General features: G+C 45.3%; 1 protein-coding gene and 1 long non-coding RNA gene across 3 annotated transcripts; both read left to right on the top strand.

Moving 5' to 3' along the window:
- Nucleotides 1–22,051: 22,051 nt before the first annotated feature.
- Nucleotides 22,052–25,877, top strand: LOC135370681 (THAP domain-containing protein 6-like). Of its 2 annotated transcripts, XR_010415425.1 has the most exons (8): nt 22,052–22,197; nt 22,298–22,481; nt 22,733–22,780; nt 23,994–24,053; nt 24,154–24,207; nt 24,475–24,525; nt 25,713–25,754; nt 25,833–25,877. XR_010415425.1 is itself a non-coding variant. In XM_064604479.1 (6 exons), exons 1-6 carry the CDS (start codon nt 22,127–22,129, stop codon nt 24,493–24,495), a joined length of 438 nt encoding a protein of 145 aa, XP_064460549.1. In that variant the 5' UTR covers nt 22,052–22,126; the 3' UTR covers nt 24,496–24,626. The 2 variants fall into 2 exon arrangements, 1 of the variants encoding a protein (XP_064460549.1); XM_064604479.1 differs by lacking the exons at nt 25,713–25,754; nt 25,833–25,877 and having other exon boundaries at nt 24,475–24,626.
- A 19,806-nt stretch (nt 25,878–45,683) lies between these two features.
- LOC135370676 (uncharacterized) lies at nt 45,684–47,464 on the top strand. The gene is made up of 3 exons (XR_010415424.1): nt 45,684–45,768; nt 46,428–46,632; nt 47,363–47,464. It is a non-coding gene; the product is annotated as an uncharacterized LOC135370676 (long non-coding RNA).
- Nucleotides 47,465–72,089: the final 24,625 nt, after the last annotated feature.

Raw genomic sequence — 72,089 nt, 5'->3', positions numbered from 1 at the left:
ATTAGAATAGCGCGAACAGGCATGGCTCACATAGCAGACGACACCACTGTTGCTGTCGTCTGCTACAGAACGTCTTCTCACTGAGCTGCAGGATATTCCACGCGGTTAGAAGAGCACAAAATGCATGACTCACATTGCAGACGACACCATTGGTCCTGTTGTCTGCTATGGAATATCTTATGACTAAGATATTGTCACAAGATATTCCTTCGCAGATGACAGCAACACTGGTGTCGTCTGCTATGAGCATCATACCTTTTCGCGTTCTGCTAACCGCGCGGAATATCCAACGGTTCAGTCAGAAGATATTGTGTAGCAGACGACAGCACCAGTGGTGTCGTCTGCTATGAGTGTGGTGGCTTTCAGTGTTCTTCTAACCGCTTGGAACATCCCGCAGTTCAGTCACAAGATAACCTATAGCAGACGACAGCACCAGTTGTGTCGTCTGCTATGTGAGTCATGCCTTTTAGGGCTCTTCTAACTGCGCGGAATATCCAACAGTTCAATCAGAAGATATTGTGTAGCAGACGACAGCACCAGTGCCGTCGTTTGCTGTACTTCCGCTCCAACAGCCAATATCTCAGCCTCGTGCGAATGTTCCACATGACACGGCACCACTTCAGTTCCATCAGCTGTTTCTTTTTTACTCTTTCTTCCAATAAAATACTCTACAAAAATGTTACCCGAGTGAACACGGTTATAGTGCTTAAAAACACCATGGATTAATTCAGATGGCACCCGGATTAAATTAAATAGCATCTGGATTTTTTCAGACGACGCCCGGATTAAATTGAATGGCGATCAGATTATTTTAGATGGCACCTGGACTACTTGAGATGGCACTTGGACTAAAATGGACGGGAGAACCTGTAGTAGTAACCCGAGTCGGCTATTCTAAAAAAATGAAAAATAATGGAATAACCAGTTTCTGTAATAGTTGACACTGTCATTCTCGATTGGCGTTTTAGTTTATGCGGTTACATGTCAACCTGTTGTGAAAGGGACAGTCTTATAGTGCATGTCTATTAGATCTAGAAATAAAAATGCTAAGAACGAGCTGTTCGAAGCTGTGCGACCATCTATGGTCCAACTGCCTGCAGGTGACTTTACCGGACACCCTAATTCAGACGACAACTCCCTTGTAAATGTACTATTGACTCTCATAAGGGCCGATGAACTAAAGAAAATGCAGAAGTGCGCGCAGTACCCTCGTTTCAAGAATTTGCGGTAACGAAATAGGAGCTGGCTGTGTTTGTATGTAAAAATCTGCAGATGACCTACAGAGCGAGGGCTCTGTTCCGCAAACCTTTGAAGAATCCCTCCCACCATGAAAAAAGCTCATCGCACAACGAGGGGACGTGGTGACGTGGCAAAGACGATTTGCACCCGCTCACTGCAGGTCGACGGCCCTCGTCGTTATTTTGTATCAGTTCGTTTTATTTGCTGCAGTACATGCCGTAGACAAAGAAAAAAAGGGGGGTCAGCTCAGTTCTCCTTTAAGGAGGTCTTACCAAGTTCATTGCGCTAAGACCATTCCAAAGCGTCCCCTTTCATTCCGCAATAAGTGCGTCGGATACAGGACTACCTATGAAGCAACCCTGGCTTTGTGCGATCTGTGTGACACACCGGGTTAACGTGGGCGGATTCTGAATTTGAATGTCCTCGGTTTGAAAAAAAAAACTAACAAAAAACTATGAAGTATCATATTCGAAATTTTCTTCATGCTCGATTTGTAGTTCCGATTAAATGCCCGACGACTGGCATTCGCTTCGGTATCAGAAATATTCGAATTATGCCGAACCCTAGCATCAAGACCCACCAATGTCACAAGCTCGCAGCGTCCCAGCACAATGTACTGAAAGTCAAATGCAATAGGGGTAGGTGGGTAGGTGAAAGGTCTTGAACAGCCTCGTGAAACTGAAGCACATTGTCAACACCCATACCGTCCACCCCTATTGCACTCGACTGTTAGTACATTGTACGTGAAAGCACTGGTGTCTTTGCAAACACGAAGGCAGATAGAATATATCAGTCATTGTAGTGTGCTTCAGCTGCGATGATGCCCTTGACATCCATGGGAAAATGCACCTGCAGAGTAATCAAGCAAAAGCAAGGACACAAAAATGCTCGTATCAGCTATTAACGCGATATATTTATTTGAGAGCTGTCATTTCTGTGTGCCTACGAGCCATCCAGTGTGATTTAAGGGGACCCAATCTTAGCACTCAATTTTCCTTATTTCTCTGGGATTTGAGCGATCTACTTTCTGTGTTTGTGGCCACTCGAATCCAAGGCTTTGGGCTCCGATTGTCCTCAACATTTGACATCTGTTACCGCTCAAGTAATCGTCGCGCGTACTGCGAGTGATTATAAAATTTCCTACACTCACGCGAGTTTCATTATTGCATTATGTATTGCAGTTAGGCTCAAGCTGCTGAATTTTATTTGGCCTTTAAAATCATTTAGTTTAAAGATACATTCTTTCTTGTGCTGGTCAGTCTCATTACTTTCCTTCGTATTGTGAGAATTGCCTTAGACGGCTTTTCAATCTTCAAACACATTACTCTCTGGTAAATCTACATTCTACGATCAATCGATGACATCAGTTTACGGGTTTTGATCATTTTTAATACCATTTGTTGAAGAAAACATGTTGTCGTTGAATTCTTCTCTGTACTTACGGAGAAGAAAGAAACGACAACATGTTAATAAGTTAATGAATTTTAGATAACTGAATACCCTATTATGAATCCAACTTTGGTAATTGAAGTACCCAGTGTTTAAGTAAATTTTGTAGTTGCAAACGCTCTCCTACAGCATGTTCCCCTTGCCGTGTAAGCCACTTGCTAAAACGGCATATACTTTGCTCCGTTCTTTTTTTTATGAATTTTTAGCAGATACATCCAACACGTCACAGAATTTTCATTAAAAAAAAACGAGCAGAGCAAAATATATGCCGTTTATTTCAGCAGGTGGCTTACACGTTCAGGCGAACGTGCTGTAAGAGAAAGTTTGCAGCTACTCGACAAGTAGTGAAAAATTTACTTCAACACTGGGTACTTCAATTATCAAAATTGGGTATTCATAAATGGGTATTCAATTATCTAAAATTTATTAACTCTTTAATAAATGCTTCCTGAGAAATGCGAGATGACAAAAAGGGTAGCCTTCCATATGAATCGCGCTATCAACGCAAGGTAATGCTGCCTCTCCTTGCCAGTCTTAATGTTTGATCATTCAGCAGGTGCACGCGCGGGGGCAAGCTTTGGGATACAGTGCGGCAGCAGTACGATACGAATGAAGAGCTGCTATTCGTCAACATGTTCTCGAAGAGAAACGGTGCGCTCTACTTATGGCTCTTCTCGTCTCTCAGCGCGGCCCTTGCAGGTCATTACAATGTCTGCGACGTTGACCCCAGGACAGGTAATACGTCCTTCTCGGAAAGGAATAGCTTGAGCCGGAATTGGGGATTAGTGTTTTGTTGGAGAGTGAGATACATACAGATGTCATATTTGGGCATGGCATGTTGTAGATGCTATGTCAGATGCAGATGTCATATCCGAAATTTCGTCGAGAAGAATGTCGCGAAGAACTCTGAACTCTTGTAATGGCTTCTATTCAGTGATGGGAAGTATTTGGAGTACCCAGAGTTTAAGTAAATTTTTCACTCCTTGTACTTTACATAAGTACATTTGAATTTGTATAATTTGTAGAGTACTGTAAGTACTTTTCTTCGGCACCTTCCCTTCAAACCGTTAAGCACCCAAATGACAATACAAGCGCAAAGCTCGGTCGGAAAGTCCTTTCGTTCGCGTCATATTAATAGGTCAGCATTAAATTATCCATGTTCCCCAACTAGCTTCTGACAAAAATGCTTGCTAAAACGTTTCTAAAGATAACTTGCTGATCTCAAGCTGAAACAAACTTGCTATCATGCTAGGAGAAGTGCCACATGAGGATACCCAAGAGCCCGATGGCGAAGTTTTTGAGAAATGTTGGTTGAGTGTATGTGTCACTGTTTGCGCGGTACGCGCATGAAAATTACATGTTTACATCCATCTCTCTGAACCATTCCAGCAAAGATGAATCACTCTTTATTTACACTTCACCGATTACATTAGCAGTTGTGGCAAAGCGATCGACACGCGCACGTTACAATACTCTTCAGGCCGTCAGAACGTTCCTCATCAACGCGTCGTCCAGCGAAGATACGCGTGCGAAGTTAATTTGAAAATCTGTCTTCTCTCTATGCCTGTCCATGTAGTTCCCGGAGTAGACACGGTCTTTACTTACTTTCATGTTCATAGCGAAGACGGTCAGCAAAGCAGCGGGGGGTCGAAACACTCTCAAAACACAACTCTTACAAACGAAATCACTACTACAACAGTCATAGAAATCACTCACTCTCGCAGTGACTCCAAACTAACTTGGGTTTTGTACCTGAAGCCGGATACGGCTGCAGTGCGGGTGGCGACAATCTGGTTACTCTCCTCGCTGTTCATTAGCAGCGGTGGCGCCTCATGACACGGCAAAGTATTCGCAGACGGACACAGAAACCGTTGTCTGTGCTTCCATGGGAACTGAGGCAGAGCCGTTTATAGGGAGAGTCTGGCCATTAGGAGGAGCCTAACTTGAAGCGCGTCATGCGACGTCACGGCTAAGCCACCTCCCTCGCCGTGCTCCATTGTTGTCCCGTTGTCAGCCGGTCGCCGACGCCATATTGATGCTGATCGTTGTTTACGATGCAAGGAGGGAAGACACGTGCGTACATTGTCCTTCGAAAGCCCTTCGTCCTTGAACTCTTTCAATTTGGCAACGAAGCCCCCCTTATCACAGGCAGCTGTGGGTCATAAGCCGATTATTCCTGTAGATTGCATTCATTGCGACAACAAAGCTGACGGACAACACAATATGGTGCGCACCAGATGGCTGTTAAGCGGATTCTGCTTGGATTCAGGCTTTTTAGGCGTCGCAACGACGACTCTGACGTCAAAATAGGCTCCACCCACGAGGCGGCAAAAGATCAGAGAATGGCCAAACTCTCCCTAAAAATAGCTCTGGACTGAGGGACATGTCCTAGGGTACAACGGTCCGCTGTGTCACGAAACACGCGAATACCGACCAATGAACTTCTTCCAGCGCTTCCATTATCATTACACGCACCAGGGTCACACACTGAAACTTTTGCACGACCTAACTTTCATTGGCCAACGAAAAAACCTTTGATTTTCTGTGCACTCAAATATCATATGCGGAAGCATGCGCCTACGATGTCTGAAGAACTTTCTAGGTGGGGTTTCTAAGGTATGAGCGTTCAAAATCTTCATTTTTTCATATGTCACGCGTTGAGCCGCCTCCATGCCTGACAGCAACCTGGCCCAGACCCCTAGCTTTTGATATGGAATTATAGAGCTTTATTCTCTGCTTTACCATAATACCTTTCTCGTTTCACTGGTGTGTGCACAAGTGCCGTAATAGCCGCAAGAACATGAGGATTTTCGTCGTCGCCACCAAATTTGCAAAAATGCTGCAAAATAACAAAACCACCACCGGAATCCAAGCACGAGAAGCCATGCAAAAAAATGCAAAGCCGTGAACGCGTTCGTTCGAAAGATATTGAATGCCAAAATCGCTATGCCTGAAATCGCGTCGGTTCTGTCATTTTTTTTTTCTTCTCTGGAACTACGAAAACTAGCGAAAAAATGCTGATGTTCCCTTCTGAATCCGAGCCCCCCCAGGCTACAACATATATTTTTTAAACAAAAATTACTCATGGTGCCCGGACCACCTTGCCTGAGTTGAGGTGGGATCACCCGTTCATGAAAGAGGTGACGAGGAAAGGCGTAAAATCGTAATTGTTTGTTGTAAAACGAAAAGAAGGGAGAGAGAGTGTGGTACTCAGAACGTAGGTTGCGCGCATATCTACTCATTGAAAATCCAGCGATTGTCTAGAAATTGTAAAATGATTGCGAAAATATCCACTACAAAGTGTGGCGGAAAAGAGGAAAAAATAGCAGACGCGCCTCTTAGTTTTTCCACCTCGCTTTTGTTCCAGATACCTGAGCGGTATCTGAGCCATCCACAGCTTATAGCTTATTCACAGAAGTATGGAAAGAAACACCCATGGGTCGTATATTCTTTCCTCACGCACTTCTCGTATTGATTTGAAACAATGATGAGCTCGACCTAAAGCTTTAGCGCATTGAAACGAGAGTGTTCGCCATTTTGTGTGTGTGTGTGTTACCATTGTAGCACCCTGGATTGAACCTAAGTTGAACCGAATACGTAAATGTATTTGCAAATACAAAACGGCAGTATCTGTGCATCACTTCCGTACTTGTAAAGACATACTTGACGCGATGGCAAGAGGCGCTACGCTTGTTGTCATACCTTAGCGGCATAGCGGCAGACTCTGCAGTTAAAACATGTAACCGTCTTTGACTCTGTTACCTTTCGCACGTCTGCATGGCTGCCGTGTCAGCAGTCAAACCCACCATAATTGGCGAAATCATGAAAGTCTTAGTCGTGACAATGTCTATGACTGAATACACAGTTTATACGTGCTGCTTGACTTAAATTCGTAGCGCTTGCATTAAATTGGTTGCAATTTGGATTAATTTGGTTCACTGGTGGATTAAATTGTGTAGCACTTGAACTACATTGAGTGACCAATTGATTAAATGAGCGAGAAAACGTGTAGTGTGGTGGGTATCCTGTGGCCACACATCTGCTCACCGTCATCCTGAGCGCTGGAACAGGTGCGTGGAAGAAGAAGAAGAAATTGAACTCGCACAGCAACTGTTTATTACGAACCGAACGCTCACATCTATAAAAACATCCAAGTGGGGAAATGGGTACGAGCAAGGGTTTACTCACACAGTCACCCATTGCGGGTGCCTGTCAGGACTAACAACAACCGTTTCCATTTGTACATTTCTGTTGCTTTCGTCATCATCACGTCAGCCGGCCCGAATCGACGGCCACGTATGGTAAGGGTAACCTCAGAGGCACTTGAAGCTCCGGGCTTGCTCTAAGAGCCAAGAACACACGAAATCACAATAACATGTGGACACTGAAAACGACAGTTTAATATCACCCGAGGACACGAGGGGAATATTGCCGCTCTTACAGTCACTATATAAGCTTGCGCTTACAGTATCGACACGCTTTTCCCCTATTCAAGATTCCGCTCCGGGCGCCCATTCGCTCTGAGAGATCACGTGACCTGGTGCGTGCCGTGTGCATAGCCGTGGACGCTGCCTTTTTGTTGCTCGAAGCTGCTGCCGTGATTTTGCCATTTTGTATGCGTTTTTAAGGCTTAGTAGTCCGCGAAATGCCGTGTTGCGCGGCTCTTTACTGAAAAAACAGCACAGCGGAAGGCCATACCCTAGTAAAGTGAGATGGTCAACGTCTCGAGGCGTGGCTTCGAATCGTGAACAGGACATTCGAGGCTTTGCAGGTATGTGTATTTCATCTCATTAGCAGTATATTGTCACGAAGCGAAATGGGTCGGCGAGTCGTTGAATAAACAGCGAACGGTTTATTAGACTACTTGGTAGCAAAACACAAGAGTGATAGCTCTCTGAACACAACTGAGTCCAAAGAATGAATGCTCCAGCTTGGAGCGCACAAGCATTTAAGCGTCGCGCCGAAAAGTCTAGAAACAGCACGTGCGTTTGCCAGAGAGCAGGCGATGTGTCTGGAAGCTTCTTGCTTCTTCTTCAGCATGCGCCGGGATGAGATGTACCGTTTCGTGCCTGCCCTGGAAGATTCGCAATGATGATTCGTGGCATTGCCCCCTCCGTAGACGCGGGGCATCGTCTCGATGCCGTTTCTTCTCCTTCTTTTTTTTTTTTTCATGTTGTTTCCTTCCAGCCAGTCTTCAGCGCTACCTGCTGTCGTACGGCTTGAGTCGAACGACGTGAACTATTTCAGTCCTCGGGGGTCGTCGAGAGGGAACGCTCCCCTCAGGTACCACTTCGTAATCCAGGTCTCCAATGCGTCGAAGTACGTTGTAGGGACCGAAGTACCGCTTCAGTAGCTTCTCGCTCAGGCCTCGTCGTCGAATCGGCGTCCAAACCCATACCAAGTCGCCTGGACTGAAGCGTACGTCTCGTCGGCGCAAATTGTATCTTCTTTCATGGACGCGTTGTTGTTGACCAATCCGTAGTCTGACCAGCTGGCGGGATTCTTCTGCTAGCTGTGTGAAGTCCAGAGCGTCGTTTTCCACATCACTGGGTTCGTGGGGCAGCATCGCGTCCAGCATAGTCGATGCGTCATGGCCGTGTGCAAGGCGGAACGTGACGTGACGTGTGAATCCCGTTGTTTCCTGGACAGCCGTGTTATAGGCGAACGTGACGTAAGGTAGTATTTCGTCCCATGTGTTGTGCTCGACGTGGACGTACATCGAAATCATGTCGGCAAGGGTTTTGTTTAGACGTTCGGTGAGCCCGTTCGTCTGCGGATGGTACGCCGTTGTCCTCCGGTGAGCGGTGTGGCTGAGTCGAAGGATTTCTTGTGTTAGCCTGCTTGTAAATGCCGTTCCCCTATCGGTGATTAAGGCGGTCGGAGCTCCGTGCCGTAGTACGATGTTCTCGATGAAGAACTTCGCCACTTCTGTTGCTGTGCCCTGTGGAAGTGCCTTAGTCTCAGCATAGCGTGTCAGGTAGTCGGTGGCGACGATTATCCAACGATTTCCGGAAGACGAACGTGGGAAGGGCCCGAGTAGATCCATCCCAATCTGCTCGAATGGCGCCGACGGCGGTGCGATTGGCTGAAGGTACGTATTAAGAAGGTCGTACCGGCGGCGTTTTTCGCCGTTGGCATTCCCGGCACGTCCTTACGTAGTGGTGTATGGTTTTGGCCAGTTTTGGCCAGTAGTACTTTTCCCTTATACGGGCCAGTGTCCGGCTGTATCCCAAATGACCTGATGACGGTTCGTGGTGGCAGGATTCCAGAATCTCGGTGCGCATGTCCCCAGGCATAACGAGAAGCCACGTAGCGCCTTGTGGTGCGTGGTTTTCTTTGTAGAGAATTCCATTACGTAGGGAAAACTTGGGAGTGATCTTCTGAAGATGGGAGGAACATTGTCAGCGCGGCCCTGCAGATAGTCGACAAGTGTCTTCAATTCGGGGTCGTTATACTGCTTGGTAGACATGGTAGTCGCGCTCATTAGACCGAGGAAGGCGTCGTCGTCCTCGAGGCTGTTGTCCTGTCGCTGGAGTGGTGCTCGGGACAGGCAGTCGGCGTCGTTGTGTTTTCTTCCTGGCTTGTAAGTGCCGGTTACGTCATACTCCTGTAATCGGAGGCTCCATCTCGCTAGGCGTCCTGAGGGGTCCCTTAAACCAGCCAGCCAGCACAGAGAATGGTGGTCTGTTACCACCTTGAACGGCCGTGCAGAATTTGGTATACAAACATATATTTTTCTTGGGATGATCTGGTTTGGCATTCAGTTCTTCACAATCCACGCTAGCATGTCAAAACATGCTATACAAAGCTTTACTATACACCACGTTGTTTCCAGGGGCGATCGAGTGCACGCTCCTGCGACACCTGAGAAAATAATCAGAATTCTGACCTACGAGAACTCATGATCACAATTACCTGATAGGTCACGCCATCGAACTCACTATCACTAATACTACTGCTCACTTCCCACCCACCTCGCGCCAATGCCGATAATGCGCCTTGTATCTGGTATCGATATGCAAAATATTTCTCCAGCTTGAAATATCGAAAAGGGCACGACCGATAATCGGGGGTTATTCCGAGTCGCCTTGCCACAAGACAGACACCACAAGAATCGTCAATTAGTGCTACGGGCAATAGGTCTCTACCTGTTTGTAAACAAATGACGTCATAGTGTTTGACAGCGCCACGAATTTGGTAGAGTTGGACTACGTTCAAAGCTAGTGGCGAACAAGGTCGTGCCCGAAAGTCACGGTCTTGAGGGGGTCACGATGGTCTCTGAAAGGAACGCGACCTTCGGTCCTACCTTTCAATAGGAGGCAGCGAACATTCGTGGAACCCAGCTCTCCCCTTCTCATCTGTTTCGGTGTTGGTCTGTCTACCAACGTCACGATGACGTTTGTCGGGTAGAGGTTTATTAGTATTACGGGCGAATGCACTTTCACAACCGAGATATCGGGAGCAAATGCACACGTAATAGCAGTTAGGGTATATTAGTACACTCACATGATAACATCACACCAGCAACTGTACAACTTGAACAGGAAACAGTGACAAAGCACGTGTGAGAAAATCGGTGTACCTTCTTGAAAGCATCATTGCCCTGCTAGCTTAGGAGATTCGAATCCGCTGAATGTGAGCGGCCCTATTTTTCAGGCACTAAAGAAGCATTAATATAGTTAAATTTGTTTTTCTAGTTCTATGAAAAAATCTACTCTTTACATTTTCATTTTTTTAAATCTCATTATGACCCGTGAAACACTGCTGCAGGAATTTCAGTGGCATTTCGTTGCCACAGTAGGAATATGATGAGGATGCCATGGCCAAAATTTGAGAACAAATATTTACTTATTCATGAGTTATAGATTTTATCTGGTACAATAGGCGCATGTGGTATCCCTTCTTTGGATTTGCATCCTGAGATGTTTCGTCGGTTCGTTTCAATTTTTGTTTAACCATGTTTTGTTTAACCAACACACTTGTTTCTTTATTAGGTTGTTCATTGTTTACTTGTCTACTTACACTTTACTACTTACTACATACTTGTCTTCAAATTCAGTTCTATTAGGAAGCTTACCAGCTAAATCTATACGGAAATCGATTTATTTTGTCCTGCCTCTCCACAAGCCCTGGGATGTAGTTCATGACTATTGCCGCAAAATTGCTGTGTCGACACTTTTCAAGTGACTACTTTTACGCGACAGAATAAGGGACAAAGTATTCGTAGTCGTCCCCAATTATTTGCTTCAGCCATTGGAATGCCTCTGCGGCCCCATGGATTTGACGGTTTTCACGAGTTCTCCCAGCGACGAATTTAGATAGCGCAGCGATATAATTTGTCTCACCGGCAGAACAACGATTCGAATGGTCGTGATGCCGAACACGTGGTAGATCTTGCGTTGTAACTCCCGTTTATTCGCGACTCCAGCGAAGCCGTAGCCACCTTGCGGAGATTTCGAAAAGCTGCGAGTGCAGGTTCGAGATCGCGTTGGGGCAGGGAAGCAGTACAGTGCAACACGTTTCTCCTGCTTATGCGCAGAAAGCTGGCAACAAAGAATGTATCGAAATCGAAAACAGGAATGTTGCAGTACGAATTTCTTCTCAGCATGTTGGGAATACGCCACGCTTTCTTTTCATCATTTCCTAATCAAGAAGAACGGAACGGGATTCTCATATGTGTTGACCCATCGCAGGCTTTCGTGATCGCCTGTGTCGCTTCAGTTTCATCTTAATATTTATCTTCGGAATACAGAACAAGGAACCGGCATTTCTTTGTCTTGCTGACATGTATGCATTTTCAAACCTCATGCAAAGTAAACAATATCACCGTACTAATGCGGCGTTGACAAGCATCCACTATGTGTGTTCTCTGCGAGAGAAAGCTTCTGTCTGGTGTCGCACACGTATCAACGAATGACTCGCAAAGATAAAAGTATCAACCACGTTGTACGTGAATACCAAGAGCAGTACAGAAAAAGAATACTTCACTGTGCCAGAGCATGTTTGCAGCGCTCAGATTTTCCTCGCGCAACATATGGCATGTTAAATAATTGCACACGTATGGTGTTAAGTGAAGACAAAGTGTCAGATATACGCGTGTGTACCACGGGATTTCAAAATATATATCGTTCATGTATGCATTTGACATGCAGTCAGAGTTATGCAAACGCCACGTCATATGAGCACGTTTTGTCATCACCAAACCAAACAAATACGTGATCTCTTGAGTTCTTGCAAATGCCCATGTGTGCGTCAACTTGTTCATCACAATTTTTTTACGATTACTTGAGCATCAAAGTTCGGACAAAAACTATCTAATTCCTAGAGACACTACACTTCGAACGGAGCTGTTGTTCAATTGCAGCACTCACATACTACGGGACTATCGGAGGAGAAACTAAAAAATGGCATTACCTTGCAGACTACTAATCCACATTCCAAAACACATGCTAAGCCACGCTTCTTAAGAAACTAATCCCTGCTTTGCCTTCTTAGATTCTAAAATGCCTCATTCGTTCGTTCGACTCACGTTTGTCAACAAACTCCGACAACGGAAACTTTTTTGCCTACTTCTCTGAGTTGAACTGGCACAGTATGAGATAACCAGAAGACAAAATTAATTCCTTTGTCATGAAGCACGTCAATTTATGCATATGAAAAACTGAAACAGATTAACATACTTCGGTCGACACTGCAGTCCCTACGCTCGCTTTGCTCGGGAGACCTGCACTAGTCCGCCATCTTGGAATTTCGGGGCGCCACCTATAGTTCACTGGAGTCGCGAATAGTATGCGCTCTAGGCGGTGACGCGTTCTGATGCGGATCACCTTCGAGTCGTGGGTGCACACGAACCTGGCACAGAAGCTAGACGCGACGTGAGGCTTCATACCAGCACCACTGGGGGCGAGCACGCTCTCCGTGCCCAGCGCGAAGACATAGTTGTACTGCTGCATGCCCTGTATTTTTTTTTTTTTTTTACACTCTACACAAAATTTTTCCAGGTTCGCGAAATTTCAATAAGGTTTCGTTTAGGTACGTGCACTGGCGTCCATGTTTCGCCATGCTCTCTTCCTTCTCAAAGGAGCGCGTCCAACTATCCCATGCGAAATAGTTACTTCTTTTTGTCAACAAGCCCTCGAGGGACTTGATTCCAAAAAATGCTCATCTACCTCCTATAAGTGAATTTTCTTTTCGCATTCCAGTTTTGGGGGTCGCGATATGTGCACTCCCTGATCGACGTTCGTATACACGTACACGGATATCTTGTTTTGTCTTCGAGTTCGTCCAGGTGAGAGAATGAAATGGGGAAGCGGCGAGTCCACCAGTACTCCATTTCACAATTTTCATATTTTTTCCCCATATATTCCTTTTCTGCGGACGCAAGAGGGTGAGCGTATTGAGCACTCGCCTTGCTTACGTCCTGGTAGATGAATATTCGTTAGGACGTTCCTATGATGAGCCAAATTAGTGGAAACTACCCCATGGAATCCGAATTTTGTAGTTTTCACTGCGGAAAAGCACAATTGAAAGTTTTGGACGTCAGTGGACACGAACCCACTCCATTCCCTCGACGCGCCCCGTGGACCCTTCAATCACCTCCATCGAAGTACTTGCGACAGCTCCGCCATTGTGGACTTCGCGAGCAAACGACATAAAGTGCGCGATTATCTCCCCCGAATGTATTTAATAATTAAAACGTCAGAACAAATGCAAAACCTAAAGGGTATTCTCTGCGCTCTCAGAACGGAGACCACATTGTGGAAGGTTGCTTCGCGGCGCTAACACGCAATCAAAAAAAAAAAAAAACATTGTGGAAGTTATTCATTAAAGGGTCTCTGACCAGAAGCTGGAGAGCGTTTTCCACAGTGGCTACCGACAGAATACACAAAAGCGACTTCACATACGAAAATGCACGCCTCAACATCTCGTAGTTTTCGTAAACTCGAATTTTGAACATCGCGGTTCACGCCGACGCTGGCACACCTAGCGTCAAACCAAGAAAACGTACGCATATATAGAAAACTCATCTGGTTATCCCATTGGGATGACGTCAATCGCCTATGCAATCAGCGCGCCGAATGCCGTCACGTGATCAAGCACTACAACAACAACTTTCAGCAAGAACCAACATTTTTACGCCGATATACTGTTGTCACAATATCTGAAAATAAAAAGTAGGTATATACTTCGAATTCTACGACCTGTTTTATAACTGCGATAATCCAATTAGCGACTTCCGTGGAAAGGGGAGCTACGAGGCTACGAGCTACGACCTACGACGACTTTCGGGATCCAGAGCGCTGTTTCACAGCGTTAGTGTAGTGTGTGTATTTCCAAGTTTTCTTTATTTATATCTTTTGGAACCACGACCAATTTATCGAAGTACACAGACTTCATTTGACATGCCTCGGTTGTGTCGTCAAAGCGAGATTTCTCTGCGGGCATTCAGTTCCGTACGATACTGCGCGTTCAACCGCAGCGGCAGGTATGGTTGGCAGCGGATTTTGCCAATCGTATTTGAAGAATGCAGACTATGAGACGGACCCCTCAGTTTGAATACAAAGAACCTCCGCCTACAGCAGTCCGCAGTGCTTTCCCTGAATCTATTTTCCAAGACTGTTGCATCTGGACGAGACGAGGTTAGTGTCCTCTGTATAATTTATAAAGTGATTACTCTCCTTGTGAGAATTACGTCGTGGCATGTAGATGTCCATTTACAAAACAAAGAAAAATAAGGATTAAAGAAAATTGAAGTTTACGCACTAAATCAAAAGATTACTGTACAATTCCAAGTGTTGTTGAATGCAGCCATGCCAATGCAGTAAGCAACATCCACAGTACGTAAAATGAAGCTGTGGATTCCGCATCTAGGTGTAACATTAAATTGTCACAGCAGTGTGCACCAATGAAGTTCATGACTTCCTTGGACAAGATGTGGAACCAAATGTTGGAAATACAAGGCAGGGATCAGGTACAAGTTTTCTTCTATTTGTTTTCCTTATAATATGCAGCATACTGCACAAAGCGGGGCTCTGGATTCTAAACCAACGCAGTTGACATCCTTAGTTTACCCCAAGCTGTACTATTGTTGTCTAATCTGGGGAAACACCACAGCGGGCAACTACGATTAAATTGCAGTGCACGAAAAAAAAAAAGAAAGAAAGAAAGCCTGGTGTACGACAACCATGTCTACAGGTGCAATATGCTGGACCTTCGTTGCAAAGAGGCCCACCAGGGGTGCCACTACAATCCATCCATCCAGCCCCTCAGCTCCTTCAAGACATGCAAAATACAGTAGACAAAGTGTTCACTTGGAAATCAGGCATTTACACAAAATTGCCTTGCAAATTCAGTATCTTTTAGCGCCATCCCAAACATTTGCCATTACGGTATGAAATCCATCACTGTACCACCTTACAAGGTTCCACTGCTACGGACCAACTACAGAAATCAGCAGAAACCCTTCCTCTTCCGAACATTTTTCAGCTGATTGGAAATGGCCTTCCTGTGTCCAGTTAGAGACAGGCCACTCTGTTATGTATTTGTGTGTGTGTGTGTGCGTGAAAATGTGCACAGCTCGGTGCAATTGTGTATTTTATTTATGTGGTTGTGATTTGCTGTATGCTCGTAGTGGTAATATCTCAGTTATCGCACACTCTATTGGTGCTAGGCACCTCATCAGGCTGATGCCTGTTGTGCCTGGTAGCCTTATTTAATTTTCTATGAAATGAGATACTCATAAATTTATATGGCTTTTTTTTAACAGTGTTAGGGTGATGACTTCATGGAAGTGGAAGGAACAGGAGGGGAAGACATCTGGCAGTGGTCATGACAGTTGTCCGTCAGGTACGGGACCAATCTCTTTTATAAATGTGGTGCATAGCGTGAAGTTGTTACTAACAAAAACTTTTTGTTCCCTTTAAAGGAATCTACAGGTGGTGAGCACGCGTAAGGAATTTATATATCTCAATACAACATGGACCTGCTTGTTGCACATGAGATGTGTGACTCTATTTACACACACAAGCTTCTGCAGGTTCGATGCATGTATATTTTGAAACATGAAAGACAGAGTGCTAAAAATATATCTGATGTGAAAAATTGAGCAGTTCATTTCAGTACTTCTATCGATTAATTTTCAGCATTTTGGGAAAAATATAGTGATGGCAAGATTACCTGTGTTGTACTGCCAGACCATCTGCTATTGGAGTTCCATGTCCTAGTTATTATATATAATAGCTGTTTGAGGCTGTGACATATTTATTATGCAAGTTTTGTGCCTCTGAGTTCCTGCAAATGTGCTCTGCGGTGATCATACTGGACAGAGAGCTATACCTGTATAATAACAGTGACTAATGTTCTTCTGCCCATAAACCTATTCCTTGGGTACATCCGCACCCTTGGAAGTCGCTGGAGAGGTGTGTTAGCTTAGCTCAATTGGTAAGGGCCCTGGATCGGTAATACAGAAGATGTGGGTTGAAGTCCTACTACTGGCTAACCTTTCCAGTGACTGCCTTCTTTCATCATTCATTTCTTAGGCACTTGATGCTTTGTATGTATTTGTCTTTTCTATGTGTTCCAGTTTCAGAACATCAACTGCCATGTTCAAAAGAACTGGAATATGCCTCTGCAATCTGGAACCCATCCAAATATCTCTTAATGGATCAAGTAGAATTTGTACAGAACCGCACGGTTTGTTCTTCATGATTATCATCTTTTTTCCAGCGTCTCAGCCATTAAAGTCAATCTCTTTCTTACTCCTTTGATTACCAGATGAAAGGTATCAGGCCTGGCATTCTTTCATAAGTTATATTACGGTCACACTCCTCCCCACCCCACTTACTGTCAATCCCCTCACAAGTTACTTCCAAGACTTGATGACCCGCACAAAGTACTTGCTCCACCCACACAAACAAACAAAAATTCCTCTACTCTCTGCACCAGCTGATAGTGTCAAACTGGAATTACCTTCCTGCCCACATAGCATCAGAACAGAATGCATAGTCGCTTATTTCCAAGTGCTATGGTCGTTTTCAGGTCGGATGAGTTTCCTTGTGGTGGATGAAAGAATTTTCTGTACATCATTTTGTTATTTGTCTTTTTTTGATAAAAAAAACCTCCCCCCTTTATGTATATTCCTTCACAAGGGTCTTTGAAGTAAACAAATGAAATGAAGAGCTTCGTGATACTTTCATAGTTGGAGCATTTTTAACGGATATTTTAAAACAGTGGCTGCTAAAAATGTGCCAGACACCGTTACAAAGGATGCCGTCTGTATCAGATGAATCATGATTTTTCCCAGAAGCCCAATTTCCCTTCTCTTTTTTTTTACTTTGCATTAAACGTATCCCCCCCCCCCCCCCCGCACAAGACCAATAATGTATGACGCTGCATCACATATGCTATTTTGGAGCAATCTCTGCAGACATATTATGAAGATCTTATCTGAGTGCCACAATAAACTATATGAGCCACATTTCATGTTACATCACCTTTGACTACAACATGCCTATTTGAGTATTTGAGCAGCACAAGATACAAAGCTTGGTTCCTCAAGGTCTATGTCCTACTCGACCTGGGTGCGCACTTTGCACACAAAAGGAAGATTGAGAATGAAAAAATGGCTAGGAAGTAAGCAAACTGGGGTTTTATATCATGCATGGAAGATTGAGGTTTTCGATAGTCAACTTGTGTAGTGAGCACTTCTGGAGGACTGAGAGCAGGAACCGGAGGTCACACACAGAGCAGCCTGCATAACAGTCCGATTTACTTCCACATAACGATAATTAAAATACTTGAGGTGCTTAAACAATACTATTTGGGTGCTATCAGACAGCAAGAGTTCCAACAACGCTTACGACATATTGACTGAATGGGTGGACGAAAGGATGCGTCAGAACAGGATTGGATTTGTGTCTGTGGTGGAATTGAGAGCCCAATGTAATTCTTACCAGGCGGAGCAGGCTGATGAGATGGTGCTTTGTGTCAGGGATCAGCACAGTAGTTTATCCAGAATCCCAAGCATGGAGGAGTGTTGAAAAAAGTTCGAGGGGAGGGGGGTCATTATTATAGTTACATCATTACCGACATGTGTCTGCAGCTGAGATTGCACAGTGCGCACAGTGTAGGAGCATTGTCCCGGGAACCGTCTTCAGATAGCTCTTGATTCTTGATATCGCGAGGGTCAACAAGCAGAATCCATATCTAGGCACTGAAAAAAAGAACAAAGCGTAAAAACGCGCAACAAGGGGTCGGGGAGGATTTTACTTCTAAAGCGAGTTGTGGGTGCTCTCTCGAAGCGACGATGAAGACTGTTCCCCCCCTAAGTGCTCCAATCGCTTATAAATAGGTAATCCCACTGCATACTCCAACATGTCCAAGGGGAACCACCTGTTTTATATCAAAGGTCGCTTGTTTGTCAACTCTTTCTATAACCCTACTGCATGCAGAGCGCACATCCTATTTTATTTCACACTCTAAAATGTGCCGCTGTCCCCCTCCAGAGCTCCCCTTTATATGAAGGTTGCGATATATTGGGTGTTTATTTTTATTCGTTACAAAATTTTTATTAGAAAACTAGCAGAGCAAAGTGCTATTGCCAGGCTGGCATCCCCTTGAAGAAAGTATGCTACTACGAGATGAGTAATTACCTAAAATTCATTAATTAACTCTTTAATTAGGGGATTTCTTGCCAAACCGGGAGATCCGAATGAGAGACATCCTAGTTCAAAGCCATTCCACGTTTAAAAAATCTTGAACCGCGCACCTGTGTTATGATATCCAACCCCGAATTTTGATATGCAAACGAACCGAAACTGAAAATGCGCGCCTGAGAAGCGCATTACCTGCGCCGACGGATACTCGTCTGGACGGGAAAGCGGTTTACCTGTCCACAGGTCAGCACCTACTCCCATCATCTCTATCGCTCCAAATCACGTGGCCGTCTGACGTGAAATGAGGGCTGTACCCCCTGGTTCCAGATCGCCGCGGTTCCGGTTTCGGCTCATTTGCATATCGAAATTCGGGGGTGGATTTTTTCACTCACATGCCTGTTTCAGGATTTGTTAAACGTGGAATGGCTTACAGATTGGATGGTCTCTCATTCTGATCTTCTGATTTTGCCCGAAATTCCCTAATTAAGGAGTAAATTCATGAATTTTAGGTAATTAGTCGCCTTGTACTTGCGTATTTTCTTCGAGGGGATGTCAGCCTTGCCGTAGGACTTAACTGCATAAACGACATCTGTGTTGCTCCGCTAGTTTTTAAAATAAAAATTCTGTAACGAATAAAAATAAACACCCTGTACATGACTCATTTGAGATCAGCACACGCAAAAAAGGTATTTGTTCAAGATTGCTGAGCTGTGTCATATCCGAGTCGACTCCAGGTTGATTCTTCAGGCGAAGACTCACAGTGAGGAAGGTATGTCACTATTGTCTTCAAAATGAGGAAAGTCAGGTGATATGCTAAGAAACACCTCTCGTCACGGTGGTGCATTAATTCATCGGATTCGACTGTATGTGGTTTTTTTCAGCTCCGTGGCGTTACCGCATGAGACAAGTTGACTTTCCGAACTGCTGCCACTGCGGGGCTCTAGAAGACCTAGAACACATTCTTCTTCATTGCGCACACTGCAAACGTTCCCGAGCAGCACTCTCCGCATATCTTAATCGGCTGGACACTCGCCCTTCTCTCTCTCTCTCTCGAGATTGTTTGGTCCGTGGCCAAATCCAGCCCACCAACGCTCTGCACTCAAAGCTCCGCGACATTTTTTTACATTTTTTTTTATTTTGTAAAGCTTCCGGTCTTCCTTCTCTGGATCGAATGTCCCTGGACTGCGAAACCTTCGGACAGCATCATAAGGAACTGTGCCCGTAGTAGGCGCTGTATCGTCCCCTTGCATTTCCAGACAGCAAACCCGCTCGTCGCCAGTTGAGACAGCCGATATGCGTGAAATAACAACGGCTTAATAAGAGTAACTAGAGACAAGACAGTTCATGTTGGAAGCTGTGCTTCAAGACGAATCAGCCACAAGAATGTCACAGGCCGTGCTCTCGCGCATCGTCTTCGGTGTCCACAAACCAACCCACTAGCGCCACTACAGCTTTTATATCATGTAAAATTCTCTTTAATTCTATACCGGTCCTCTCAGCCGCCATTGCATGGCTTAAAGGGACAGTCTGAACCCCAGATGTGAAGTAAATAGGCATTATCAGATGATTCCTTATATCTTTCCGAGCCCCCATGCAAACTATTTCGTCTATATTCGGCTCCGACAATTTGAAATGTAATTTTAAAGTTGCACCTCTTGCCCCCGACTGAAAGCCGCACTTCGAACAGTCGTGGCTGCCGTCAGGAGCGTTCTCTTCCGGCCTTTGTGGCGTCTGCTCGGCTCCTCTCGGCGTGCTCTGCCTGTGTGTTGTGCTTTGTGCGTCGTCGTTCCTGGTTCCTGTACTTTCAATACGCATGGCATCCCTGCTTTTTATTAACAGCGACTGGTTATACTGCACACGTGACGGTGTTTTTCAGCAATGAAGAATAGGTGTTGTTTAGTGCATCGTGAGGACAAGAACGAAAACACAACGTGCGTGTCGTTTTTCGGATTTGCGGAGACTGAACCCTTAAAACAGTTGCGGATAGCCAATCTTCACCGTTCTGGATAAAAGCTCGGTGCCGTACCCATGCCTTTTGAAGCGACAAGTAAGTGTTATTAGGTGTCGACCTCGTTCTCGTGACAGATTTGGCCTACGCAGCATAAACATTTGTTAGGCGCCTTTCTCTGAGTTACAGCACCAACACCTGCATAATAAATGCCACGCACTACATAATTCTAGGTAACAGGTTATTAAACCAAATTGCAAATCCTAGCTGGGTCAAATCTCACCTGAAATTCTTACTTTGCGCCTCAACCAAGCGCTGCAAACAGTGACGTCACGGAGAAACAGAAACCAGATATCGATTAACCGTAGGATTTAATTGATTTTCTCTAAAACAGGGAAGCTTTCACCCTTTCCATTTTACGTGGATGATATACGTGCGGAGCACAATCGAGTGCAGTCCCAATCAGAATACCCTCCAGAGGTACGGACTGTCGCTTTAAACTCCCGGCTGACTGCGCCCAGGCTTTCGCACAGAGCAATGCCGAGTCAGATGTTTTGTTTCAGTGACACCATTATGCTTTTCTACTAGTTCTAGAAGTTCTAGTAGAACTAGAAGAACTAGTTCTAGTTCCTCTCCCGCTCCACTACACTGTATAGTGCACGGGGACCCACGAAAATGGCGGACCTCTTGACACAATGTTTGCAAACAAAATGCATGAATAACACGAACAGGCGCGACCTGAGTAGCAGACGACAGCCTTCGGAAGCGAAAACGAGGCGCCGTCCTGCGCATGCGCTTCTGCTTCATTCTACTAAGAATTTGGGCCGAATCCCCATCGAGTTTCAGGACGTGCATTCCTTGCACTGTTAAATTCGAAACACCCTTTAAGGTGTAATAAGGGAGTAATCAGGGTTATCTCTACGCTTACTTCCTTTTTACACCCTCACTGGAAGCACTGCTGTGTCTGGAGGATGTGAAATGGGTGTGATAGCTATGTGGAGACATTTTTGGTAGCAGGCTTGCACTCGTGGGTGTGAACAGGGTGTAAACAAGCAAAACACAGTCAGCCCTGCAAGCATTCCATACAGGATACCTCCTGTTCGAAGGACGTGCAGATACGGCACTAACCTTACGACCAGAACTTAAGCAACCAGTAGCTCACACTCACCATATGGTGACTAGTTAAATAGCAATTCTAAGTGACACAGCTAACATTGTCGTGAACATATAGGGAGAACGAGAATAAACGTGAACGAGGGAGAATGGCGCTTTAGCGAGCCCCCAAACGGTGTGGCTAAACCCCCTTCTTTTCCAGTGTACCCAGGTTACATTGCAGCTGTAACAATGACGCCGCCCCCGATTTCGCACCACCCCCGCCCTGTGTGCTTGCTAATCTGGATAAACCACTGGTTAGCGGGAAAGCCGCAGTCGTGACTTACATAATAATCGCTTATAATCGTATGATCGCTCGCGCAAATAATTTCCGCAACTATCGCAATGGACGAGCTGGCGGTGCTTCCGCCTGGGTTAGAAACTTTATGCTCTGATACATTCGTCAGACCGAGCGTCATCGGCATCAGAGATTGCTTTGAATCGTTCTAGCGCATGGAGGAAGGAAAATAAGGAAGGAGTGTGACGTCATTTTGCGCGATTCCGGAAGTTTGGGTGAGGAGAAGCAACTGGGACAAACAATCCTCCTCTCCCAGCTCTCCGCAGCTGTCAGAGGAGCTGTGAGTGCGAGTTTTGGTTTGCGATCGTGCGTTTCAAGGATCTTGAATTGCGTGTGTTTGCTGCAGTTGCACTTGAAACTTCATTTACATTCTTCAGCGTGTAGGAGATGCCGACCTGCAGCGTGCAACGCTGCAGATCGCGCTCTCTTCGCAAAGAGCCTGGAGTTTCATTCCATTCGTGAGTATATGATCAATTCATATGCAAGGAAACTGAAAGTTGTTAGTCAGAAATACTGGACTTTAAGTTACGGCTGATTATTGCTTTCGTCACTGTGTAGGTTTCCAAAAAACCCACAGCTAAGAGCAAAATGGATCGAGGCCTTGGGGAAAGACGTGAACTGGGTGCCGCCAGAGTGGAGCCGAGTTTGCTCGAAGCACTTTCACCCAGACGACTTCGTCCAAACGCAGTCTCTCGTCCGACTTCGTCCATGTGCAGTTCCCAGATTTTTCCCACAACATGAGGTAGGACGACATAAACGACGCAGAGCGCGCACGTGATACTTTTAATGCTTTCATCGTCAAATGGGTAGTCTAGCTTGACTGCTTGTTAGTTATCACGCTGGTTGCATGTCGCACGTGATATAAATATATCGTACTTTACGCTCAGTGGTACAGGAAGAAAGAAAATCATTTATCTCTATTTTCGCAAGGTACAGCGCTCTGGATACTTCAGGAAATATTTCAAACTAACAGATGTCCTCTATTTTCTTTAGCATGCTGGAACCACAAGTGGGGCTGAGGCTACAGTGGAAGGCACAATGGTGAGATAGTTATGCTTATCTTGTATTGTAGTGTACAGCAGCAAGAAGATACAGGATGTCCAGAAAACGTGTCATTGAATTTATAGAATCATGCGTCATAGAATCATGCGGCCAGCAGCATTTGTTCTTACTGGGTTCTTGCCACCTCCTGCTGTGCATATCATGTATCCTAAGCTTAACTATGTAAAGTTTTGGGATCTGAACTCTGAAACTTGCCAAGTAAAGATCACTTACCCCACCAATGTGAAGAGAGTGCTGAATTTACTCAAATTCATGAAAATTTACAGGAATATTAAGGAGCTATCGCATTGGAAGAAATAGCCAAAAATCATGCTCTACGGAGCTCGCACAGGATAGCGTGCGACGAAATTTTCACCAAAATCTTTGTCAGTCCGACAAAAGGAGGTTGGAAACCCAGCCCACGTCGGCATGGCAGAGAGAGATAACACAGACATAGCTTATCGTGTCTGGCTTCGGCTGGGGATCATGCATGCCTTCCCTCCTCCAATTTCAGGAGCTGTCACTTTTTCTACTATCACTCTGTGGGCTGGGTTTCCCACCTCCTTCCGTCGAACAGCGACTGCGCTGAAAAAGTCCTCGTGCGTTATGCTCAAGCACCCCGAGAAGAGTGATGTTCGGCTATTTTTTCCGATAGGATAGATCTTGAATATCACTTTCAATTATCATGAATTAGAGTAAATTCAGCACGCACTTCGGGGTAAAAAAGTGTCCTTTACTTGGCAAACTTCAGAGTTAACCTTCACAAAAATTTACACAATGCTTATATGCTTAACTGACATATATGCTTAACTGTAACATATACAAGCATATGATTACTGATCCTCTGTTACATGTAACTTGTATGGTTTGCGGACTGCATCACAGGCCTTGGCCTCGCAGTCCACAATGGTAGCAGATTCTTCAATGTAATTTGGGAACAATAAAGTCAAAGTCAAAGTCAAAGTCAAAGTAATAAAACTTATAGGATACATGACATGCACGTAAGGAGGTGACAAAAACCTAGTAAGAACGAATGCCGTTGACCTCATGATTCTAGGTGGCGTAGTTTTTTAATTAGAATACAATGACATAGTTCTGGGACACCCTGTATGCTTGTTTTTCACATAACAGCTTATAGCTAGAAACCGAGTGAGAAAGACCCATGTTTATCACATGATAACTGTTGGAATAACTGGTTCCATATGCTCCACAGGACATCCATACTGAAGACAGCACCCTGTCACACATTTCACAAGTGCCCCCTGTAGAAGAGGTATGAGGAGCTGTCACGTGCAACTGTGCCACCGTGGACTTATGCACATTGAAGCTGTAGGACCTGTAAGGCCTCATTCATGTGGGCTTTAATTTTTCAGGTTGCTTCTACATCATTCGCAACACCACTGCAAACACAGGGGCGAGCCATAGAGGTACAATAGCAGCAGCGGCATCACTATAGGCTGCATGTCACCCCCTCTCCCATAATGAATCTTTTTCCATATGTGATACACTGTACACAGTAGCATGGTCTGCAATACATAAAAATATATGTTACTGTACAGAAAGTGTAATACTGCTCCAGCACATCACCCCCTTCCGTCACATCACCCAGTGTGTACGGCAGGCCCCTAGTGATGCAATTGCATAGTAATCTGAATAGTGCATCTTGTGGTCTCATATGTGTTTTCAAATTCCAGACTAGCTTTGAGCTGCTGTAGGACCCTCTCACCACTATGGAAATGGAAGTGGTAATGCATCACTTTTTATAGTTTCTCCTAGACTTGTTTTGTAGTTCAAGTCATGCGTATTCATAGCTGGCTAACTCGCTATCCCCAAAATGAATACAGCGATGACAGTTGGGCACATGGCAAGGAACGCATAGAGCACTGAGTCAAGCGCTTACTTTTTTATGCAAGCTAACATAGTGCTTTTCACAGGATAGTTGCAGTCCTTCCACGGAACACCTCCCTCTTGAGCTGGTGTCCCAAATGAGCCAGGTGACACAATTGTAAATTAATATACCACATGTGGGGGTATATGAGTGTAAATACTAGGTACATAGGTATACACTTGGTTAAAGTGACAATCCAGTAACAAAAAAAAAGTTGTCTTCCTGATCTTCTGCCACAAGAATGTATATTTCATCTTCCTAACGGACCATAAAGGCACACTCACAATTGTCGTACAAAGTTCACCAAAATCTGCACATTGCGTCATTCCTGCTTACCATGCGATATTGCACTTGCATATGGTACGAAATATTCTCAACATGTGCAGAAAAGTTAACAAAGTTGTCGAACTCTATATTGAAAACTGGGGTGTAGAGTTGGGTCTTATTCCATTAACTGTAACACAGTGTAATCTCATGTGATATCAGGAAGAAAATGAAACAGAGGGAGCTTCTCAGGTATTTTATGAACACAAGACACACAACGGCCATGCTGAATGTACAGTGTTCTCCAGTGCCTGCAATTCAGGACTACCTTTGGTCTGTAACTATAGTGGTCATCGCCCTGAGTTTCAGAGTTTTAACGTAAGTGACAATGATGCAAAAGGGAGAAGGGGTAGAAAGGGGTTCCTCCAAACACAAGACACTAAGTACGTATAGTTAGTTCACAGCTATCGGTACGTGCAGGGCCAGCGTCTACTGAGGAGGGGGGGGGGGGGGGAGGGGGAGCGCAACTGTCCCCCTCCCCCTTCGAGTACGTGGAAAGGGCTGCCTAAAAGACAGAGTTTGGGCAACACGAATGCAGGGGGAATAAATATCCCACTGGTCCCCCTGGAAGTGAAAGGTAGATGCCGGCCCTGGGTACATGCTTCATATTATACATTAAGGTGCAAGCTCAGTGCACAAACACGTCCTGAATTTTTTTTAAATGTATTGAGTTACATGCTCTAATGAAATTTTAGCTGCTATGCTGAATTAATTTTGCAGGTAGTGGCTCCACCATCACTGATGAACCTCGTGACACAAAAGGTGAAATGAATACATACAGCAGCTTTTGGAGAGGAGTGAACTTATGTGCCTTATGCATCTGCATTCCTCACATTCTAGGGCACGTCACCAATTCCCTGTTACTCTCTGGTTGACATGCAGGCGGTAATATATTATCCAGCTTATGTGCTACTCAATAGGCTGTCAATTTAATTTTGTGTTCAGTTTACCAAGGTATTCTATTGCACTTGCTCAGCAGAAATGAAATATGTAAACCTTCATTTACATCCATTAGGCAATATGCAGGCTGACTTTCTTCTCCACACTTTACAGGAGAGTTCTAGTTCTCTCATGGGAGGTGCACCCTCTGTGGAGCAAGTTCAACAGGTAAAAGAAATTTGCCTTAAGTAATTGTTTCCGCAGCGTGTTAAATATTTCCACAGCTGCTAATGAGACCTGTTGCAGACCAGATGCAGTGACTTAAGCTAAGTCAGTGTAGAGACGCATTGCAGCTATTTATATGCACTGCGCACCCCACCAAGCAGGCCATAAAGCGCAGAATAAAATATTAGTGCCAAGGTTTTTGTGCTTCTCTGGGTTCTCCTTTGTTCACTGCCTCTGACATACAAGTTAACAGTTGTAGAGCTTGATGTTTTGCCTATATACTTAAAATAAATGAAGTAAATTCTACACTTGGGGTATCATCATCTCCCTATGCCATGATGACCTAGTTGTGCATATATGCTCTTTCATGTAATGTGACGTAAGTGCCCTTGGAAACCACAGAATATAGTAGCCCTTACGCTCCCACATTTGAAGTTTACTGTTGAGTGCTGTCGTAGTGGGGTCCCAAGTAGAGTTCTCTGAGTACATGTGGCTTTCTGAAAGGGCACCACATGCAAATTTCATGCAAATTTTACACATTACAATTTATTTGAGCAAATGGTAACTCTAGGGCACAAGTGGATCTGCACTCGAGGAAGACTCATCCCCTGGTTCTGGAAACCATGCAAGTCAGGTATGAATGGTGAATTCTATGTTCACAACCCCTAGCTGTCAGTTTTTTGCAATCATATTGGCATGACAGGGCTCCAAAAGGAAACAGCATTCCAATGCAAACACTTGTGACACAAAGAATGATATTCTAAATGTTTTTACCTATTTAGGTTGAAGAGGAAAGATTTACTTCCCTCCCTGGCCCTTCTACAAGTGCGCAAAAGTTATGGGTAAGCTCAGTCCCGTGTGTAGGTGCTGCAGACACACAGCTGCTAGCATTACGCAGTCATTCATCGTTCGGCAAAAGCCCCGGATCCTTCTGTCTTGCATGGTGTGTAATTTTAGGTTACAGAGCAGGTGCATATAGCCGCATCTGTATTTAAATCTATCCATACTGATTCTCTTCTCACATGGCAGAATGTGCATGCATTTTAACCTCACTGCTCGAAATAAAATGTATACTAAACACTTATGACTGATGATTCAATGATGATTTTACTAACATCTACTGACTCTGTCCTGCACAATGTACTCCTCTATGTGAATCAATAAACAAATGAATTTTTCTGAAATCAAGCATGTGTGACTATTTACCCTGAGATTATGCACCTTACAGAAGATGAACATGTTTTTAGCGAAATAGTTATATTTACATGTCCCTTCTGTTCATATGCAAATTAGCTATTGTTCTAAATAGGAATCATGACAGCAAAATAGTTATATTTACATGTCCCTTCTGTTCTTATGTAAATTAGCTATTGTTCTAAATAGGAATCATGACAGCAAATTACAACAGGGGGTAAGTTTGCAGTAGAATGGAAAGTTCTCTAGTATAATTGTTGTCTAAAATATTATAGACGGCGTAGTGCAGGCTAAATGTGAACCCCATTTTATTTATATATAACTATAAGCCTGTAACAGTTTTCTGAAGGCACATATCAGCTATACTATACCAGGATGACCAACCTCCTGAACCTGGAATTGTTGGGGAGAATGGTAGTAATATGTGCAGTAATTTTATCTGTGAGGTGTTTCTAATTATTGGGGAAAAAATATTACTCTGAAACGGTCAGGACTGCAAGAACAGTCTCCCTTCGTCAATATTTGTCATGACGTGCAAGAGGTCTGAACACTGAAAAGAAACGAAGTGCAAGGGTACAGGGGAGCTGGCACAATGTAAAACGACGATGAAACCTGAGACACTGAACAGAAAAAAGACGACACGACACGTTCTCAATGAATAAATGATGGGAAACGTCCCATTTATTCCTGTGACGACATCAGGTACAACAATGTGGTTTGCGCAAGCCCTGTAAACGGATTTGTGATTCATGTATCTGCAGTTCGTAAACTGGAGTACTGTGGGGACTAGAAAGCATTGTGAATATGTGATCTGGCTGAATTAAATTAAGACCAAAAAGCAGTACCAGAAGCAGGCATTTACAGACCACATACTGGTGTGTATACATATTCACGAGGCATGGCCCAACATCATTTCGAAGACAAGGATATAACATTTACGAGAAACTAAATTTCCTTCCCACTCGTGGTCGTTTCAAGTAGACCTGACAGTTCTATTAAAATGATAGAAAACAGTAAGGAGGGGTTTAGTAGACACCATGTATACATGCACCACATATATGCCGGTTTGAGTCAGTTTACGGGTCCTGTGCACAGATGACAAAGTGTGCTGTAGGATAAAACCTTCCCATCCTCACAAGATTCTAACAATGACATACCAAGTCAGAAAATGGAAAAATGTACATCACAAAAATTTATGTTGTATATGGATCTGTTTTAGGCAAAATCCACAGCTGATACTCCAGAGAAAGCCTTCTTAAGAGAACGGGTCAAGTGGTATACGTCCCTACATACCAAAAGCAGCAAACAGATAAAGAGACTTCAACAGGCAAATCGACGTTTAAAGAAAAGAAATGCGGGGCTGAAAGGTGTGATTAAGGATTTAACAAGACATGCTTGAGGATAATGTTGCAGTTTTGGAGAGCCTTGGTGCTACAAATCAAGAATTATTGAAAAGACAGGTTGCAAAACGCACAGGAAATCCCCTCCCCACACAGTACTCACCTCAGCTGCGAGCATTTGCATTGACTTTACATTTTTATTCACCTCGGGCCTATAACTATGTACGGAGTGTATCCGACACCTGCCTGCCTCATCCAAAAACACTGAGCAAATGGTACCAATCAGTTGATGGCAGGCCAGGGTTCTCAAAAGAAGCTCTGAATGCATTGAAAATGAAAGCAACAGAGAATAGCAAGTCAGGCTTTCCAACATTATGCAGTCTCATGGTGGATGAAATTTCAATCAGACAGCAGCTCCAATGGGACGGCAAACAATTCCAAGGCTATGTTGACATGGGCACTGGAACAGATGGCGATTGCTTGCCAATGGCTAAGGCAGCATTCGTGATAATGGCTGTGGCTATTAATGGAAGGTGGAAGGTCCCGTTGGGCTATTTTCTTGTTGATGGACTTGGCGGTGAACAAAGGGCTGACCTAGTACAACGCAGTCTTGTCCTTGCCCATGAAGTGGGAGCGACTGTTGTCTCCTTAACTTGTGATGGGGCACCGTCAAACTTCGCAATGTTTAGACAGCTTGGGTGCAACTTCAGTGACCCCAAACATTTGAAGACAAGTTTCCAGCACCCTGAAACAGGTGAAGTTGTTGTCGTTTTCATGGATCCTTGTCATATGCTGAAGCTCGTGAGAAATGCGCTGTGTGACAAGAAGATCATAATGAGTCCAGACGGGAATGCTATAAAGTGGAATTTCATCGAAAAGCTGCACAGTCTGCAACAGAAAGAGGGACTGCACCTTGCTAACCGTCTCCGCAGCTCACATATCGATTGGCGAAGACAACCAATGAAAGTCAGTTTGGCAGCTCAAGTTCTAAGTATGTCTGTTGCGGATGCCATTGCAGAATGTCGCACACAAGGGATGTATGGATTTGAAGAAAGTCAAGACACAGAACAATTTCTCCGAATCATTAATAATATTTTTGACGTCCTAAACTCAAGAAGTATGTATCAGAAGCACTGGAAAAAGCCACTGTGTTCAGCTAACATCTCTTCCGTTCAGTCCCTATTCAACATTGCAGACACTTACCTGTTCAGCCTGAGAGAACATCCAAATGGCATCCCACTACTGAAGACCAATCGGAAGACTGGATTCTTGGGCTTCAAAATTGCAATGAAAAGCCTACTTATTCTCTATGATCAACTGGTTGTGAAGAAAAAGGTCCTGATGTACATACCATCTCATAAGGTTAGCCAAGATCATCTCGAACTTTTCTTTGGTGCTATCAGATCCCATGGACGGTGCAACGACAATCCTAGTGCCCAACAGTTCGCCGCAGCATTCAAGCGACTGATTGTGCAAAACGAAGTCAGAGACATCACCACTGGCAACTGCTTGCCACAGGAGCACATTGCGATACTCCATGTGAGCAGTGCAAGAGCCGCACATTCTGAAGAGGTCTTGAACGGGACAAGCGATCGAAGGCAACTGCTGCCAAGCTGTGAAGAAAACTTGGGTTTTGATGACGACCACGATTACTGTCCTGATCCTGGGCACATTTCAGAATGCGGGGGAATGAGAGTTACATACATAGCAGGATTTGTTGTGCGCAAACTTCAGAAGTCCCTGCTGTGTGAAATGTGCATAAATGCACTAACTGCATCACCTTCTGAGGAGCCAACATATGCTCTTATATATCGAAAGAGCAGAGGAGGGCTGCTGTATCCATCTGAAAGTGTAATCAAAATTGCACAGAAATCAGAACAAGTTGTCCGGATTGTCAGTGCAGAAAATAGACTCACGGCCAAGAATATCCTTGCAACAATGACTTCCGAAGTGCTCCACAAATTCCTCGACTGGAGCCTTTTTCCCTTGCTCCGTGATCACATGTTCGATCAAAGTCCTTTAGACAATCATTATGTTTATCTCGTGAAGTGCGTAGCAGAGAAGTACATTGACATAAGGCTGCATCACATTAGCAAGGATACAACACAAAAACTTCACGTAAAAAGAGTGAGGCAGATGTTTACAAAGCTGACTCAGTTTAAAGGTCAGTAAATTAGGACTTTGCAGCTATTTCGAATAAGTGAACATGTTGCCACGTTGCATAGTTGTTGAGATTGTGGAGACAGCTGCCTTGTAACAGTGATCTTGCATGGCTTCGGCCCCAACCCCTTTTGTTTGTTTGTTTTTTGTTTTATCTGTGCTCTGAGACAAATGTATAGTGATTATGTATATAACTTATGTCATGCATCTGCACAAGCCATAGACATGTGATGAGGGAAACATCTCCTTGAGATTTAGAAATAAGCACAGGGACATGAGTTATCGGGAACACGGAAAAATACAAAGGAGCAGCCGAGGCAGATTACTTGCTGGTTTTGAGTCTGTCTCATCTGCTTCTTGGTATTTTTCCATGTTCCCCTTCATCCGTGTCCCTGTGCTTGCTTCTCAAACTCAAGATGTTTCCCTCATCGCATTCGCACCAGCTAACTTGCCTCCTATTTCTGTGCCTCATGAAACAAGAAAACGTTAAGTGTCCGATGTATGTACATGCGTATACTATTGTGATGAAGGAACGAATAACCGAGAGACACGGGACACGAAGACAAGCACAAGAGTTCTCAGTATACTATTGTATTGCACCCACATGTGCAATGCTTAGAAAACACTTGCAAAAGGAGCTGTCCTCCCCAGTAAATCATCCGGAGATGGGACACGACACATTGCATTTGAAAACTCATATGGATGGGGTGAGTATGTGGTACAGTGCATACAGGTGGCCAGTGGTGCTACCTTTTTTTCCATTCCGTATATATATATATATATATATATATAGATATATATTAATCACAGGAGACAAAGAAATGGTAGCAAGATAAGGAAGGTTATATTCATGGATAACACAAGTAGAAAAACTGATTTTTCTCAGCTACTTGCGTACAGCGCAGACATGCAGCATAACCACCCGTGCGTTCTGTACTTTCCCGGTTGCATCCAGCAGGTTACTCTCAGTACCGTGGTACAGACAATGAAACCATACTACGTTATGGAGCCAAATTAAACGGCACTGAATAGGTAACGCTAACAAGAACATCGTCGGATTTCATATCCGTTCCGCGCAGCTCGTGATTGCTTTCTCCAGTCAAATTTTCAGCACAATTGTTTCCCTGAAAGTTTTCAACGTGCGGCGACAATGCTACGAACTTTACCGTATCACTTGTGCGTCGGTTTAGTAATCTTAACTGCTAGTATCTCATATCTATCTCTTATTGCTAGCATCTCGCCGGGCGCCAGAAACCACCATTCACGCCGGCAGCTGCCCCAGTTAGTTTGTCCCAGTTGTGGCGAAGGCTCACCGCAGATTGGCTGCCTCCAGTCACCTGATCGATATGACGTCCTCATGACGCGTACTATATGTCGTCACTTCCACTACACATTTGTGATTCGGAAAGAAACGGTCGTGCTCCCTCCTTAGTTTTCCTTCCTCCAAGTTCTAGTGGCTGCGTCTCGAAGTTGCGGGCTCCTAAAAATAATCAGTTCCGCTCGCTTTTCAGTGCTCAAAACCATGCAAAAATGTAAGTTGCGTTGAATCGATGGCTTTGAAGCGCCACTTTATGAATAGTATATTCTCTTTTAACCTTTTCCACGAGCCGAAGTGTAAGAGACTAGAATGGATGCAGTTAGAAATCAGTGACAGGTAGTCATCGGTGTGGTAGCTGTTTTTAAGTCTTGTACCACGTTTTAGCGCTATAAAGTATGATCTCTATACACAATAGCAGGATGGAGAGAACGAAAGTACAAACAGTGAAGAAGGTGGAAGTAAATTTGGTTGCATTAAAATTGTTCTTTGAGACACCAACTTGTGACGAGGACGAAGGCTTGGTAGAAGTTCATTCCTGGTAAGCTGTCACTTGGTCTCAGTATGATTATAAAAGTGCTTTCCCAGAAACTGCTCATCATATCCAACCTCGCCATATGTATGGGACGTTCTATTTTATGGATTTTTTTCTTTCGGGGCAGTTTCTCTTTTCGGTCGAGAATAGATGTATGAATGAGTCTTGATATTTACTGTTTATGTTTATTTACTATTTATTTACTGTTTATGTTTACTTACTATTTATATTATTTACTGTTGATATTTACTGTTTATATTCACTGATAGTCTCCCTGTAGCTGCACTGCAGATTCTGAGTAGCTCCCTGCATGCGAAAGATGCTGGAGTTTTCCTGCACGAACAAGTGAGCTTTCCTTGTCACTGGAGTTTCCATGCAAATAATCATTTACTGCTTTATTATAGCACATGACATTGTGCATGCTATTAGTGAAACTCCGCTTAGTTAGCCAGAGGGTGCATGAAAAAATAAAAAAATAAATAAAAGTGAACACATTGTAGAATGCCTAAATCTACTCAGAGACAAAATAAGTAAATTAGTCGTGGGACTGCACACTACAGCATGTTAGACCTGATTCATGTTAAAACAAAGTGAAGAGAATTAAACAAGAAATATGCTGCTGGAGCGCTAAAAGGAAAAAGATACATTGTAATATAATTCCGACGGAGGATGTTAAATTGGCAAAATACTTTCTGGTGTGCAGGTTGACGAAATGCCCCTAACACCATGCATCTGATGCACAGGGGATTGACTTGAAGATGCCCAGCAGTTGCACATGTATGTTGGTAGGGTGGAGGCCGTCCGTGTTATTGATGCGGAAGAGGGAATTGCTGCAACGTTTACTGAGTAATGGTAAGTAACTGGTAGTAATGGGCTTTTCCTGGTTAAGTACTGGAAAAAAAAGTACTAACTACACTTTCTTAATAACTTTCATGGAGCTTCAGTGTGACACACGTCACAAATCTAATGAAGAAAACAGTGAGTGCCGCATAAGTTCATATTTAATGTTTTGTACTTTCTTTTATTACTTTGTAAAGACTGTTATAGAGCAGCTATGAGGCTTCTAGGTTTGGCATTCATATCTGTGTTTCACGGTCATGTGACAACCCGGTGGAGATGTCCTATGACTCCTAAAATGATCCATAAAAAAATACTGAATCAGCTATTTAATAGCGTTTTTTTTTGCAACGCTGAAATAAGAGAGCAGCATGATTGTGGGCTGTTCTCTACATCCATACGAAGTTTTATAGATACCAAATCTTGCATGTGGTCTTAATGATTTAACTCGCTAATTTCTCTGGAGTCCATTATGGGAGACTAGAAGAGTGCAAGAGGAGGACCCACCCTTTGCGTCCGCGCATCACGTTACTAATGAAGAGGCGTTATCTTAGAATATGAGTCGCAGGAAAACCTTTGTGGCCGAGGATGGTCACGTGACACTCGGACGCGAAGTGTGGGTCTGCCTCTTGTACTTTTCCACAGTGTCTTATCATGGTTTCGGTATGATTTTAAAGAAATGCAATAGACGAATAATTAAGAGCATGTGCAAGATTCGGCTTCTGTAATGCTTCGAATGAACGTAGAGAAGAGTCGCCTTTAATCATGTGACTCTGCTGTTTCAGCCTGGCAGCAAATATGTGGTTAAAGTGCAGATCCGGTTATTTTTGTTCATATTTTTTTAGAGGCCACAGGATATCTTACCGAGGCTCTCGCACGGACCGTGAAATAGAGGACTGGAAATGAAGCCGTCGTATACAGTTGCTTGCATAAGCTTGGAAAGCTCACACTTTGTACCAGCTCGTTCATGTGTGTGTGTTTGTTTTGGGACGGATCCAGAATTTTGCGAATCCGAATCCAATGAAAGTTCTGCGAATCCACGAATCTTTCGAACCCTTTCTTTAAATAAGAGTTTGAAAAGAATTTAAGTATCTAAGTACGGTACAGAATATGATATATTTGTTTAATGAAAAACAAGTTAAATAATTGTTCACTTTCACTAGAAAACATAACCAAATACTTCTTAAATCTAACTTCTTTTAACATGTTGTTCATCGACTAGAGGAAATGCATAAATTCTGGAGTCTGAATTGTTTTCATAAAACTAAGAAATAATCAAAAGCAAAACCATGCTACTTTTAAACCTGTAATGTGAGAGTGCCTGCTTGAATGTCAAGATACAGATGTTGTTGGTAGATTCGAATTCCTGAAGCTTAAAATCTTGCCTAGGATTCGAAGATTGGCGGACTCCGTTCTCACAACCGTAGTGGATATACCCAAAGTAGCTGAAGAGCACAGCGAAAAACATCGATATCTTTGTTTGTTAGCAATGTCGACATGCTAAAAAGCACAAGAGTGTTGTGCCAACTACCACCGAGAAAAACTTGGACGTGATGTGTCAAGAAACCTGACCGATCATTGATCTGTAATGTTTTGTGTATGATAAGTCACACGCGACATTTCTAGTCGGTGTATGTAATGATGTTCAGTTGAATGAAGCTGTGCTTTTTCCATTTTCATGTGCTTGCAGAGTGACACTCTACGGAAAATACACCTTTTAATTTTTGATGGTGTAATGTTTACTAGTGGTGTACATTTACACCTAAAAGGGTGTTAGTTATCGAACCCTCCAAAAGGGTGTAAGATACTGGATTGAAGACACCCTTTTTGAGGGGCGTATTTTTTTCTGTGTTTATTTACACTCTAAAGGGTGTTAGTTATGGTATCGCGCGATTACATCCCAAAAGGGTGTTTAGAATTTAACAGTGCAGCGGTATAGGGCGATGCAGCTGTGCTATACTGCAATGTCCCATGTGAAGTACACGGAGCGAAGTTCACCTTCTTAACGATTTTATTGCGCAGAGTTTCGTTACCACGATATTTTTCTCGATTTCCACCGCATAAATGCACCGTCCAGCGCCGCAGGAAGTTCGTACGGTATGCTGGAAACGAGCAATGTGCGACAATGTTTGGCTACTTTATCTGCACCCACCCTGTACAATAGAGTGTGATCAGTGCGTAACGAAAGACGTACTCGATCTTGTCCTTGCACGTGATCATCAGCGTTGTGTTGTTAATTGACTGATACATTAATTATTCGTGAAGCCCTCGCTGGAATGGCGAGAGCAATTCCTTTGGGACTACCACCTTCTCGGGAGCGAGGGGGAAGTACCGCGTTAGTAGCGTGGATATATTTTGGTACTCCAAGTCGGACACATATACGTACCCCACGTCCGAATCCGTGGGGTGATGCATAAAATCAACGGAGCTAAAGTCCTCTACCCACTCCAGATCGCCAACGCGGAGGTGCTTTATCATACTGAATCTGTAAAGATTATCCAGGTAAGATTGTCCGTAAAAATTGTCTAATCTATGTATGATATGTACACCTCCTCTTTATCGGGATCATAGCCACTACACAGAGGGTTGTTAGCAGCCCCTAGCACCCGATTCGATGGTTCTGTACATGTCCTCGTCGATGATTAACCCCAATTTTGCCTGCGTGTAATTTAGAGCGCATTGCCACGAATAGGACGCCAGAGAAACACAATGAAGCAATTCCAATCCGCGCGTCGTAGCACAGTGGTCGGAAGTGCTGCATTACGTCAGCATGAAATAGGGCATCCGCTTTTAGGTACAATGCATTATAATCCCTCAGATTCGAGCATCCAAAACGTTCAAATACTTGCAGCGCGTACTGGTAGCCTTCCTCGCATATATCCTTCCCCTTGATATCATTTTGGAAGGCAGATTTTGCCGGAAGAGCCAATTCGTTGTACACCGCGAAAGAATTAACGTTACGGGAATACACATTTACGAAGCAAAATTTCGTAGTTGTCTCCAAATACCTGCTTCAGGCACTGGAACGCTTCTGCGCCCCCCATGGATTTAACGGTTTCCACGAACTCTCCCAGCGACGAATTTAGGTACTGCATGGTGTGTCTGAATAGGAAGGAGCAAATTTCGAACGATCGAATATTTTCCATGGAACTGACCACGATGAAGGGAGCTCGCTTCCAACCGAGAAGGTGAAATTCCCGCAGCAGTCCGGACAAATCGTAGGCCAGATTGTGCCACCATGATCGGTAATTTTTCTCTCGTCGTGCATGCCACGTTACAGGAGTTGCACAGCGTCGCGATGTAATTTGTCTCCCCGGTAGTGCATCGCTTGGAACAGCAAACGCGTGGCCAGTGGCCAAGGCGTGTTGATGGGCGCGCATTGCTCTATTGGGTACTAAAGCAAGCAGTCAATGATGATGGAATGGCTATTTTATTTTACTTTATGTGAGTCGTTAGCGACTCACCTATTTAGTGAAAGGTTGTATGCTTATGAACATATGCAAACTGATTTCGTTTGAAAAGGATGAGAGGTACAGCGTGTAGCCAATGACGTTCTCATTTACCCGTTCCACTCAATAGTATTCTTGCAAAATATACATTCTTCTAATAATATATTCTTGCAAATAAAAGTAAAAAGAAGTGAATCCCATTCGGTATTATAATTGCTGCACAAAAGCACTGCCCCATTTTTTTTATGTATAGTCAACATGCGTTCCAGAACATGAAGGAACTGATGTTCTGAGGCTGGCTAACCTTTTCAGTGACTTTCATCTTTCATGCATTCCAGAGTTGCTGCCTTTCTTTTTTGGTTCGCGACGGTCGACTGGCGATATGTATTATATCCGCAGCGAATGCTTATTGTTTCGCGTTCCCATATATGTGTGTACCACCTTTTGACGATGGTAAGATAATTATTGACCTCAGGAAAAATACGGATTTATGTGGTTGTTAATAGACTTTCTGTTTGCGCGTTGTGACTACAAAAAAAAAAAAAGTAACAGTGTTCGTGGGGTTTTGTGGAGCTGGGACCGCACTTGGCAAACAAGTTCTTTGTGGTTGCCTTTTTGTGTGACAAGGGTCATAAATTCATGTGCTATTGCATGGAAAAAGTGTTGTCGCGTTTGGATTACAATCTATACCTACAATTACAAAACATGCATTACAATACCAAGAAGCGCGTTTCTTGCTGTGTTCTATCATGTTCGGGACAGCAGTACACAGGCCTTGTCCTCGCTGTCCCACACCTATCATGTATCTAGAGCTCCAAATAAAAATATTTTGATTTGATTTGATTTGTAGGATTGGACAAGCGTTTTTAATGGAATTGCCTCGCGAACCTGGTGAAGTCCTTGTTTTGGGCAGGCTATTTATGAGCCCTGTACGCGGATCCTGTTGCGCTGCATTTGATATACCTTCCTGAAGCGGTGTGTTTTGTTCTTATCGTGTGGTTCACGCCCTTAGCTCCAATTCTATCAGCAGAACTGAATAGGAGTGTTTGTTTGTTTGTTGTTCGTTAGTATGTGTCTGTCACGCTCGTAGCGACGTTCAAGCTTGGTTTTCTTGGTAAAAATTCAGACTTTATCGTATTATGCTGTCCGACCAGAAGTGACTTTCCCTGCTCGCTTAAGGGATGTTTTGTACCCTTGTTCTGTGCTTTATTTACGCAGGGACAACGCGACTGTGTATTTGGCATTATGCTAGAATTATCTGATGGCAGAAATGAGTGCCTCCTTCTCAGTTTATCAGCGTTTGATCCGGTTTTTTTCACAGTTATAGCTATTCGAGCAAAAGTGTGTGTAATGTTTCACTACTCTTTTCTTTTTTCGCTGCGTTTACACAGAAGAAAGCTGCTTGGTAAAGCTGAATAGTGTTCTATCAGGGAAAGTGGGTTTGTTTGTTAGATTTTGTTGGGTACTCGATATGTTGATGAAGCAGTGCTTAATCTTGCAGTTATGGGTATTTGAGCAGAAATGCTAGTATCTGAGCATTACATAGAGCCAAGGGCAAGCTGCGACCTTGAACATGCAGAGCAAGTTATTTTTAGGCTATCACGACTCCCCATACCTGCGCATGTTGGGGCATGCAGCGAGATCGCCGCTATATAAGCACAGGAGGGCCACTACGAGAGATTCGCGGCCGCGCCAAGTGTGTCGCCACGGTAGTATCGATTGGGGCGCCATCACTTCCCAAGTCTTCTTCATTACGAAAACAAAACCCGACTTAATAGGTGTACTTCTTCTACAACAACTGAACAAAGTGCGAGCCTACGTTTCTTTGAGTAAACTCGTTCTCTTCGATTTAGAATGTGTGTGTCACGTGGTCACATTCCTTCAACCGCCAGCAAGCAATCCGAAACTTTGGCCGCGAGCTTTCAACCGTTGACCGTTGGAGTGGCAGCAGTGGAGGGTGGAAGCTGGTGCGTTAGTGTGCGCTTTGTACCAACCTGTATTTTTCAAAGTAAGCAACCGTAGAAATATTATGAGTTATGATGAATGTGTGGGTGGGTGAACTGTTATGCGATTTTGTATTGCGCAGATATGATAGACTCCAGTTCCGGATACACGGACATACGCCAAGTAGAAGCGCACTGGTAACAATACTAATATCTCTGCAAAGGTCGTTAGAGCGTGCAGAAACAGGAATTGCATGATTCACATTGGATCGATTATTTTCAGCTCCTTCGAGGTGCAGAGCACCGAAACTGCTTTCCCGGAAGCGTTGTGTACGTACACAAATCAACATTGGACATGCCAAAAAAACTTGCAAATATATAAAGACCGCCTGAAAGCCAAGCTTCATGATACTGGAAAACAAGTCACAAAGCATGCCTGCTCCAGAAGAGACTTGTTGCGAAGAAACCCTGTGATGTGTTTGTCAACTATGTAATTACACTTTTTTGCAACGTCTGTGCAGCGATTTCGAGAAAAGTAGTGACATAGTTGCATATCTATGAATAAGCTTGATGAATAGAGTGCTTCCATTCCAATATGTGTGTTTGTCACTTTCTGACGTCTGCCTTGTAAACCAGTAGAATAATAAATGAAATGCACAGAACCGCAGCTCCGGAGAGGCCGCAGAGTGCTCCGCCATGTTGGATAAGCATGAAAAACAGCTTCCTCGGACGAATGCGGTACCCGCCGCCTTATCCAAAATCATAGCGAATGCGCATGCGCAGAATTGTTCTTGCAACCACTGGAGTCGCATTTGGCGCTACTGCTGCCCGAAAAACGTCCCCATTGCGATCAATGGGAGTGTCCCATCCCTGATATCAGTGTGGAGGATGTGTAAAGAGGCAGCAGTAAAGTAAAGTCTTCGCGTCGCTCGCTTCGAAAGTAAGTATTTTTCATCCACGCTCCATGGCGCACGTTTTCTTAGTGTTTCTTCCTTTTTCAATGCCGAGATACGTGTTCTGCTTTTTTGATCCTCATGATATCGTGGATGATGAGTCTTTGGAAGAGAATTCACCGTCTTCTCGAGATATTGCACCTGGGCGATTCCACGCGAAATGATCCAACGGACCTGCTCGGCCCTCACAAAACTATCGCAAATTTTTACGACAATTTTTTTTAGCAGTCCGTAATAGTGCAAAACGACACACCACGAAACATTTCTTCCCAAATCTCAATGTGGCGGGTGCTAGACACGAGCAAAGTTCGCAGCGCTGGCGCAAACCGTGCCTGGCGTGAACAGCAGGTACGGCTCATGGAAAGCACCTAGAAATGTGCGGTTTTCTTTTGCGTATAGAGGAAGGCATCCTCTATACAGCGTTCAAATCCCGGTTGTCGTACTGTAATCGGTGCTGGTATACAAAGGCCGGAAGTTTCGCAATTTTGCTCCTACTTCGCGATTTTTTGGTGGAAAATTAAACCATTAAATTTTAAGGAATATTTTTCCCTGACAAGGCCTCGTGGAATACTTCAGTAGGAAAAGTCGCAAGACACGTAACTCTTGTAGTCATTGCAGGAAAAAAAGAGGAAGTATGCGATTTTTCCAAAATTCGCTACAATCGAGCGTAAAACACGCAATGAAGAGGTCGGAAGAGACGCCTGAAACCAAAGCAGTTATATAGAACGAGCCTTCCTCTACAACATATTAAAAAATCTCGAGGGTGTTTTTTCGTATACAGGAGAATTTTTTTTTTTTTTGTAGTAGAGGGTATTACGGCCACACTGACCCAGGTTGCATGTATGCGTTGGGGTGCTATATTTGTTTCTTGGGCTCCCGTTTTAAGTCTTCGTATTTGCGGTTTTTTTTCTGGTTGGTTTTCAATATGACAACCACCCGGACCAAAGGAACATGGCTCCAGTTGAGCGCGGTGGAGTTCCAATTCACCAGTATGAATATTATAGGCGCGTAGATGCATGTTCACTTGATTAAAGTTCCCTTTAACTGTCACATTTGAATGCTGAACAATTCAGCAAAAATATTAACCACGAAAAGTCTAACAAATTATAACGCTAGAGGAAAAGACGAACGTGCAAAAAAGTCATTTACAATGCAGTACTGAAAACGACGGAATCTCGTGGTGGTGGTTCATCGTCCATGCAGTCCTAGGTTCCAGTGAGGCTCACAGCTATATAAAGCCTTGCACCATTCGCATGTGGAAGCGTATACCCGCAGATATCCGCAAGAAACTTCTGGGTTCGGATGAAATATGGAAACTTGTTGTGATCTGCGGATCGAACGCGGATGGCGCCGGCTCAGGAGCGGGTCAGACTCGGATAAACCGCGAGATTGCGCCATCAGTTTGCTTCACGCTCGCGCATCTGAGAGAGATCTCTGGCGTCTCGAGTCGAGGTGCGCGTTCGGCGCCGATCTTGCGTTTCAGTTGCAATAAACTCTACTTATCCCGTTTGGTGCAAAATGTGTTGCTGTGCTTGGTGCCGTATAATCTTCCGTGGAAGCTAATTCTGTACTTGCTGTCGTGTATTCTTTGGTAGCATCATGGACGCTCAGGACCTGTCCTCGCTACAAAAGCTATGCCGCTCCAGGTTTTTCACTCTCAGAAGGAAAGAGAGGAAGTCGTCCGCGTGGATGAAGTTTGGTGACAGCTTTTTTTGTTGGCCTTTCTTTTTCTGTTTTGTTTGAGTTTGAGTTTGATTATAGAAAAAAAAAACGGAAGATAATTGCTGTTTTGTGCTGACGGGAAATAACGTGTATTTCCTGGAAAATTGGCCTGATATATCGAGCATAGAAACTGAACTATTGCTGAGTGCCGAGGGAGACTTGGATTTTTCGGATAGGATGCGGATGTCGAAAAGCTCATCCGTGCAGGGCTTTAGCTCACACGACAAAAGTATTACTTAGACCTGCCCATCACCGCTAGTCCCCACTGGATTCATGCAACGTGGGTCACTGTGGTCGTAATACCCTGTACTACAAAAAAAAAATATTTTCTCCTGTACACGAAAAAAACACCCTCGAGATTTTTTAATATGTTGTAGAGGAAGGCTCGTTCTATAAACCTGCGTTGGTTTCAGGCGTCTCGTCCGACCTCTTCATTGCGTGTTTTACGCTCGATTGTCGCGGATTTTGGAAAAATCGCACACTTCCTCTTTTTTTCCTGCAATGGCTATGAAAGTTACGTGTCTGGTGATTTTTCCTGTTGAAGTATTCTTTGAGGCCTTGGCAGGAAAAAATAGTCATTAAAATTTAATGGTTTTATTTTCCCCCAAAAAATGGCGAAGTAGGAGGAAACTTGCGGCCTTTGTATACCTGCACCGATTACAGCACGACAACCGGGATTGAGACGCTGTGTAGAGCATAGCTTCCTCTATACGCAGAAGAAAACCGCACAGTTCTAAGTGCTTTCTATGAGTCGCACCTGCCGTTCACGTCAGGCACGGTTTTCGGCAGCGCTGCGAACTTTGCTCGTGTCTAGCACCCGCCACATTGAGATTTGGGAAGAAATGTTTCGCGGTGTGTCGTTTTGCACTATTAGAGACTGCTAAAAAAATTTTCGTAAAAATTCGGGATCGTTTTGTGGGGGCCGAGCAGGTCCGCTGGATCATTTCCCGTGGAATCGCCCACCTGGTACATTGTATGCTCACGTGGAGCGGTCACATCCCTACGTGGACATTTCCTTCGTGCCATTCTTTCAATCTGATAGCGCATTTCGAGGTACCGTCAAAGCGTTCGTGCGTTATATATTCGTTAAATGTTGTTATTATACGACTACGAAATTCTGCTTCGTAAAAGTGTATTCCCGCACGGCCTCGTTAATTCTTTCGCGGCGTAGGACGAACTGGATCTGCCCGCAAAATCTGCCTTGCGAAATGATGGGGAGGATATAAGCGAGGAAGACTACCTGTACGTGCTGCAAGTATTTGAACGTTCTGGATGCTCAAATCTGAGGGATTATAATGCATTGTACCTGAAAACGGATGCCCTATTACACGCTGACGTAATGCAGCACTTCCGAAGACCGTGCTACGATGCACGCGGATTGGAATTGCTTCATTGCGTTTCTCTGGCGTCCTATTCGTGGCAATGCGCTCTAAATTACACGCAGGCAAGATTGGAGTTAATCATCGACGAGGACATGTACAGAACCATCGAATCGGGTGTTAGTGGCGGGCTCTGTCAGGCGAGCAGGCGTTATTTGCGGGCTAACAACCCTCTGTGTAGTGGCTATGATCCCGATACAGAGGATGTGTACCCCCCCCCCCCATATCATACATAGATTGCAACGATCTTTACGGATTCAATGTGATAAAGCATCTCCCCGTCGATGATTTCGAGTGGGTCGGGATGTTAGCTCCGTGGATTTTATGCGTCACCCCACGAATTCGGAGGTGGGTTACGTGTATGTGTGCGACTTGGAGTATCCAAAATCTATCCACGCTCTAACGCAGTACTTCCCCCTGGCTCCCGAGAAGGCGGTAGTCCCGGAGGAATGTCTCTCGCCATTCTAGCGATGGCTTCTCGAAGAATTAATGTTTCAGCCAGCTAACAGCAAAAAGCTGTTCCTCACGCGCAAGGACAAGGTCGAGTATGTCGTTCATTACGCACTGCTCGCACTCTATTGTAGATTAGGCATGAGGATGACAGAAATTCACTGAATTCTAAAATTTCGTCAGGTACCATTCCTGCGTCTCTACATGTAGGACAATGTTGCCAGACGCGTTGCCTCGGGCACGACGTTAAAAAAATCTATAAAATCTCAAATAATGCTCAAAATTTCACACGAGCGATATTTGAGTAGCCTTCGATGAGGAGACGGCAAGTCGCCACGGGAGATGGGCAGAATGTGTGAAAATTTAAATTTTGTCCCCCGACTGCGTCATGTACGGAATGCACAAAAGAAAAGTGCGATACGATTTCCCCCAGCAGATTGGCTTTACGATTTTACAACTGAGTAAATTACCCATGTACTCGTTCTACTAAAAAACCCTGCTGAGCAAGCTCACTTGCCAGGTGACTACTTGCTACTTTGCCATGGATTCTCTGATCCTTGGCCTATTCTGCCAGGACTACGAAGATCAGTTTCGTACGATTGCCGATGACCATTTAGACTTGTCTTCCTCCAATCAGGATCATCCACTGTACAGTGAGAGGAATCGTGGTAGGCTCGGTGCGTTCAAAAGTGAAACCGGTAGCATACCCATAAGAAGAACATTGTGCGCAAAGACCTCCTCCATGATACGTACCACGATACCCTATTCAAGCACACAAACGTATTGCACGAACAGGTGTCAATAGTGCGAAAGAAACAGTGCCTGTACACCACCAGAAATGTGAAAAGGAGTCTGATGGCGTACGATGACAAACGATACCTCTACAATGACGTTGACTCCTACCCGTACGGAAGCTGCGAATATGGTAAGCTTGAGTGAATGACAGAGATAGCGGAATTTAACCGGGCATTCTTTCTCCCCTCAGATAATGCAGAGGATCAGAAGGAGTAGCGTCATTTGTACCACTGGAAGGATATGGTACTTCGTTCTCTTCTTGCTCGTCTCATGCACGCTGGCGCTGGACGCCTGCAACTGTACTGCGAGCATGAAGCTGGAGAAGGATAAGCACACCTACACGCATGAATGCCCTGGCGATATCTTGGCTATCACAGATGGGCATGTGATACCTATGCGGCATTATGCTGGACAAGAAGGCTACTGTATCGCTGCGCACGTACCTTCAATCGCTAGATTTGAGCGTCCAGTGCTTGTGGAATGTGTCAACTCACGGAGGATGAAATTTTTCTTAGACGCTGTCCCAGAGAAGTCTACATGATCTGTCACTCCCAGGAACTATGCACAGCATCAAAGGAGTCAATCTCTCCAAGACACGTAAACCCCCAATTATTATTAATCTCTCCAAGACAGTCATGATTTTTCTAAAACATGTACTCAATACACGTTATTACTTGCCATGTATTCCTCGTGTCTGTCTAGGATAGAGCCGTAGCGGGGTCGTTGGGATGGCCAATCAGCTGGCTTAGAAGGAGCCAATCAGCGCGAAGCGGATGGATCAATCGGCAATCAGTAGGTTTCGTGGGGACCAATCACTTATTTATTTATTTAGTTTATTTATTTCGTTCATACGTAACATGAACGCCGAGTGTCCGGCAAAAAGCAGCCTAGCTCCGTGTAGGACAAATCAGCGTGAATGGGCGGATCCATAACGGGAGCCTGTCAATCAAGGTGGGGCCGTCAATCAGAGGGATTAGAACTGGCTGGTGATGGATTAGATATTCCTAGAACTGGATTAGAAAAAGGATGTTATTATAGCGGTCCCTCCTATACTACGAATATGTAGCTTTCATCCTGCGTAGTAACTGGTCCTGAGCGTAGTAAATGATGATGCCGTGCTCATGAAACATCAACTGGCAAACACTGCCACTACCTCCTCAAAATCAGCAAAGCCGGCACCTGTGAACGAAGAAGCGTAGACTACATGCTTCATATGTCAATCTGACGAAGTAATCACTTACAATGACATTGGCCTGTACCACACTGAAAAAAATTTCTGTAAAATAACAGAGAAAAAACAGAGAAATTCCCTGTAAATGGGTACAGACTCTTCTGTATAATCATTTTACAGAGCATACTCTGTTTAAGAACTGCAGCGAGCACGATCGACGTTTGTCAGCCATATTGCAATCAGTGCAGCGAAAATGTGATCGAATCAAACCACCTTTTTTCTCCTGCTTCGATACGAGCGAGAGATCCGAGGGATCGTCGTCTGTTGACCGTGCTCTCACAAACGTGTGCTCACGAACTGCGGTTTCGAAAGTTGGCGGTTGGCGCTCTGCTGCGTAGCTGCATCTTCCTATCTTCGTCTCGGCTTCAGGTGAGCAGATTTCTTGTTGAAATTAGGTTGAATTCCATTGTCATGGTCAGTAGCAAGTGCATAGTGCTAGATTTTTCAGAAGTTCCACTAAGAGTGTGCGGAGACAACTACTGTGTTTGTCGTGTCGTACAAACGGAAACTGTTTAGGCCTAACTTCACCAATGCCTGTCATTTATACTCGCCGCGTAATGAAGTCATGTGGTTGAGAATAAAACGACACGGTGATATGCTCAAACTGACTGCATCGAGGTGCATATCAATTCCTGACGCGAGTATGCTTGAATGTGTACGTTATTGAGCGTGTTCATGAAGGCGAGTTGCTGTAACGGCAGTGGGATGATTGTGCGTGCACCTGACCGCGCAGTCAGAGCTGTTGAGCCAAGAATATGTGGTGCGGTGCATTTTGTCGTTCGTCCCAGTCGGTGTCTCGTTCCTTATTAGATAACAGTACCCACAAGAGCGAACAAGCGAACCGCTCCTCTTCAACGTGATATTCGTTGTCGGCGTCAGCTTACACAATTGATGGGTCACAAGAGCCTGGCGTGAATGAGAACTAGAAAGTTATGATGTTCACATTTCCTGTGCGGTGTTAGCAAACTGTTGGATGCGTGAGTGTTGTATTACAACCGTCTTGAGTAGAATATCTGTGTTCTCCTCAGGCAGACTGAAGGAAAACGTACAAGCGCAAGAAATGGGCCGCTCCACGCCTTTAGCCTGTGTGGAACACCAGGGCAACCATATCAATATTAACAGCTATTTATTTCCTTGCTACCATCCTGAGTGAAGGGTGACATTCGAGACGTTTCATGCACCTTCAGACCACTGCCAGAGAAAACACCGTAAAAAAAAAGTGTGTCAGTGAATGTGAGTAGTGCATCGATGTGCTTTGAAGAAAGGAAATGCAAAGCTGTGTGTAATAATTGTAATTGATTAATTGATACTCGAGAGGCTGGCAATTTTTTTTATTATCAGGCACACTGTTAGGTGCACATTCAAGGCAGTAACACTAATAAGTGTGAATTGAGCAAAAGTGATGTTTTTGCTAAGTACCTTTCAGCTTTTTCAATTATGGACAACATAGCCGATAAAAAAAAGGTTTTAAAGGTTTCATTGGAGCTGTGACACGTCAAACATCACACTAATTGTTGTAGATGCTGCTTGAACCTGATCATATAGCACTGCAAATGAGGAACCTTATGCAGGGAGCTAATAAGCAGCCGTGGCATTCTTCCTGACAGCTGACCAGCGGATTATGATTACCTACCTTCTTGATGTGTTTTGTATGTTTTCATACATGTCAAGCTGTTTCTTTTGGAACAGAGTGTGACTCGCCTAGTAATGGGCAGCAATTAAACTACTTATTGATCAGCTACTAATTAAACTACTTTTCTTGTATTTGACTGGTAGGTACTCTTACTCTGCAAAGGGTAGTTCAAACTCGAGCTTAGCTAATCACTATTATTTTAACAGCAGAAATTACTTTAAATTTGTTTGCGTTTTCAAGACCTGTGAGAGACTAACATAGGGTTAATTGTTTTGTGCAATCATGCCATCATTCTGTCAAGTTTCGTAAGACTACCTTTGCACACTGCAGATATTTCCTGGGCATCAAACCGTCTACGAAATACATGAGGTCGAAGAGGAGCCATGTGAGTGGATCAGCAGCCAGGGCGCTCTCTTTGTTCATAAAACTAAAAGACTTCAAAGCAATGAAGTTGGTTCTTATCTTCATCGTACTTGTTGTGCTCACCATCCTGAACGGGTGCAGGGAAACACAGAAATATAGCAACGAATTTATGAGCAACACATTCAGTGCAGGTAACTGATGGCAACACAAGACATTTCCTGCTGTTGTGAGCTGGCAGTGAGAACATACTAAGTACCTGTCTTAAAAATTATCATCAAAAAGGTAGAGGAGTCATGGTTGTTGTTGTGAGCTGTTCTGAGCATTCTGTCATTGGTCTGTCTGAGCTTTCCATTGCACTCGTTCGCCATGCTGATAAGCTGCATGCACTATATTGTACTACCCTTTTAGTGATATCCAGGATGGCATAGCAACATGTTATATAAACATTAATATGATTGTTACGTATTTTAAAAGATAAGGGATTGTATCAGGTAGCAAGAACGGTCTCAGCAGAAACGTGAAGAAACTGCAGCAGCTACATACAGGATGTCCCAGTACCTACGTTAAATATTTGTAACGAAGGCATGCGGCTAACAGTATTTCGCTCCATTATGTCTCCTCGACCTCATGTAGTGGGCTTCATTTCTTATGAGCTTTATCATGACCATCTTTGAGCAAGCAGCTCAGTAAGTTACCCAGTCAAGGCCACTTAAGGCCCTGTGCCATGGCTCGAACGAGAAATCCTGATGAAATTACTCGACTTGACTCAGGCATATCGATCATCACAAGCTAGGCAGATAAAAAAAAGACTGAAAAACTGCATGTTCGCTGTCTGACCTACTCAGCATGCTTTTGCTCCCCATGCGACAAGAGGAGGTTCGCAAGCTGAGCCAAAGCAACTGCAGGAGCAGAGAACAACAAAAAATGTAAAGGAGAGAGGGTAAGATTGGGGGTGTAATTGGCGACAGATATATTTGATGCAGTTCAGCATGCAGCAACCCTCTTATCTGTGATGCTGCCCTGCAAACTTTTTATAACCACTTTCCCCCTAGGTTTGTGTAGAGTTACTCACAACCCCTCTCTAAGCACGGATGGAGTGAAGGCATGCTGAATTCCATATGCGCGGAACTGTAGAGGTGCCACAAGGCATCATTTTCGGGGTGTCTTTGTCACTATACTTGGTTCATGAATTACGATCAGACTCGTGGCAAAATGGAGTAATGTCTAGATGGGCTTCTCTTTGGTGCCATGCAAATGTAGTCTTAACTAGGGAAATTTCGTTTTTGATAAATGGTGTGATGATAAACTTCAGAACAAATTAATCCTTCTGAAACATCACAAGGTGACAAAACAAAATGCGATCAAATACGAATGACTGCATGTCTACCAAGCGACTTTTGTTGTTGTTTTCTGATATGGGTGCCTGTTATAGTGTTGCAGCTTTTTGTTCATGTTTATGCCGTGGCTATTTTACAATATCTTGCCTTATCGTTTAAGATGCGTAACAGTATGAAAAATCAGGCTTCTGCATTGCCTTTCTGGTTTTGTTTTCGGTACAAAAGATTATCTTATTTGTAATGTGCCTCAGAAAGTATGCTCGTTCATTCAAGCTAACTATCTTTACCTATTTAATGATATGTCATATTTGTGTGAATGGGTAAAATGCTACCTAAACTTTATCCTTCAAAGCAGGAAACTGTTTTGACATTTTGTTCGTTGTCAATATCACACAGTTTGTTTACTTATTGTGTACCTGAAAGAGCACGGTCCAATTCTGCTGCATCTGCTTATTTAATTTTAGACAAATTTGTGAATGCACCAAACGAGCATAGAACAGTACTTGTCAGCTTTCTAGAGCAGAAAACTGTTGGAACAGCTAAAGTTCTACTGTGTTTTCACTTTTCCACTCAGAACAGTTCTTTGATCCATAATGGGCCAGAGCAAGAACGCTAGTTCATTAACAAATTTCATTGATTTAATGGTACAGGTTATATGCCATTTTGTGTAACATTGCCTTATTTTGTGTTCACTTTTCTAAAATGGATTGCACACGTGTCAAAGCCATCTACTTTATTGTGCTAGAAAATATGTCAAACATAATAACTCCTTGTTGATACAGTGGTTTCAGTCCCCTAAATTGTCATTATGATTGCCTATTCAGTGTCTTTGTGCTACAATTGTACTTACCAGGCCACAACTGTGACCAAGTGAGCTTTACTGTTCCCTGTCGGCACCGAGAGACTACAATAAACTCTATATTTTGTCTTTTCTGTCACAGGTGCATGACTGCATAAGCACGGGAATTTCTCCAAATTTAAAAACTGAGCAGAAACTTCGTAGTTGTTGCCCATGCCGAATTTTCATGCCAGGCCTGGTCCAAGACTACTTTCTTTGAGTTATCTGTCCGAGCGATAACCGCTCTGTGAATGCGCAGCCCGTCATAAGGTAGACTTGCTTCAGGACTTACTCGCATATCACACGCACAGCATATCACATGTTTTGCATCAAAGCATGCTACAAAGTCACACATGTTTGGATCGGTGGCTTGGATGTTTTTGTGTACGGCATCCCAGGCATGCAGCAATGGCGAAGGGCAAAAACGGTCTCTCGTGATCCTTACAACTTCCACTCCTCAGGTTTTCATTGGCTATATGAACCTTCACCGAGAACTTCCGTGTGGCCAGAATACTTACAAAGCTTTCCGGTTCTGGCTGGTGAAACCTCTGTATTAAATACCCATGGAGATTGCTTTTTTTCACATACATATATACAGGTACATTGCGATATGTGTACATGTATATGAAACCAGTCAGAATACATGAAAAAACAAAACAATCAATACTCAATGGGCACTTAATACAGGGGTTTCACCAGAAGTGGGAAGCCCTGTAAGTCTGTCCACGCGGAAACGCTGTTATAAATAAGGTACGGATATTCTGTACTTTTACCAAGTTTTCTGTAATCTGCACAGTGCTTCTGTAAATGCACTGAACAGAAATTCTGTAAAATACAGCAGATTGCTCTGTAATCAAAAAGTACAGATATTCTGTACTTTTACTAAGTTTTCTGTAATTTTCACAAGGTTTCTGTAAATACTATGAACAGACATTCTGTAAAATAAACAGATCGCTCTGGGCGTTTTTTTTTTCAGAGCTTTTTCTGTAAAAAGAGCCCGATATTTTTTTCAGTGCACTTTGTTTAAAACCTGATGATGTATATGCCCTTTTGTAACGCTATGAATGTTTATGAGTAGCCACAAAGATTGTGCTCTTCAGGCTACAGTTATCGGTCTCACTGGAGCATATGTTACCGGCAAAGTATTCTGTTGAATACCCAGATCTTTTTCGCGAAGTATGAAATCGGCTTCCTGGTAAACGTCTTTCACACTCTGCCTAGACATTTTGTACACTGCCAAAGCCGCTTCGGGCAAAGTAGGAAAAAATGTTTCTCCTCCACAGTAAACTCTTGTTGACGAATGAAGTCTATAATTTTTGTTATTTTTGTTGAGTTTTGATGGGTATATTTTGCAAAAACATGCGACCAGAGTGGGTCCGCCCATAGACTGTTCATCCGTCGTCACTTGGTTAGTTTTCAGTATCTTTTTGCATCAACACAGGGCCAGCGTGGGTACAAGTACACTGTTCATCTGCCGTTACTGACTTAGGTAGTTTTGTTTACATTTTGCATCAAGAAAACAAAACATTTTCACACTTTGCCTGCCACAGCTTACACATTCTGTACATAATCTATAGAATGCCTAGACAATGTATGAAATGCATGTCACTTCACACTTTGCCGGCTAATTTCGAATAGTTTATAAAATGTTTGAGGGGGACGGAGCGCCATCCATAGAATGCCGGATTTAACACATTGCCGGTAATATATGTATTATCATGAAGAAGTATCTGCTTCGTGCAACTATCAGTTCAACACATTGATTCTATTACCTTGCATCCCACATAGGTGCCCATTAAATTTCCCTTAAAATGCATGAGTATTTTATAGTAAACCTGACTCTCCCTTCACTGCTCGTGTCTGCTATTTCTACTGCTATTAAACTTTATACATGTTTTGCCTGTGGGTATGGTTAAACGTTTGCATTTTTCCATCTTCATTTTTTTATAATTGTGCTCTCCTCCTGCTGTTGTGCATGCATGTGGCTGTGTAATTCTTAATTTCTTGCTTCTTCAGCAAATTTTACTACATGTCATACTGTTGAGCACAAAACAAGTAACATGTTTCATAGAACAAATAGATCGCGTGATCTGATGTAATGCAGACATAGTGTAGAAATACTTGCGATTAAAATTGCGCCAGAGTGCCCAGTCCCTTCTATTGGATCCGCTTTTTCCAAACAACAAATGGACCACCTACGTTTAATATTTTAACATAGCAACTTACTCGAACCGCCCACGTCTTGGCACTCGACAACCATGCGTTTTGAAAGCCTCTTCAAAGTGTAACATGCCTTAGACTTGGGAGTGCTCAAAAACAAAACAAACAGATGTAGGACATGATCATTCCATGCCATTGCATTTGCGTGTCAGAACGTTTACAGTTTGTGTAACTAACCAGACCACACATCACACTGCATGAGACTGCACAAATCCGATCATGAGACTAAACAAGTGAACGGCATGTGTCTCTTGCTTCTTGAAAATAATCATCCAAAATAAAGATCGCGGCGTGGTAATCCAAGTCTCTCCTGAACCGTCACCAGCGCAGACAACATAACATGAAACTAGACGTAACATCGGAGTTTTCCGAGGCGCTGTTAAACACTTCGGGTGTACGCAGCAGAACGGGTACACGATCACACGATATCCGAATGCGATCGGGCACAGCAATGCCTTCCTTGCTCCTTACTACTTGAATGATGATATAAGATGAGATTCACCAATAACAGACCAAGTAAACACCTAAACATTTGCCAATGTGGCCCACGGCTTTATCGACACACACACACATAAATAACATCATATCGGCTTTGTTGCATGATGACTAGCACACTAAAAATAACTTGGTGTCCGTGGAATTGTTTCATGGTAAGAAGCATATTTTGCACCCGAAAAGCGTCTGATCAGTCAACACAAAATTCACAAGACATTTGGAACTATTTTTTGTCGCTGGTATCGCGCTGTCACAACGGTCATCCGGGTTCCGCCAAGCCACAACAAATGGAAGTTGAGAACTATTTTTCAGAGCAGACAATGACACCCCGTTTGCTGCTATACCACTTGACTACAGCGACCGATCAAATCGAGTGGATTCTAAACAGTTCATTTTTAACGAAATATTGTTAACCGTAGGTTTTTGAGAATTTATTGTTAAATGTCGATTGTTACGCGGTTTATTTTTAGCGGTGGATACTTACGCGACTATTCTTGAGCGTTTATTTTTAACGGTTTCAAATAGGTTACACTCACAGGCGCACATCAAGGGCTACGCTCAGCGCATCTGCGGTAGAGACAGGTGGAAGAAGTACTCCGACTTGACCTATATGTGAGTTAATGAGTCAATAAGAAGTGTTGTCAATTCCTTTGCTGACCGGTACGGGAGTCCACAACAAGTCAGTGAACAACTCACTCCTGTAACGTACGTTCACCGGCACTGCAATAGCAAAGGACCGTCTGGACCTGCTGATGTGCATCTGTCGGTCCTGCATGCCGGCAACCCTCGCACCGCCCCTCACCTTAAGATACTTTGCGTTCGTCCAAGTAAAGTACCATGGCCAATTTTGAGTCAGTCCTGTCACCTTCAATTCCTGTCAACACGTTTCTGCTTTCTCGTCGTTCCTTTGAACCTCAGACTCAATGAGATGTCGCTTTGGCTACAGTGGCACCGGCTAGGTTTCGTCGTTCTATGCTCTGCTTTTACGACTGGTTGGGGCGCTTAACGCCACATATGGCTACGATAACCGTAGCGGTAATCTGCTTGCTTGCAGGAGAATACACGAGACGCGTAATTTGTGTCTCTGCGTAGAGTTGTATAAATGAAGGATGGTTTCTAATTGAAGATTTTCAGTCTGGTTGCACTAGTAGCCTGTACGCCGCATTACGATAAGCTGGAAGGCAACTTTATGCCCTTTGTACTCATAGATTGCGCAATGGACGGTATTAGAAATTTTCTCAAGCGAGTATGTGATCGTTTGTTTCACTTATGAATATTTTGATAACAGACAGATTGCATCACATTATAGGAAAACAATTTCGTTTAGTTAGACTACTTTATTCTGTATCCAATGCTTAAGCGAATGAGTATTATCTGTGACTTCTCCGTCTGACACTCTCACCAACAATCTGAACCCTTCCAGTAGCAAATGATTATGACTCATTTGCCTACTTCGGACTGATTGGACCCTATAGGTTTCTGGTTTTGAAACTGTTGATTCAGGGGCAGTAAAGTGCAAGCATTTGTCCTCGTGGAAGATAAGATGACATTACCTGAACAGAAATACAAAAGGAACGCGATTCTTTCGTGAAGCCGTTATTTGTGCAATGCCAAGCGACTGTTTCTTCAAACGATCTCCCGCGATGATTGGACAAGTCGTTTGAGGAGACCAATAGGACGCCGCTCGGCAATGTCCCGTGCGCTTCTTAGGAGTTGAGAAAAGGGAAAGCGTAAATTTCGGTTTCATCCCCCTATAAATCACGAACGACGCGACGGATGAATCCAGTTGCTTTCGCGTTACTGTCAAGGTGACTGGATCTATCAAACCTGAAGATAAATTTGTGCACTTTAGTCTTCCTTTAAGCCGCGAATTTACACATTTGCTAGCATGACACGGACTTTCAAAAAACAAAACACTAAGGAAATTAGCAACAGAAGATGAACCAAGGCGAACGATTTACTCGTTCTGTTTATTGACATTTTCAGAAGTCCAGTCACCGACTAAACGAATGCTTCAGAAGAAGGTACAAAATCTCAACTAGCCAATACTACAATCGGCTTCCAACCTCCATGGTTGACGAAGATACTTTTTGCAAAACGTGTTTTGCAAAAGCTATCTTCGTAACAACAGCGGGACCAATACAAACTGTTCCCTGTCAAGCAAGAAAATCTTGATTAATGCGAGACATGTACCCCAGACATCTTTCCAGTTGCCTGATAAGAATGTCAAGATGAATCAATATGAATCATGTCGAAAGCTTTGGTGAAATCTGCAAATATTCCTGTGGCGTGAACAAGCGTGGAAGTGGCAGACCTACTTTTCCGGAAACCAAATTGAGCCTCATTTAAAACCGTTTTTGACTAAAAGAAGCCTTCTTACCTCACGAGAATAAGCTGTTTCATAATTTGGCTAACTGTCGCTAACAGAGAAACAGAGCGGGAATTTGTAGTGTCAGGTATAGATAATTTCCTATGAATTGCGATCACTTTAGCGAACTATAATCCCGACGAAAGACGAATGCTCGTAAGCCTTCGTAAGAGTTGGCTTCGGAGGCTAGTACGGTTCTACGTCTGCAGGGAGAATATAACCTCCCAATCACCTTGAATATGGTGGAAACGTCGTGTGGATGACAGCCACCGTCGACAACACTCCAGGGCACCATAAAGGCTCTGCTCACGTCCAACTACATGAATAGGTTGATGGCACCCCACACTTCAGGAGTGTGGGCCACCGAAAGCTAAGCGGCACCGATTAATCTATACTTGGTAGTTAATTCCCATCAGTAGCAAAGCGAACTTTTTCCGTTCGTTACGTGCTATGGGTAGAGGGTCTAGGAGCCTCACAGTGGCCCAGTCAATGGAAGGCAGGCCATACAGTTCCCGTACCCTGCACCAAATGTGTAGCGGGGTGCGACATCGCAAAAAAAAAAAAAAAAGCGCCGCCGATTCGGAAGCATCGCGTGCCGGGCAGCGGTCAGGGCGGCAGATGTTAAAGCGCGACAACCGCGAGCACACTGGAAGCACGCCGTGACCGAACTTCCACTGGAGACCGGCTCGCCGAGCATCCAACAACCCGGCTCCACCAGCCACACATAGAGGGACTCTGAGAAATGACTTGTCCTCCGGGAGCTCTGCTAATTTCACGAAGTGCCGTCAAGAAGCACTGTACGTCCCAAAGCGGAATGTCCGCATCACAAAACGCACCACGCTTACGACGAAATACGTTTATGCTGTCCAAAAGATGAGGCGTAGGGAAAGAATCTCGTATTGCCAACTGTAGGACGGGACAAGCGCACGCTTGCTCACATCATAAACAACTCCATGTCAGGAATAAAATGTTACTGCAAACATCAATGCAAACGCGCCTTCAGTAGCTGGCCATTGCCACTACAGTTACCGCTAGCCATCCAAGTTTCCCGGTGTCGCCTTTCCTTTTCCATTAAACATATGCGCCCTCCCCTCCAGACGTGGTGGAACCATTATGAATGGTCTATTCTACCCCCAGCGGTACGCAAAGACAACGACGTTTCAGTTTTGACGTGGCCATGTCACGTCGAGACTGGGAGGTACCTGGGTTCGAATCCCGGTGCCGGCTGTGCTGTCCGGCCGGCTGTGCTGTCTGTTTTCCTCAGACGCTTTCAGACATATGTCGGCGCAGTTCCCTTAGAAGTCGGCCCAGGACGCACATTCCCCCAGTGCGTGAGTCGTGACGTTGCCCACATACGTAAGGCCGACAACGGCAAGCCCTATCACCACCACCATCAGTTTTGAAAACTGTAATGTATATTGATAAATAAATGGTGATAAATAAATTGCTCAAGCTATAGTGCGCCAGACGTGGGCGTATTGCGACGAAGCTATATTTAGCCACTAAAACTACGTTTCAGTAAAGCGACAAAAAGTCAATATAGGCTGAATTAATTAACACCCAATAGTGAAAGCATCAGATAACAGGATACCTGATTTCCTCATGATTGATAAATTCTGATAAGATATTCAGGTGCGTCATCATCACCACGCAAATGGCTGAATGAAGACCCAAACAGTACACAATTATTTCAATGAAAGGATTCAGACAATAAAGTGCATGTTTGCATGAAACTGACAGCTTGTACGAATGGGCACGACGGAGAGGAGCTCGCCGCAGTGAACAGCACCTGTAGTCGAGTTCATCCTAAAAACAGGCATCTTGGTTCTTGTTGAGGAACTTAACCTGTGCATTCCACTACTACCTCAACGTCTGATGTCGGATAGCTCTCAGTCGCTGAATCTGTAACACCATTTTTGCATATCGGCTGTATGACTTGAGCCGGAATGGAAACTGATGAATCGCTGACAATCTCCTTGGATGTCCGGTATGCCTCAGAGTCAGTGTCCGTTGCTGAGGGGTTCAAAGAGTATCTTCAGTCAAAACCAATTCCATGACCATGTGATGGTTTGCCAAAGAGAACATACCACCATTACCAGCTCGCCTAGGCTTAGGACATATTGCAGTTTCCCCCGCATGGGCTAGCAAGGCAAGTCCTGACGACTGTGCTGTGGGGTCATGGCATGCTCCTGTTGCAAACGGATGAACAAAAGATTGAAACTGCGAACATTGTGTTCATTGAGAAGGTAGGTGATACACTTTGAGCCAACTGCTACTATGCATTTTAATGCAGATGGAATAATTTTAAGGAACATAGAATATATTTTCTTATAAGACAAGACAATGTGATTTGTTTAAAATGTGTTTTGTTAAAGTTTAAGCCCTGAAATGCTTTTTTACAACTTTCCCTTCCCAGAGCAACGATGGTTCACTATGCATTTTTTATTTTATTTTATTTTTTCATGCAAAGGATCGCTCAAGAATTAACTTAAATCATGCGCCGCAAGTCTTTCGACTTCGGCATTATAAGCGGTAATATTACTAAGTATGGAAAGCATTTCCCTATTACTTGTTTAGTATGTTTTGTGACCAATTTTGTATTTAGGAAAGGACAACCAAAAATCGAAGTGGAAATGAATATTACGCTTTTACTTCAAGCATTTATTCACGTGCAACACTATGGGAAGGAACACTGAGCGTGTCTCAGCTCTCAAAAGAATTAGGACTGGCGTACCAACAATTTCAGGGATCACAGCACCTTCTCAGAACCTACTTTTTCCCCGAAATATTTTTTTTTTCCAGATCGCGTTACAACAATGTACCCTTTGACACCTAACCAGTGGCGGATCCAGGGGGGAGGGGGGGCGGTTGGGCGATCGCCCCCCCTCCCGAAACAGAGGGTCTCGATCTGCCCCTGCACCTAACGCAAGGATTACCTTCATTTGACCTATCGCTTAAAAACGAAATGAGCGCAATCGCAGCGAAACCGTCTTGTCACTACCCGCCGCCCTCTTCAATATACATAATAGAAAGTCTCAGGGAGCGCCGATATTCCCAGCAGATTGTTCTTCTTCAGAGCCCTGCTGAAGCTTTCTTTCGCTTTGTGTTTAATCACAGGGTCGATGGATATTTTGTGGATCATGTTTTAATAGCCGTGCGATGGTCAATGAATAGCAGAGCTTCTTACGTTATCGTCGTGGTGAGTATCAACCACTCATTAGTTTTGCTTTACCTGTGTCAAGATCCAAGGTTGCCTCTTGAAGCGGGCTTGCGTAGACGTGGTCTTGACATTGTTCAGGAAGACCGCACGCCTCTGAGTACAAACGTGCACAGAATCAATAATTGCACACAGGAATTGGGGGTGAAGGCACATAGAGATGAGGCCACTTTCGAGTTGCTTCGTCACATCTAGCACCATCCATTATCGACTAGCGCACAATTGGCTTATCGAAAGCGCCCGTTCCATTAGCAAATCTCTTGATCATCACTACACTGGTCGCCGGCTGTGTGGATCCAGGGATCTAATCTAATTTCAATTATGTAAAGGGCCAACCTCCTTTAACTTCGGCTTCATTTTTCCATGAAGGGTTCTTATTTTAAGGTGAAAAATTTTCGGGCCACGTACCCTATGAAGCAAGAAACTTGAGTCCATCTTCGTGCACTGGGATGCAAGGTATAGCAGACTTCTTCAGTCGAGTGCGAGCTGGATCCATATAATCTGCTTCTAGGAAGTGCGCAGAGCACAACCTGTAACTGTTGTTAACTTGACTCCCTGGTTTTCTGAACAAGTCGGGCCTGTTCGCATACAGAAGCCAGCTGTCGAACTTGGGTATCGAAAAAATGTGGTAGCTCATACAAGCCAGGAAACAAGAAGAGGGAACCTGTAGGTGAGAAAGGCGATAAAGGAAACAGGCGGATAAAATAAAGCGGAATTCAAAGCCGCAACAATTTGATACAAATTCCCTTATATACGAAATACAACATTAATTTACGTAAGATATACGTTGATTTACAACGGAACAATCAACTGCGCAATCAATAAATAAGCATAATCTGTACAGCTGTTTCAGACGGCCGGCATGTCCCTTTCATCCACAGGAATCCGGAAAAACTTCAGTCCTGGTGCTCTTCCAGAATTGTTGTACCATTTAGCGGAACAGTACACGTGTCCACGCCACCAACGGAAAACCGCTGTAACGATAATCTTGTGATGGAACATATTGAAGAAACTGCCATGGAACGATTTTGCCACCCGATCAACCTCTATCGCTGCTACGTCGACGACACGTTCGTGATTCTGAACAGTGACCACGTTAATGAGTTTCACTCGGTTCTAAGGGATGTGTTTGCGCGCCGATGTAGCTCGGGAGGCATTCAAACGTGTGTCTACCGAAAGCATTGTGATACCGGCAGTTTCCTTGGTTTTGACTCACACCACCCCACGGAGCTCAAAAAGGCTGTGGTACGAACGTTATTTCACCGATCTGAACAGTTATCATCCTGCACCGAGTTACGGGCTTCTGAGGACACAACGATCGCCGATTACTTGGAGAAACGTGACTACCCACGCAGGTTTATTGACGACACTCGCAAACGCATGCAAGCATCTAGACCGCAAGACGGGAACCGCACCCGTCAGACACGTTGTGATCCCCTATGTCAAAGGCGTTTCTGAATGTATGCGCCGGGCTTTGCTTCCGTTGGATGGTACGACTACGTTCAAACCGCATGTTCGACTCCGAAGTCTCATATCGAGACCAAAGGACCCAGTCCCCCGGAAGATCAGTCTGCAGTAGTCTACAAACTACAATGCCTAGACTGTGACACGTGCTACATTGGCGAGACAGGCAGGAAACGGAACACTGGTTTCAAAGAACATAAGCGGGACATAAAGAGCGCGACGCACGCTACACTGTTTAAGACGGAGCTTATTGTTGGGACGCGGGACATTGTTTTGACTTCGACAACGCAGTGATCTTGGCTCAAGAACAAAGTTGGGGACCCAGAAAGCTTCTAGAGTCTTGGCGCATACGCGGTGACCCCTCGGTTTGTAACAAAACCGTGGCCCCCTTCCCGAACAATACTCCCACCTCCTTAAATGGCGACCGGTTGTGTAATCTCTCATTCAGTTGGCACTGACGATGTCCGTCGCATGACGGACGAAACGTCTGAGTAGACCTTGTTATTTTGTTATGTTAAGTCGGAGTTCTCTACTTTTTTGTCTAGTTATGTCGTCTCCCTGCTTTTGGAGTATTTTTGCACCGTTGCAACGGTTTCATACAGCGCGCGCATCAGAAGTTGCAGTTTCGCCTGTTGCTTGATTGGCCATGAGCATAGGTCACGTGATCATAAATTTTCGAGCAACACACATGTGATTTTCGTTTCAGTAAACATTCTTGTGGTGAACCTCTATCCAAGGTTAAGAACAGTTTGCAAACGAAATCAAATTCTGCTGCCGCGATCATAGCAACCCACCGAAGTGAGGGCGGTTTCGTCAGTCTACCGTGGCCTGCTAGGACTAGGGTGATAGATGTATTCGCAGTTTATCATAACCAGGAATGTGACATTTTTGCAGGTCTGTATGCAGTTTTTCGCTTCCAGGGGAAAAGCCGTCCTGTCTCGTCGTACGTATTGTTGTTATAGGAGCCATGGAATAACAATTTGAATTCCTCGAAACCCAGCTTCACTCATCAATCAGTCTATCAGGAGCCACCATTCAATGTATTCTCGTTGAACGTTGCCCCAGCAACGCGAATTTTAATTTACCATAGTGCCCTGATAGATGAGTCATGATGAGCGGTGTCCCGTGACGTTGGAGGTATTGTCCGATCTGCAGGCGTGACGTAAGGAAATCTGTCTAAAGTAGCATTAGCGTAGCAAGCAGCCAGAGTTCTCCTTTCCCACTAAATATGTTATATCTGCGGGCTCGGCAGGACGCTATTTGGGGCATACTGCATACATCATGAGCTGTCCTCAACCTCACTCATTCATTAGCATGCTCTGAGGATAAGTCCAGCGGTCTCTATAATGCGTGCAGATGGAAGTCCTCTCCCGCTCGCTACAGGTTAGCTGCGACCTTCATTCTTGTGGAAGATCGCTTTGTAGGTATCGCACAATATGCTGCACTTGTTACAATATGCACCAGCTTTGGAGATACTCTTTACCCAGCTTCATTCGATAAAGTCTAGTAGTTTTCGAGATGACGAGCAAAAAGCGACCACACGCTTCGGCTTTTAGGTATGTAATATATTAGAATGACGTCGCAACCTTTTGGCAGCAAGAGTTGACATCACGTGAGAGACGCCGCTAGGTATAAATCTGTCACGGGAACAGTCAACCATAGTTTCCGTGCATAGCAGCTTCCGTGCTTCTCAACTCTGGCACATCGCGTTCCAGCTAAAATAAAGTGGCATGAAAACAACCCCAAGAACCCTCAGGTGGACATCAGCAATCCACAGGCGGACCCCCGTGGCGTCGCTCATGATCTCACTCGTCCAAACCCCCCCATTTCTTAATATTAAAACGCTCGTGAGCACAATTCCAGTGCACTACTCTGAAAACCGCCATGGCCTGATAGCGGAAGAGTACGCAAGGAAGCCAGTTTTAAAGGGCGGTCCGTGTGTTGCGTGACGAGGAAAATATTTGGCCAAGGAGAGGAGAACAAATCTGGTGCGAGCAATACCAGTGTCGCACGCGACCATGATAACAAAACCGATAACAAGCCCGGAAAATTGGGCTGAAGTGAAAAAAGAAAAAGTGACGGATAACTGTGGAAACTAGAGTCACTGTACCGGGGGAAGAGTACCGCAACCGCTCCGCGTCGTCTGCTCCGGCAGCCATATTGCATCCAACCCGCCGCGGATCGCGTGTTACGATAGCTGTAGTCAGTGTTACATCGCGTTGATTTCGCGGCTGTGCACCAAAAAGTTTGTGACTTCCTGTGGTGGGACTCGGCTAATACTTAATGGAACAGGGCACGAGCGTCACTACAGTATAGTTTGTTGTATTCTGTAGCTAACAGACGAATTATGTTGGCGCGTGTTCGCCTCTGAAAGGCATCGTCGAGTCGCGTTTGCGCTCTATAGATGAGTTTCTTTTTTCTGTTAGTTCACTTGTTTCGCGGACATAAAACTATAGTGCTCGTGTGTGCAGCTTCAGGTTGACATAAATAACCTCCACCAGTTTTATTCTCATCTCTTCGCAATTAAATTTCTATTTCACACGTTCGATGCCTATGTGGATGCCAACGTTTTTTCACGCGCATGTAAAGTGCTGTGGGTTGTTCTTCCAATCCCCCGCTCCAACGCAAGCAATTGATCTTCCATGAGGAGTAGACCGTGAGCTTCAAGTGACTACATTCCGTCTCAGCCTTTGCTCGTTTCTTTTAAGACTGCGACCTCGTCGAGGGGGCCATCACATGACGTGTCTGCAGGTTTTTCCTGTGCATATTCCTCGATGCTCTGGTCACAGAAATTTGTGACGGTGGTGTCTTCCTCTGCAAAGTTGATTCACTCACAATTACAGCTCAATATTTAGGAATAGTTTTCATAACTCAATATTTAGGAATAGTTTTCACAAGTTTCAATAGTTCTCATAGTGCATATCTACATATATTTCGACGCATTACCATCCTGCACTGCCCCTTGATCAGTATGTAGGAATAGCTTTCATAAGTGTCAATAATTTTCATAGTGCATATCTACATATATTTCGACGCATTACCATCCTCCACTGCCCTTTGACCTTACACTATGTTGTCATCAACTTCAGTGTGCAAGTCTTTTGGTGACTCCTCGGAGAACTCTGCGTGCGAAGAACGGGGGATAGGAGCCTTCCTCAGCCTCGTAGGTGTCCTGTATGCAAAACTGCTTGGGACTGCCGTCCACTTCAACTTCTTTCGAATCTCCTTGTCCTCGAAGTCGCCGCGTGTGAAGTGGTCCTGATAATGGCGTTTTGTTAGCACAGCAGGACAGGGAACGCAATGGGAACATCCAACAAGCACTACTTTGATACGCCCGGCTGTTCTTCGCACAGTTGAACTGTTATTGAATACTATGTGCAAAGGTTCTGCAATGAAAAATAAACACGCCACGAAATTTACCTCGCTCAAACGTATGTTATTCGTAGGCGCGAAGTTCTTCCGGCAGGTTCTGTGCCGATCTACGCGTCTCGTCACTTTTGCCCGTCGGATTGCAGAAAAATGCTTTGCCTGACTCTGTCCCGTTGCAGCACAACATCCAGACATGGTTGTTCGTAGTTCCTCAGCTCTCTGAGATCCATTTCACGTACAAAAAAACAAGAGCGGCACACGAACATACGCGCACATGCGTCCCAGCTATTGCGTTCCCCGTAGACCCGGCGGGAGGTTGGAAGCAAAGAGGAGGAAAACGCACCACGTGAGGCGCCTCGGCGAATGAGCAGGGCGGCGGCACGGGGAAAGCGAATGCGATACTCTTCCCCCGGGTAAAGTGACCCTAGTGGAAACGAGCACGAGACGCTCTCTGTGGGAACATTGACAGATGAAATTGGCAGTGCCTGTAACTGCCTTCTGGACGACGACTTGAGCAAATGCGACTTCTCAGGGAGTAGCAGGGGAAACAGCTTTGCTCCGCAGTCGATGCACAGGCTACGTCACTAAATCATGACACCTTCAATATGAAGCTAATACCAAGAGTAATTACGAGAGAACACATATGAAATAAATTGATAATTTGGCGCCCGTGAGTGTCGTTAGGGCGACAGTCGTATTAAATGTTTGAAGCATAGTTTGGGCCGCTTGGTGTAGAATTGTTTTGAAGCGGCCAAAGAACAAACACGAGACAAGAACGCAGCGGCTCGCGTGTGGTCCTGTCCCGTATATGTTTTCTGCTCGCTTGAAAATGAACGATTTGACGGAATGCAACTTCTAAGGGCGCAGCAGGGAAACAGCTATGGTCCGCAGACGACGTACAGACTTCTTAATTAAATGATGACAACTTCGATACGAAGTTTATATCAAGAGTTCTCACGAGATAAAATGGAGGAAATTGACGATGTTGCGCCTGTGAGTGCTATCTTCTTATTGCGAAGATTCACCATTTACCCAAACGCGACATCGTTGCTGCAGAACTATTGGTGCATAACTAAACAGATTCAGAACCGAATGCGTGTATAATCCCAAATCCCAGCAGTGGTTACGAATACTAACGACCCGCGAGGCGGTGCGATGAAGTAGAGAACGCTGAGATTTTTTATCCATAATACTGTTGACTCATCCTTGTGTGCAGTGAGAAGGTGTATAGGTCACAGAGCAGTTACAACAACACAATAACAGGGAGTTACAACAGATGTTCGGAAGACAATTTCTAACTTAGATGCAAAACCAGAGACATATTGTTCATTAGCAATGCTCGCTAGTACATTGTTCCAATCGCGGACTGTGCGAGGAAAAAAAAGGAAACTTGAAAACGTCTGTGCGATCCGGAATTCCTTGTAAAGCAAGAGGTTGCTTATAACTTGAGCCATGCGTCTCCTACCAGGTCTTGCAAATAAATTCACAGGACGAGGCTTCGACCGGGACGATTTTTGGGCAGCTGGATCGGGCTACTTTTTTGTAGAGATACCTATTTTGCCACGGCAACAAAGCAAGCCTGTTTATCAGCCTCTAACAGCTGACTTGACCGGTTAAGAGGAGATGGATTCCCGTACTCAATTATAGCATCCTTACTGAAAGACGCATAATACATACATACACAAAACGGCACATCATCTCAACAAAATAAATAAATAAATAAATAAATAAAAGAGCTGGATGATTTGGAGTTTTCTGCAGCTTAAGTGAGCTATCCTCTACAATCGCAATCAAAATTGTCAAACCTAAGCGAAGTTGCAACACTCAACATAGGAACTCCTACGTCGAATGTAAATGTTGCATATACGAAATTCCTCTGTCATACAACAAAGTGTATATAGGTCAGTCAAGCTGCTGTATCGATGACATAATCGAAAAGCATAAAAACTCCAAATGTGGTCCACCTCCATGCAACCTAGGTGTTCATGTTTAGTTTTTATGGATGTGTCTCCGACTTCTGGAACACTAAGGTAAAGATAAGTTTGAAGGCCAAAGCAGAGAGATAATTGCTTGAGGCGTTCTTGATATGAAATGCAGGGAGTGACAGATGTGATCCGTCAATAGCACTCATGCGTGAGGAGTTTAAGTTCGTTGAAATAACTGTGAACCATGTGTCACATCATTCCGCTTCCCGACTCTCTCCCGCATTCCAGACAACTGCGTAAAGGAAGATTCTTACGAAGAATAAACTTTGTCAACAGTAGGAATGATGTGTCATATTCGTTCTTGTCTGTCCGTCTTTCTTAGTCCTAGCTTTGTTTGTTTATTTGTTGTTCACTCATATGACGATCAACAGGCAATGAGTAGGGCACCGCTCAGTATTCACCTCTGAGTATGTGTGACCGCTTTTGTTTCCTGCTAGGGTGTCGCTCCAATGGAGAAATGCAACAACCCAGTGTTCTGGAAACGTTTGTCCCAAGCTGTACCGTGTGTAGGTTACATTCTGCTTTGATCGTGACCTCTATTTACTCGGTGATGCGGGACTCCGCACAAAAGTCACGTTGTCGTAACTGTTTATCGGTGGATAGGCATACAGAGTGTTTCAAGGACCGCGTGAGTTTATTTCGCAAGCTACTTGTCTGAAAATTATGCGGCCAACGGAATTCATTTCGAGGAACTTTTGCCGCGAATGCAGAGCACTCCTATCGGTGCGAGTTCGCGAGAAGTTTAATTTTCGAGAATGAATTCATAAATTTGCTATGTGAACTTCACGCTTTCTTCATAGAAGCAGAAAGCGTATGCTTGACTTACCCCATTCTATTGTAAAATGCATTTACTACAACAATTTTAGCAACAGAAAAAAATGTAAAATTCTGCGGATGCTTGCAGTAGTCCTGCTTATCTGTGCATACTTATATCCGTGCGTACGTGGATCGTTATACGCAGTTAGTACACATATTGAGTTAAACACGACGCGAGGTTCGCATCTCTGAGATATAGTGCAAGATTAACACGTCTCGACTGATGAATGCAATGTACCCCCTGTTGCCTGCCTCACGAATAAAAGGTTTCCGTTTCGGCAAGACCGGCCATGATGTCAGCGTGATGCTAGCAGGAATGGGCTGTGCACCAACGATGTAGTGGTTGTGCAAGGGACCCATTATTTCATTTTACATTGTTCCGTTTCACTGTGGTCCTCATACCCTGCTGTTTAAGGTGAATCACTGTGAGAACTGTATCCATTCCCAATCACCCGGCGTCGGGAACTTGGCGCCCCCATCGCCCGGCAGCAGCCGCAGTAGCCCCCTCCTGCACTCACGGTTGGGTCGCCGCAGGAGGGAGACTCCCGCGTATAGTTGTGCGTGGTTTTCCCGTGTCTGGGCAAAAGAGGATCCTGGCAGTTGAGTGGACTCGGAGGTTGGTTTGGACCCTTCGGGGCCCCTCCGGGAAAACAACACACTGCTTTGGCCCCTGCTTCCCATAAACGGGTGGTCCTGGAAGCCCCGGCCAGGATTATTCAGCTAGTCGCCATCTCCCACGCTCATTACTTTCTTCTTTTCTATCCTCCCTTCTCATCTTTCCTTTTCACCTTCTTTGGCGGCGAGGGCCAACCTTGTGCAGTCTTTTCACTCTTTTCAAACCTGCACGAGGGTATAGTGCAGAGGTACGTGTTAGTGTGCGGGGCACGTTCTCTTGGTTGGGCTCGATGGTGGGCGACACATCTACTACGCTGAATCTCAACACTCTTTATATGGATACATCAAAACAAAAAAAAAACTGATCGGCTCCTCAAAAGGAGTCGCATCGAGAGACAGACACTGAGCATTACTGACCTATCGCCAGAACCCTGGTTCCCCAAGTTCTTGATTATTCAGCCAAGTGACGAAAACACCTCACTGGCAAAAGTATCGCCATTTCTCGTGGCAAAAGTTCTGGAACAGGTCATAGGCAAATCCTATCAAGCAAGAAAACTGAACCCTGGTTCCATCCAAGTAGAAGTACATACAAAGCAGCAAAGCATGGCACTTCAGTCACTGAAAGAGATAGGGGACAGACTTGTATCAGTCAGTACACATCGTACACTGAACATCGTAAAGGGCGTAATTTCAGAGTATGAACTGCTTTCCTGTTGTGAATCTGAAATTGAAGAAGGTATGAAAGAACAATGAGTTGTCACAGCAAAACGAATATTCATCCCCAGAGACGGCAAAGAGATCCCGACTAAACATATCATATTATCATTCAAACTTCACTCACTGCCCTCAAGTATCAAAGCCGGCTAGCTTAATTGTAATGTAAGAGCATACGTCCCAAGCCCAAGGCGCTGCTTTAAGTGTCAGCGGTTTGGGCACAGTTCACAAGCCTGCCGTGGCCATCCTGTTTGCCCAAAGTGTGTAGGGAAGGACCATACACGAGAAAACTGTAACAACGAATTCCATTGTGCAAACTGTGAGGGAAACAATCCGGTGTACTCCAGGTCATATCCCCGTTGGAAAGATGAGAAGCAGATAATTAAAATCAAGACAGAGCAGAACATTACATATAAAGCTGCAAAAGCACAGCTTGACTTTGCAAAGAAAGGTAGTTTTTCCGACGTGGTGCGCAGGGGGGTGGCACCACCGAGGAGATCTGTGGAGACTCAGACCTGTTTTCAGGTAACTGAGACTCCAGTCCACACCCCCCAGCAGGATGTGGGAGACACGCAAGTGCCTCCCACGTTGCCAGCGGCTGATCGAGAGACTGGCCACAACAAAGGAGCCACGACCTCGTCCAAGGTCGATGGCGCACAGTCTGTTTGGGACGGGAACTTAAAGGTTCCTTCCCAGATATCTGGAAGTATGGACGTCGATGATGATGACTGCATGTAACAGAAGTCGTCATCGAATATATCGAGCTTGCCTGGAAAAGAAAAAAGAGAAAAAAGAAAGAAAGAAGAGATAAAGGGAGAGGTAGAGGCTCTAAGCCTAACGCCCCTTCCAATGAGCAGCGAAGGCCGGTTCCCCAAAGGGTGCTGCCACCTTAAACATAAGTTATGCTTCAGGTAGTAACCCTTAATTTGTTGGTCCCTTTAGTTACCTGTATAATGGGCATCTCTATATTGCAATGGAACTGCCGAGGCGCTGCTCAAAAATATTATGATATTTGTGCCCTACTGGATATGCATAGGCCATATATCTTCTGTCTGCAAGAAACCATGTTGAACACACACACAAAACTATTTAAACATCACACAGTCTACCGTAAGGACCGCATAGGTAGCACCGGTGGGGGTGTTGCAATTGTGGCTAACTCTGGTGTAATCATAAAAGATATACCTCTAAATACATCTTTGGAAGCAGTGGCTGGTAGGACACAACTGAAAAATCTGACAACTGTAGTCTCTCTTTACATACCTCCAAGCAGCAATCCCACACTAGGCGATTTTCTTGACCTTATCAATCAGTTGCCAGAGCCATTCTTTATTCTGGGAGACCTAAATGCACACCACCCTCTCTGGGGCAGTGAAAGGAGAGATGCACATGGCAAATTAATTGAGGAAGTATTAGACACCACGAACATCACCATCTTGAACAATGGTGACCCTACATATTATAACAGTACACATAAAACTGTAGAGCGAGAAATGAGGCGACCAGGCTCTACTGAGGTTGATGGGTTTAATGACGGTTAATGGCGATGAACCGAAAAACGAAAGCTCGGGTCACGCGCAGTGCTGCGCGTAACCGATGGCGGTGCTGGTGATGATTATGACGCTGCTGCTACAGGGCTCCCCCCCGTGGCGGATGACAAAGCTGGCGAGGAGGGCCGAGGTTGGCGGAAAGGTCGGGCGCCGAGGCCAAGGAGTGCAGGAGCCGGACCCGAGGCGGTGGGCGGCTCGTAGTGTGCGAGCTGCGGCGCCCAATGCACTCGACGTGGAGGGGGAGGAATGCTGGAGACAGGAGCTGAGCACGGACGTAGGGAGGGCGGGTCGGGCGATACCAGAGGTGCCGACTCCAGGAATGCGGGCTTGAGCCTGTCGATGGCCACAGTGTCAGGTCCCCGCGGAAGATCGAGGCGGAAAAACTTCGCGGCTCGCGAGATGACCTTGTAGGGGCCGTCATAGGGAGGCTGCAAGCTGGAGCGCACAGAGTCCCGGCGGACGAAGACGTGGGTGGCTTGATTAAGGTCGGGGCTCACGAACACGCGTGTTGCGGGACCGGAGCGGGTAGGCGTGGGCTTGAGGTCCCGGAAGAGCTGGCGGAGACGGTCGATGTAGGAGGAAGGGTCGTGCACGAGCGGGGCCGAGGGGGTGAAGAATGATCCGGGAAGGCGGAGCGGGCAGCCGTAGACCATGTGGGCCGCGCTGCAGTCATCCTGGCGGATCGCGGCGCGAAGGCCAAGCAGGACGAAGGGTAGACGCTCGGGCCAGGTTGTGTCGCCGTGGTCAGTGGCGCGGAGGGACGCCTTGAGCTGCCGATGAAGGCGCTCGACCAGGCCGTTGGCAGCCGGATGGTAGGCCGTGGTTCGGATGTGATGGGTTCCGAGGGCGCTGCATAGGTGACCGAAGAGGGCCGATTCAAACTGGCGTCCTCTGTCCGTGGTTACAGTGGACGGGACGCCGAATCGGGAAACCCAGGAGAAGAGGAATGCGTGGGCCACCGTCTCTGCCGTGATGTCAGGGATCGGCGTTACCTCCGGCCAGCGGGTAAAGCGGTCGATGCAGGAGAGCAGGTAGCGGTAGCCTTTGGCCGGAGGAAGCGGGCCGACCAAGTCGATGTGGACCTGGTCGAAACGTGCATCTGGCGGAAGGAACCGCGATGGAGGCGAGATGGTGTGGCGGTAGATTTTGGACCGCGGGCAGGCCAGGCAGGCCCGCGCCCAGTCACGGACATCGGCATTCATGCGAGGCCATATGTAGCGCTCTGCGACGATCTTTTGCGTGCCGCGCACGCCAGGGTGGGACAGCGAGTGGAGGGCGTTGAAAACATGCCGGCGGAAGGCCAGGGGAACGAAAGGGCGCGGGGTACCAGTAGAGGTGTCGCACCATAGACTTGCCGTCGAACCGGGGAGCGAGATCTCCCGAAAAGTGGTGGATGAGGCGGGGGATGAACGAAGGGCGGCGAGCTCTTCATCTGCCTGTTGCGCCTGGGCGATGCCGTCCAAATCGACCGCGGGGGGCGGATGGAGAGCATTGACGTCCGGCCGCGAGAGTGCGTCGGCAGCGGCATTGTCTTCGCCTGCGACGTGTCGCACATCGGTCGTGAACTCCAAGAGGTAGCACATGTGGCGGGTTTCACGAGGCGAGTGGTTGAGGGAGGCCGATCGCAGGGCGAACATGAGAGGCTTGTGGTCGGTGTACAGCACAAACGGGCGGCCCTCGAGAAAATGGCGGTAGTGTCTGCATGCCAGGTAGGCGGCGAGGAGCTCACGCCCGAAGGTGCTGTAGCGTGTTTCTGCTGGCGAGAGGCGCTGGGAAAAGAAACCGAGAGGTTTCCAGTGGCCATCCTGACGCTGCTGCAAGACTGCGCCGACAGCAGCAGTGGAGGCGTCGACGAACAAAGCTGTCTCGGCGTCAGGACGAGGATGGTGGAGCAGCACAGCATCTGCCAGGGCCTGCTTGACCTCTTCGAACGCGCGTTCTGCTGCCGGTGTCCACTCCAGAGGGGCAGCACGGGCCTCTTTCGGATGGTCAGCGCCGAGAGCTGCGTAGAGAGGCTGGAGCAAGGCAGCACAGCGAGGCACAAAACGTCGGTAGAAAGTCACGAGGCCGAGGAATGAACGAAGTCCTTTGCGAGAAGTGGGGGCAGGAAAGTCTCGGATGGCCTGGACCTTGGATGCGAGTGGCCGGATGCCTTGCGGGGTGATGGTGTGTCCCAGGAAGGTAAGGGTGGTAACGCCAAACTCGCACTTCGCGGCATTGATGGAGACTCCGTAGTCCTCCAGGCGCGAGAACAGGGCGCGCAGATGGGCGCGATGAGCCTCCGGAGATGGACTTGCGACGAGGATGTCATCCATGTATGCGAATGCGAAGTCCAGGCCGCGGAGCACTTCGTTGATGAATCGTTGGAATGTCTGCGCAGCATTACGCAGGCCAAAGGGCATCCGCACGTATTCAAAGAGGCCAAAAGGGGTGGTTATAGCAGTCTTCGGGATGTCAGGGGGATGGACGGGAATTTGGTGATAGGCTTTGATGAGGTCTATCTTGGAGAAGATGGTCGCTCCGTCAAGATTCGCGGTGAAGTCCTGAATATGGGGAAGCGGGTATCTGTCCGGTACCGTGACGATGTTGAGTGCACGGTAGTCCCCACATGGGCGCCAATCACCAGGTGTTGCTTTGGGCACCATGTGGAGAGCGGAAGACCACGGGCTGGAGGAAGGCCGAATGATCCCCAGTTCGAGCATGTGCTCGAATTCCCTCTTGGCAATGACGAGGCGCTCCGGAGCCAGCCGTCTGGGGCGAGCGAAGACAGGGGGGCCCCGTGTCACGATGTGGTGAGTGACGCTGTGGCGAGGTGGGCAAGAGGCGTGAGATTGGCGCAGGACAGCGGGGAACTCCGTGACAATGTCGGCGAAAGCAGTGGGCAACGGTAGCCGTATGGTGGGACTAATGGCGGCTATATGCGCTGGAGCGCCATAAACGTGCAAAGAAGTAGTGTTGTCGACGAGGCGCTGGCGTCTAATATCCACAAGAAGGTCGAAATGGTGGAGGAAGTCGGCGCCAAGGATTGCGAAGGGGAGGTCGGCGATGGTAAAAACCCAACGAAATACTCTGCGCAGGCCGAGGTCAAGGGTGACGGAGCGTTGACCGTAAGTTGAGATGGTGGACTTGTTGACGGCCTGCAAAGCCAAGTCTGGTTGTCGGTGTCGTTTTTCTGCGGGGGTTGGTGGAACGACGCTCACGTCAGCCCCGGTGTCCACCAGGAAGCGACAGCCGGACACGCGGTCCGTGATCCGGAAGAGCCGGCTGTTGTTGCCCCCAGCCATGCCAGCCGTTAATGGTTGGGGGGAGCGTTTCCCGGCCACGAGCAAGGGGCCTGGCAGTTCCTTGCGGCATCGCCGAATTTTCGATGATACCAGCAGAAGTGGTGCTGAGAGGGCGAAGGAGACCGTTGACGGGATGGCGAGCAGCGACGGCAAAACGGGCGCCGAGGGGAACGTGGTCGCTGCGGGGGAATGGCGTCCACCCGGTTCACCAGGGCTGCCACCGTAGTCTGGAGTTGCTGCAGCGACGTGCTGATGGCATTGATTGCAACGTCCACCGGTGGAGGGGAGGTGCGGGGGGCCAGGGCGGCAACGGTTTCTGGTGATGGAAGGCCAGCAAAATCCATAATACGGTCCGCCATCTTCGCCAAGTCATCCAGGCGGGAATTTTCGCCGGCGGCCAGGATCATGCGTACGTTGTGGGG

This window comes from Ornithodoros turicata, chromosome 1 (assembly GCF_037126465.1).
Source record: "Ornithodoros turicata isolate Travis chromosome 1, ASM3712646v1, whole genome shotgun sequence".
In the NCBI taxonomy this organism is placed as follows: domain Eukaryota; kingdom Metazoa; phylum Arthropoda; class Arachnida; order Ixodida; family Argasidae; genus Ornithodoros; species Ornithodoros turicata.
This window is presented reverse-complemented; position numbering and strand designations above follow the sequence as displayed.

What these genes read in the sequence shown, in the direction of transcription:
- LOC135370681 (XM_064604479.1), top strand. Translation starts at nt 22,127, where the DNA reads ATGCCGACCTGCAGCGTGCAACGCTGCAGATCGCGCTCTCTTCGCAAA. An exon ending in CTACAGTGGAAGGCACAATG is followed by an intron (nt 22,781 to 23,993) that starts GTGAGATAGTTA and finishes TATGCTCCACAG; the next exon opens with GACATCCATACTGAAGACAG. An exon ending in CACAGGGGCGAGCCATAGAG is followed by an intron (nt 24,208 to 24,474) that starts GTACAATAGCAG and finishes TTCAAATTCCAG; the next exon opens with ACTAGCTTTGAGCTGCTGTA.